Source organism: Melopsittacus undulatus, chromosome 4 (genome assembly GCF_012275295.1).
Source record: "Melopsittacus undulatus isolate bMelUnd1 chromosome 4, bMelUnd1.mat.Z, whole genome shotgun sequence".
Taxonomy (NCBI): domain Eukaryota; kingdom Metazoa; phylum Chordata; class Aves; order Psittaciformes; family Psittaculidae; genus Melopsittacus; species Melopsittacus undulatus.
Genome location: NC_047530.1, coordinates 30,702,401 through 30,774,489, shown reverse-complemented (window position 1 = coordinate 30,774,489; position 72,089 = coordinate 30,702,401). Strand labels below are relative to the sequence as shown.

General features: G+C 39.7%; 1 protein-coding gene across 1 annotated transcript; it reads right to left on the bottom strand.

Annotated features, from left to right (window-relative positions):
• Positions 1-14,081: 14,081 nt before the first annotated feature.
• KCNK10 (potassium two pore domain channel subfamily K member 10) lies at positions 14,082-71,443 on the bottom strand. Its single transcript, XM_034062267.1, has 7 exons — positions 71,392-71,443; positions 49,612-49,940; positions 39,734-39,851; positions 36,004-36,164; positions 20,245-20,431; positions 16,998-17,140; positions 14,082-15,164 (listed from the first exon to the last, which is right to left on the bottom strand). Exons 1-7 carry the CDS (start codon positions 71,441-71,443, stop codon positions 14,541-14,543), a joined length of 1,614 nt encoding a protein of 537 aa, XP_033918158.1. The 3' UTR covers positions 14,082-14,540.
• Between the last annotated feature and the right edge of the window lie 646 nt (positions 71,444-72,089).

The window sequence follows — 72,089 nt, the reverse complement described above, 5'->3', positions numbered from 1 at the left end:
TGTTCTTTCTGCTTATAGCCCACTGAAGCAAGTTAAACATTTTTTTCTCTCATTTTATGCATATATAATAATAATATTAATAATTAATAATATTAATAATAATAATCTCATTGAAGTGACATGGCATGATTACAGGTATTGATGATACTGGACACGCACAGCCCTATTTTATTTATCTATTACCATCACCAAGGGTTCTTAGAGGCATGTTACCATATTGAAATGAAGTCCACATCCTTACCCAAGACACAGCCCTATATACTTACAGTGGTATGCAAATCCAGCAGTGTAATTTTAGATTATGCATCTAAGAGTGCAGGAGCTAGTCTTTCCACAGTACTCACTTCTTGAAAAGAAGAAAAGTTGTTTCAAATATTTCATTCTATACGTAGCAAAGGCTATCAGCTCTTTCGCTTCTCCCCCAGTCCTTACCCATTAACCCCACAGAAATATTTTCTGAAACGTAACTAAAAATCCATATGTAAATTTCTTGTTTTGAAATGTTTTCCTATCACCATTCCTGCTTCTATCCTCTTCAGTGAAATGAGTGGAGTACTGTCAGCAGATGAAATAAGGCAGACCTGTGAACATTGGACCTTAGAGAGAGGCTTGGTAGGATTTTCCCCCAGAGACTGCAGGACTTTTTCTAGCCCATGCTATACAAGCACATGCCTACTTTCCTACTTTAAATTAATCTAACTCCTGACACAGCCCTGAAGGTAAGCAAAGCTGCTTTAATGGCATTAATACACATCTTCATCTCTGCATGTTTCAGTTCATTGGAAGTAAGGGTGTTGAGTCGAAAGACACTGCAGACACAGTCCTGAACAAAGCAGCAAAGAGAAGATTCACAGGTACTAGTGGTCCCAATTTCATTGCCAAATCCCTGAAGATCTGGTGAATCATTAGTCATACCAAGGACAAGGATTTCTGTCTCTTGAGCTGTTTCAATATCCTGCTTCAGGTGCCAGAAAGACCTCACTGCACTAGTGGGAAAAGTAGAAATGAAGATTCATCTGGAAGTAGATATATTTGCCAATTTTTTTTTTTTTGGCTCCACAAAACGTAAGGAGCATGGACGTATATTCAAGGGCTTCACTGATGATAGCGCTAATCTCAATTATGGGATATACCTGCAAGGAATTTTACTTGTCATCCCCCAGTTTTACCAAAGAAAATATTCTGGCCACTCAGTTTTCTAGAATGGGGCTCTTTCAATTGCTGGTTTTATGTAGCTTGTGTTGCAAATGGAAGCATAACTCTGATCTAGGGACAAGGCCTACATGAAACAGCAAGGAGAAACTGGTCCCCACATGTGACCAGTCCCCATTCGTGACAAGTGCACAGTAGCTCTGCCATGCTGAATTGTCAGCTAAATGTGAAAATGCAGCACATAGAGGCCTTTGGAATGCTGCTTCACTGTCTGCAATTTATGGCTGTACACCAGAATATTTCCTGGTGGGACTTCAGAGTGAATTTCCATTTCTCTGCTCCTCGTTGCTCACAGATGTCCAAAAATCCCTACATTAAACTTAAGCAACTTATATAAGAAGTACAATTCCAAACAGATTTACTCCCCTGCTTCTTCCACATCGTTCATAAGTGATGGAAATGTCCTTTGGTAACATTATTCCCAAGCCATTTCCTCAGTTTGAAATTGAGCTGAACATCTATTGCATAAAAATTTCTGACTGGAACATAAATCAGAACTTTTTGGCATAGCCACCTGTTCCATGACTTATAGTTGACTGGATTCAGAAATAAAGGTTTTCAAAACACAGTCTCTTGGAGCTGGGGAAAACACATAGGGTTTTTTTTCACTTCAAATCCTTTAAGTTACAATACCTGTAATAGACATTTTAAACTTACAGGATGACCCATAAATTTTTCTCCTTGCAATTGTACAAATTGATGTGAGTCATGTTGTACCCTCCACATTTTAGAGAACAAGAATACATTAGTGACATCCAGAATACATCCGGATACATTAGTGATTAATTCTACCAAGAAGACCATGAAAAAATATCATTGTATACAGAGAGCATGGGTGGAACAGCTTGCAGTAAATAAGGCCAGGGTTTATGTAGAGAACAAGAAGGAAGAGGTAAAATACTTGATAACAGAGCACAGCACAAAATGCCTGGCATGAGACAGAAACCCCACATCATGTATGTAATGACATAAACCAAAGTTTGTCTTGTAAAGCAGGCATAAGAGGAATTAAGGTGCCTGGACAATCCTAATTCTGGCATTTCCTAGTTCTGTGAGTGCCTGACTACAAATTAAACCATTAGAAAAAAAAAACAGTACATGGAATACTATCAAAGTTTAATCTAGTGGTTTGTTTTATAAGGAAAGTTGGCCTGTGACAAAATCATGATATAATCAAAAGAGGAAGGCTGGCCTGCTACTAGAGAACACAGTAGTGAGTCAGAGTTAGAACTCTAGCTTGGACACAGGTTTCTCTCTAACCTCAGATAGTGTATTTTCTATGCCATAAAGTAAGAACAATGGTATTTCCTAAGTATTTGTGACATAAATTAACTTTTACTTCCTGGCCCATGAGATCTGGCAAGGAAGTGTTCCAATGAAAAAATGTACAAGAACCAAAACTGTAAATAAATATTAGTCACCATGTCACTAACAAAGCTACAATTTGTCCTACACTTCCCATTTTCCCATCTTCTTAGTGCTTCATGGAAATTCTGCAGCTATTAAAATACAATGCAGCACATTAACAATGAAGCCAAAACAAGCACCTCAAGCAAGAAAACATCCTCTGCCCAGAGCTGAAGTTAATAACCAGGCAATATTTGCTATGCTACTAAAATAATGTATATGATTAAGATTTCACAGGTGTCCTTACCTTATCATTAGCTGCTCACATGAAGATTAGATCATTACATTGAGCTCCTATTGGGAAAAGACATTTCCCAAGCACTAGCTTATCTTTTCTAGTGATTTTGCTAAATATATAGTGGTAAGAAGAAGCTTCAGAGCTGTTCAGGCATTTGGTGCACAACAAGAAAACAGTAGCCTTTTCCTACCTGAAGCATATATGCCTCCTGCTGGCTAAACTGTTTGACTCTTCTCATTTGGGTCAACAAACTAAATTCAATTGGATAATATGTTGGTTGATTTCATCTGGAAGAAAAAAAAAAAAACAAAACCAAACAAAACCCCAAAACAAATATAAAGAAAAGGGGTTTTCCCTTTTTAGCCTTTTCTTTTTTCTTTTTTTTTTCTTTTTAATTTGAAGTAATAAATGGTTCCTTTCACTTTCAGGGGAAAAGTTCATTTTAAATGGAAATGTGACCTTCTTGTAAAAGTTTAAAAGATATTTAAAGTAAATTGAGTTCGACCTGTCAAGGTATAATAGAAATTCTGTTACAATGAAAAAAAGCAGTAAGGTTTGGTCATTATGGTCATTAAAATACTCAGAAATAAAGTGAGTACTGCTGCCCTCTACATGTACCAGAGATGCTGAAGAAGGCCTCCCAACACAGCAGGGGAAGAAACCCCACATCCGTCTACTCTGCACATTTTGTTATTTAATTTTAGCAGTGCAGTGTCCTAACATCCACCTGTCTCATATCTGACAATATGTTCAAATCTTTGCCTAGTTAAGGAACACTGACGTATCTGAGTTTACTGCTTAACAGGTTGACATTTCAACCAACGTTTTTTGACCTTCTGCACTCCACACTACATATTAATTGTGACATCAGCTATTAATGATCACATTAATGGACATGAAAACCTCCTCCAAAGAACATGCAGGTTCTCTCTACAAGGCTATTTTCTTTTCCAAAGCTCACAGAGCTCTTAAACATAGCTCTTTCTCTGGGTCCGTAAGCACCTGTAGGTATCCTTTTAATTCTTAGTACAAACTGACCAGTAAACTGACTAAATAACAAACCAGTGCACACAGAAGGGAAAAGACTTAATTATTTCCTCTTATTGAGCTACATGTTTTTACATATAAGACTATATTTTTAAAAACTTTTTTCAGCACCTGAGGGCATCCCTAGTGTACTCATTTTCCTATAAGGTAGACACTCAGTGGGAATTTACTATACATGGTCGTATCAGGTAAGTCCACCTGGACTAGTATGCAAAGATCCATGCAGTTGGCCGAGATAATAATTGTTTAAACCAATCAGCCTTAGGACCACAGATATGACAGTCACCTTCATATTTATAGAAAGTTCCTCAGTTTTCTTGGCCTTCACAGCTTCCCCTCACACATGGAAAAGACATCAGCAACTACCACACAGAGAGCTTAGATTAAATTTACTGTAGGTGGACCCCTTGCTAGGGGTGTTAATGAGGAGCAGATGAGCAGGAATAGGAAACCCAAGAAGGGGTGTGTAACCGATGATGGGCAAGAGAAATTGCCAGGCACAGCCTGAACCTGTTTTGCTGTTGCATTAAATTGGCTTGTTTGGGAACTGCCAAATAAGAGCTAAAAAGATCAGATTGCTTCATGCAGGATTGCAGGTGAGCATGGCTAACTTATTAGTGCTCTGCCTGAGTAAGGAAGGTTCAATCCACAGAGAAGAAAGCAGACTTAGCAAGGCAAGAAAATTAAGCATGATGAAAAGCAGAAATGAAATTATTCTTTTAAAGCTCTTGTTAAGCTATGAAAGATAGAATAACTTCCCACAAAAAAGGAATTCATATTTGCAGGATGAGACAGTAAAAATTTCATTTTCCAGTTTATTCCAAGACAAGCCTAGATTTTAGGGTGACTCCTCTTTTCCTTCCTATGAAAAATCCAGTCATACATCTTCCCTCAAACAGCAAGACTGTGCTGTTCGTTATAGATCATTCTCAGCAGGCAGCTGTACAGAAGGGATTCAAGGGGAAAAGGTGACATTTGCATCTTATAAGGGTCTTTTTGTTGTTACTTTGTGTTGAGTTTTTTTTTTTAACTTGACAAACTAGTTTATCAAACTGAAATACATCAGAATGAGAGACAGAAATAAAACAATGTGACTGGCTTCAGAGCACCGCATGCATTCCCCTCAAGATAGACCTGCTCTAGGTCTACCCTGAACAGTTGAGTAGGCTGTTGGCTTTGAGATATCCCACCCCACTTCGAGGATTAAAAACTTTAGTATAAATCTGACAGCACAACGTCTATCTTTCTGCACCTAAGGCTCACTGGTAATCTTATTGTTACTCAGATAGTGCTTATTTCTTTTCTAACAAAACATGCAGTCATTGTTTGCGCTTAATCCCTCAAAAACCTGATGCTGTATTCACACTGTGGAGGAGTATCACTTAGCCTGGCTCCAACCTTTCAACACACTTTAACAGATGTGACAATGATATCCAGAGCTCATTTTTCCTGCTGCAACATCTTAAAGTCATCCCCAGGTCTGTAATGTGGCTTTATAAAAATGACCCTTTGAGTTTCCAGTCCGTCTTTACTGACTCTGCAAAACAGCATCAGTTTACGTTCTGTTTTCTTTCTTTTTGAATCTTTGCATTCCCAGCTTGTGCTCTCAGATATGCTGGATACTTTCTTTCCCACAAACCCTCACAGGAAGAAGATACTTGCAGGCAAAACTCTGTCCTTTGTGGAATTTTCTGTCTTTTTCTGCCCAGATAATCATGCAAGGGGAAGCAATTAGCTCACAACTGTTAGATCTGTACATAGTGCATACAATGATAATAGTCTTACTCTTTGCTGGATTAGCTCTGAAAGGCTAACAAAAGCATAATGCAGTGTGCATGTCTTTATTTTCACTGATGCCACCTGCAAAAACATGAAATGCAGAGAAGTCCAGGTATGTTCAGTAAGATAGTGGCTTTTAGGTAAAAGGTTTTGGTGTGGGTTGATTCTGGGGGTTTGTTTGTTTGTCTGTCTGTTTTTCCAGGAATTACAGTACACGTTTTTCCTGATTTTGGATGAAGATGAAAGTGAACTGTTCACTTCAAGAAATATTCAAATTGCTTATACAAAGTAGAACTGTGTTGCTCATTTTGTTCTCTTTTTTTTTAACCGATTCTTATGGTTCTAAATGAGAAAGAAGCATGATTTGCCCTTGGTGAATCAGTGCTGGCTTTTCCCAATCACATCCTTCATTTGACTTGTTAATAGTCTGCAAGGAGGATTCATTCCATAGCTTTTACAGGGACTAAAGTAAGACTGATGTTTTCTTTTATTTTCTATAATTTTCTGGATCCTCCTTTAAGGAGGTAAAGGTTAAAGACAGAGAGGTAGAAAGTGTTGAGAACCTCTGCTTTTTCAGCATTATTAGTGACTAATTCGCCTGTCTTGATTAACAGTGGGCTAATATTTTATTTCTGTTCCTGCTTGTTGTTGACATACCTGAAGAACCTTTTCCTGTGTTTTTTGACATCTCTGGCCAATTCCAATTGAAGCTGAGCTTTTGCTTTTCTAATGAATCTCTGCACACCCTGGCAATGCCCTTGTAGTTCTCAGCAGGTATTTGTCTGCTCTTCCATCCCTGTTTAAATTTGGTTCAGTAGTGATATTTACCCAAAAGAGAGCATGGGTCTCTGCCCAAGAAATGGCACCATCAAGAAACACGGTAGCACTTTGTGCCAGAGAGGAAGGGATGACACAGAAACAATCTCCTGCACTGTGGAAAGTCTCCAGGGTCCTCCATGGAAATGATGTAAAGCTTTGCCGGAAAGCAGCTCGCTATGTACTAGCCTAAGCAGTGTGCTGTGAAACCCATTCAGTTTTAGCAGGTTAGTTCTAAACTTATTATTTATTCATGCAACTTTTATCTTTTTTTTTTTACACTACATGTAATAATTTGTTTCAGAAATAGTTACTGTTATGCAAAACAGCAAACTACTGAGAAAATCATGTTTCAGCAAGAATCTAGTGCAGTCCTTATCATCCTGCATACAGATTCTAAAGGAAAAAAAGGTATTTCACAACTTTAACACATCCACCCTCCTTCTTTTTTCTGTTTTTTTTTCACTGTCTTTCTCAATCACCTCTAGGAACAATTACTTGGGCCAGCTGGTTACATAAATGAGCTTGCTCAGGGACTCTAAAAACAAAGTAGCCTTCTGTATGTCCCAGACAAGAAGTCACAGAGAAAACAGTTGCAGCTAGATAAAGGCATGCCCTGGAAATGGAAATCAAGTGAACAAGCAGAATGAGAATGTGAGTAAACTAGAAAATGTAAATAATCAACTTTGCCAGAAAAAATACAGAGTAGCTAAAGCAGGTCTGATTAAGAGGCACATGCTTATAGGGGAAGAGACAATTTGGAAATAGGTAGGTTTTGAAGAAATATGTTTTGACTTATGCAATTAATACACAACAAGTAGAAAGAACCAGTATGGACTGTGTAGCATGAACATCTCATAAAGAGTAGCACGAAAACAAGGGAGATTTTTTTTTTCTCAGGCCAGAGGCTTTTTCCAAGGGAAGGCTCAGCCATGGAGGGTCTCTATGTACACTATATAGAAGCATCAACCATGCTTGCAGGATTTTTTTATCACCCCCATTTCCTGACAGAAGAACCACAGTGCAAGAGTTTGCACCCTCTGCGAGTACACTGTCACTGGCCTATGTTGCAGTTTCCCAAGCTGACAGAAACAAGACAAGGCAGCAGAGGAAACCAAGGCCTAACATAGAAGGTAGTCAATATGAAGACACCAAAAAAGCTGCAAAAGCATGAGAGAGTTCACAGTAAAAGACAACCCCAACTCTGTGCTTCCAAACATCAAAAGAGCTTCACCTCCTCTCTGCATAAGTAACTTCTTCCAGACATCCTGGCAAATAATTTCTACAGATAGAGACTAAGAAAGAGAAGTGGTGCATCCTCAAAGCTCTGCTTCTTGCTTCTCTACTGACTGGTAACCAGATGCAGAAACGTAGCTCAGTATGAATAGTAGTATGGCTGGGAGTTTGTGCTTCTCTTCTGAAACCAGCCCAGCTTCCCAAATTAGAGATCCAGAAAGCATCATAATCTGGATTGTCAACCAAAGAGAAAAGGCAGGAGTAGCAAAAGAAGCATTAAGATTCAGGAACAGTGAGATTACCTGCAGTGCACTGTTTCCACAATAACCCACAAAAGGGAAAATTACAGCTCCTCTACCCTTGATGGATGATAAGACAACAAAGAGAGAGAAAAAACAACAACAGGAAAAGGGGTTTCATCATCCAGAAGGTCTTTGTTGCAATTTCTTTTTTTTTTTCATTTTTGTGAAACATTACATCATAAAATAAAGACAATAGCAGCAAAACTCATCAAGATGGGACAAGCACATTCTGCTCGGTACCCTGGTAATGACATTTATGGAATTGTCCCTTTTCTGAAAATGCCTTTATAAAGCATTATAAAATCTTACAGAGAGAGAGTAAAAGGGACAGAGACAAAAGCATAGATAGAAAATGCTTGCAAGTAGATTTACTGATTGCTTATACTATAATCTAAAGTTGATCAGGAAAAATAGGACAGCATCCTACAAAAACATTTTCCCAAAATTTTAAGAAAGTCCTTTTCCATTGCAGGGTTGAAAAATCACTGATAATGAGGTTTCAGCCCTACCCACAAGGTCCAGATCAACTTCTGTTAGAACATGGAAAAAAATCCATCTAAAACTCCATTGAAAACCTGGCCTGAATAAATTTAAATTGCTGGTAAGCTGTGATCCAGATACAAATCCTGTCTTTTTCTAATTATAGCTACTACATGTCTCCGTGATCTGGGAAACTGCTAAATGGTAGTCTGAAATCTAGTATGTTTGGCTTACATCTCACAATAGGCACTGTAAACTTTCCTCTTAAAGCACCCAGCTCTCACAAGGGAAAAAAAAAGAGTGTGTGGGTGGAATATATTTGAGAGATTAAAGTATTCTCTCTCACATGCCAAATATCACCTGCCTGTGGTTTGCTCTCAAGGAGCTGAGCCAAGGAAAGCAGATCCTATTTGCCTCAAAAAGCCACCTGCTAGAGAAATATTCACTTTCCCCCAAAAGCACTGCTATTTCCTAGCGATAAGACTCAGCTCAGATGTGACCTGTAACCAAAGATGAGGGAGCACAGAATTCCACATCTACCTGCACAGAGAGTGAAGGAATCACCACTAAATCTGTGTGCAGGAACCAATTACATGAACCACGCAGAGGTTGAGCATGTGCACATGTTCACTGGGGACCTTTTTTAAACTGGTTTCTGAGAACTCACCATGTTGTGGATAAGACCTGCCTTTAGAGTGACCTTCTCAACCCAGCATGATTCAGCTCACAGAGCATGTGCTGGCTAAATCAGGAGATCTCCAAATTAGCTTTCACAACTGCTTCCTCAGTTGCTTGATTTCAACAGCATGAGGCAATAACTGAACATCATTTACTTCAGTGCACTGGCAGGAGGAAAAAAAAAAACATATGGTCCAGCTCAGCAATGGTATTGAGGAGAGTAAATGTTATTGATAATAAAGGAATTGGGGACTTTGGGAAGAATTAGGCAACCTAAAGAAAATTTCAGATCTGCTTTTTTTTGCTGATATATTTCAAGTAACTAATTTCATACATTAATCTGCAAGCCTTTATTTGAGTTTCATAGATTTGTGTTGATTTGTTTTGTGTTATCACTGATGTTTAATTGCTAGGAAACTGTTTCTAAGGCTGGGCTTACCTGTATTTAGCATTGATATAATGCCATCCCAGTAAGTGTAAATGGCACTATAGAGATGAGTCCAAATGGCAGGTTTTTGCTCTAAAAAGCTTAGAAATAACAAGCTAGCTCCACTTTACTGCACTTATTTGATGGGGACAGATTTTGGCCTTAGATTAAACAAGACATAGTTCAGAACAAATAAATGTACAGGAAGGACTGAAGCAGTTCCCAGTCACCTTTCAAATTCATACCTGTTTAGTAGAAGACTTCTTGTTCTGTGTTAGTAGGCAGGCAGCATAACATAAAGCTCGGGTTTTGCCTGTTATTTATTTTTAGTAGATGATAGAAGAAGTGAGACCAGCAGACATCACACAACCTGACAACACAAATACACCCCTGAGAAAACCAAAGCTGGCAAACAAACGCCCCATTTACAGTATAAACTCTCCAGGAAAATGCAGGGTTTTTAAGGGCAGGGTTTTTAACACTCTGAACACACAGACATATTTTATTGTAGGTTAGAAAATTTTGTAGAAAATCTCTGACATAGCCCATTAATGGCTTTGGAAGAAGCAGACTTCTACTAGAGACATCATAAAACCAGACAGCAGAAGCTCAGATGATTTATAATTTCATAGCAATGACCAAAATCAGATTTCATGAATATAAATCACTGGGGGGTTTATTTCCTGTTATTTCTAATAACATTTATTAGAAATAATGGTCGCTATTAAAGGATAATGAAATTCAGAGACTGCCACATGGATGAAGATAGAAATCTTTTCAAAACCACTCATGCAAAATCTGCACAAGTTCAGTGGTGGTTCAGGAGGATCCCCAAAGTAGCATGCTGGAATTCTCCTGCACAAGACAGAAGAAAGTGGGTCTGTAGAGCTGAAAACTGGAGGAAAAGAGAAGCTGAATTGTCCTCTGTGTGTGAAGGCTGTGGCTACAGAAATTCCATTTTCCTTTATTCTTTCAGGTCCCAATTCCCACATCAAGCCATGTCATGCTCAAGGCAGAATCTGAGAGTTAAAGTCAGTAAGTCACCCTTTTGTTTGGCTTTCTATATTCATGCTGCTGTGAAAGAGTGTAATTTAGAACCATTGGATGTGGTTCAGATTACCTTTTTCTAAAACTATCAATAATGGTGGACCAGCCCCACTACACATAGCATCACAAGTTTTTATAAGCATTAGTAAATGCCAAAAGATGAGAATTTCAGCCATAAAGACACTTCCTGCTTGAACTGAAATTCTCTCTCAAGCTGTTGCATACACCTAAAACCAAGGGATGGCCTTTACAAGGGGAGAAGAAATTTAGGACATTAAAATGTCATTTTAGCTGTCAGGCGTTTCTATTTAGCTCCCTTTTCAATACACCATTTGCATTTCCTGTATAATAATATAAAGTATGTGTATTGAGGTATTTAATAGGCAATCATGCAGAAGAAGGTATTTATTCCAGTAGCAGACTGGAAGCTTTCTTAGCAAGTTTCACAGACACAGAACTGGAAAGGAATGAAAGAGAGCATTTTGCTTTCATATAAAAGGTCATCAAATGCTATGGTCAGTATATCACTGAGAGTTTATTCAGCATTACCCTTTGTCCCTGAAACTATCATATCCCAAACCAGGCACTGCTGAAGACATAGCTGAGAAAATGTAGCTCTCACATGGCACGGACAGGCAGAGGCTGGAGTGAGGCACACACATCATCAGATAGAATCTGGACAGAATCACACTTAGAACTCAGAAAGTGTAGAGATAAAAATATGCTGAGCTTTCATAGACTTCTTCCTTCAGAGCAAGCAGTTCTGAAATTGGCCACCAAACCTTGCCTTCTCAATCACTTTGTCCATGTTGACCTGTTTTCTGTGTTTCGCCCACTATCCAACTCTCTGCTCACACAAACAAGTCCTGCAAGGCAGACTTTGCTTTCCCTAGCCCTAATCAGCAGAAATGCTCTGGCTATAACTACGCCTTATATTTCACATACAGGAAATATCCTTAGAGCTGCCTGTGCATCTGTGCAGGACTTCTCCATTACAGGCAAGCATTTCTTGTGAGAACTCAGCTGAGGAATAAATAACACCACATGCATGATGTTAGTTTTGGCATTTAGTAAGGAGAATTGTTAGCACAGTCTGTGTGTGTTGCATGCTTCTGAAGTCAGATGAGATACTTTTGGGCACCTGATCCTTCATACGAGTAAAATGCAGGACTGTGTAACTAGGCATTACTTTAATTCCCATGACCCAAATTGCATGCCCGAGAACTTCTGAACCTTTTCAGAGATTCAAATACAAACCTAAATTGTAGCTTCCACTCCTAACTCCCCATAAAACCTTAGTACATCCAAGTATACTTCAACCATCCTGTTACTATAGAGTTAGCACAAGATGATTCACTGTATTTTTGGGAAGGACTTCAGAATTACTCACAGGGCGCTAGACTGAACTTGATCCCAGGCCTACCCAAAACCAGGAACAACAGGGCTAAAGGACTGGTTCTTGAACAGACCTGCTAGTGTTTGCCTGTGGCTTGAGGAGGACAGAATCTGGAGATGGGATCTGAGAATGGTCACAAGCTGCCATCTGCATCATTGTGAAGCCACAGGGCTGCATGGCACAAAAAATTTCCAGGACCCACAGCAGGTCTTGAGTCAGATGAAACCTTCCCTGAGGACTGGGCTTACTGCCCTGCCTTAAGTAAGCTAAAGCCAGAGTGCAGCACCTCACTTTAAGAGATTCATTGGTGAACTAAGCAGAATTCAATTTCTGTTGGATTTTATTGAGTTAAATCAATCCCAAATGACCTGGAATTTTTCAGACCTTGTTTTTTCATCCTTAATTTTCAGACAGATAATGAAATTAGAAAGATGATATTTCACGGGAAGTGAACCAGCAGAGAGAACATACTAAGAACTTCTTTCTTCCACTGCACTAGTAGAATTTGGCTCACTTCTACTAGTTGTTAAAAGTCAATTAGGTTTGCAAATATGTATACTCAAAATTTGCATTTGCATGGCGGCCATGCTTCTCTTCATAGTCATGGCAAACACATATTCTGGTGACTAGTTAGATTTTGAGTTGGCTCATTGTGCACAAAACCTCAGACACTACCACAGAAAATGAAGCATGCATTTTTGTGTACATAGACATAGGTAGGTGATTCCAAAAGTCTGTGTCTGTATAACTTATAAGTGCCTGTATGTTTGACTAGCTTGTAAGGATTGGTTTGTCTCTGACATCTACATCCTTGTTTACTTTACTTTTAAGCCACAATTTGAATTGCAGGAATATTTAGGATTTTATGAAGGCTCAGGGAGAGCATCATTGGTACAAATGTGTATCTCATCTCCAGCATGCAAAGTCTTCTATCTGCAATGGTAAACATAGTAGCAGACAGGCTGAGGCTACTGAGGTGTGTTTTGCAATTCACATTAATTACTTTGCAGCCTTTTCTCTGAGTATTTACTGTGAAGTCTAGGGACATTTGCATTTCTTATATCTATCAGTCCAGGTTTTTTTTAAATGCCCACAGTTTGGTTGCATTTCACTTTAGTCTAGAAATGCAGGGAGCATATGTTTAGATTTTATCAAGAAAAGAGATAGCAAATGTCAAACAAAGATAGTACCTGAAAGGAAAGAAAACAATTCAAAATACTTGTTTAAAAAGTTACAAAATATGACAGCATTAATGGCACTTAAAGCTATGAGCACTTAAAAGATTACCACTGCATTTTTCTCAACTTCTTTTCCTAAATTTCTTTTTTCTTTTTCCCTTTCTTTATTTTCTAAGATCATGACTCAGCTTATGTCTAAATCCAAACCCAGCAAAAGGGGCAGAGAGCCCTGAGATTCTGTAGTTGCCCTGGCCCTCATGTGGATAGCGTATATGCTTAATGTCTATTTTTAAAAATTCAGATTCAGCTACAGAGAACAGCAGTTTGCTGACATGCAAAAGATAGAGCTTTCCTTCTGCCTTCATAGTCTTACAGCATTAAAATTTTAGGGTTTTTTTCAGTGGTAGAAAGTATGATTGAGAAATTCTTTTAAAAACAAGAACCACTGCTTTTTACACTTAGCCAAATATCATTAATGTTTTTCTTCTTTTAAACAATGTAGCACAAGATGTTGCACTTTCTTCATATGAACTTTCCTGCTGTGACATTACATTGAATATTTCCTACATGTGAAAAAAAAATCCATTTGTTTCTTTTTTTTTTTTTTTGTCACTGGTTATGAGAAATATCCACAGAGCTGTTTGGGGTTTTTTGTTTGGTTGTTGTTAATGAAAAGAGTGATCCGACCCTTAAATGTGTCTGTGTTGATTTTTCAAACCAGCACCAAGCTGATGCTGTGTCCATGGACATTCTTTTGGAGTTTGGAAAGATAATGCATCTGTTTCAAAAATGGAAAAAAAGAAATCTAGAAGTCTAGCTTGGATCACGTGCCAAAACGTAAACTAAGCCTTACTGAGAGTTTCTAGTTCACTCCGATCATTTCTCCTCTTTTCAATCACCAGGGGAAGGTTTTATGGATGCATACTCCATTAGGAAGATACACTTTTTTCGTCCCTTTGAAAGGCTCTTCTTACGTAGCTGCCCTTTGTCTAACAGTATACCGTGGCAGGAGCACTCTTGTGAAATTGCCATGGTTCTGTCCCTTCATTTGTGTCTTACCCTGGTAATTTTATACAGGCTGAAATTTCCATGTGCGTAGCTTTCTGTTGCCATTCTGCAGTACTGTGTTCCTGATTTGTTTTGGCAGAGCAAGCTTGAGTCTTTATGGCACAGTGAAATATTCTTCGATGCTATATAATTCAGACTGAACAAGGAGTTTGTATAAGGCACGTGTCTCAATATATATATGTATATAAAAACACTAACATTGTTAATTCAAGTCAAGCATCTTTTACATTTAATTTCTGTCTTCAAGTAACACTTTGTTTTCATGTTCCCTTTCTTTGGTTTCATTGGGGATCACTCCATTCTCCAGGTCTGAGTGCTGCTGGATGCACTTGGTCAGGACTGCAGTGCTAGAAGAGTTCTCTGAATTACACATCTTCTCCGTCTCCTCTTCCTTTTTTTCTTCATCCAAGGAGTAGTTTCGGAAGGTCTCATAAATTTTGTGCACATCCTGAGGGATGGTCTTTTTGAGGTCTTTGTTTTTCCTTTTGCTCATTTTAGCAGATGATTCAAACTTGTTAATGATGTTGTCCTCAGATGCTCCCTGCCCATGCTTGTTGAACTGCTCTGACCCTTTAAGGCGCAGGTTGTTAGGTCTATTATTGATGCTTTCCTGAGATGAGGCTTTGAAGCGCCCTGCTTCCAAGGCAGTAAAGACAGAGCGCTTCTCTGGAGAGAGCATGTCTAAAGAGTGGGCTCGCTGGTCCAGGCCCAGGCGCCTGCGCTCCATGCTCCGGATGGTGGCTGCCCGCTGAAGTTTGTCATGGATCTCCACACTCAGCCGCCTTCGTGTCTCTCTGAACTCAGCTGTCATGTTTGCTTTCCACTCTGCTGCATGGGCTTTTATTTCTCCAACCTTTACAACAACAAGAGACAGAAAATAATAAAAAAAGAAAAAAACAAAACAAAATTAAAAAAAAAGAAAGAAACACAACCAAAAACAGGGCTACAGCCTTTCCTATATAATAGCAGTGCAAGCACTTTCTCCTCTGGCATGAAATCAGAGACCAGTCCCAGCTCCAGTGCATCCGTCTGGACCCAGACTTCAGGAGCAAAGTGGCTCCTTGGCAAGCTGTAAACATACCAGCTCATGACTGAGTAATGGCTTATGTGGCATAGACCTGTCTGCCTGTTTCACATTTTGCCACCTCGCATATTTTATAGCTGTGTTATGCGATGGGAGGTGTTCACACTAATCCCTTCTTGGTTAAGAATAAAATTCCTGACTTATAATATCAGTAGTAGATGGCCAGGACTAGGGAAAATTAATCGCATATAGATATATACCAAATGTGCTTCAGGACAGCACAACAACCAGTGTAGCAATACAGTAATGTATCTTCCCATATTGCTCATAGATAGAGCTGCTCAATCCCACCAAAGGTTCTGTTCGGTGCCAATTAACATTGGAAATACCAGTTAGGTAATTGTAAATGGACTGCTGACTGATCCAGTCTACAGTCTTAAAAGAAGGTTTCAATCACATCATTGTCCAAATACCACCCTCTCAAGCCAGCTGGAGGAGTTTTCAACACATATTCTGTTTGGGCACCATAAGCACATCCTCAAATATCTCACTGCTTTGATCTGGTTTACTCCTTTGCACATAATAGCATGAAAATAAAGCTAAGAACAAAGAACCTCCATGGCTGCTGTATTGAATAACTCAGGTTCTGCACTAAGTGATCCCCAAAGAGGTCATCTTTGGTTCCTCAGGCCAGATGACCAAGTATCCATTTAGCACTTCATTACTGATGGCAGCAAGCATGTCACATCCACCAGATTCACAGCTCTAGGTGCCTGCTGATGATCAACCTGACAGCTAAAATTTCTGTTAAGCCGCCTTTTATCAGTGGAGATGCAAAGAGGAGGTACTGGGCCTCAGGTAGCACAGATGACTTAATAAAAAAATAACCAGCACTACCCCTCTGCCAAACTTTGTCTATGCCTGTTCTTTGGTTAACCCTGCCAGGTTAGTTTTGCTGATAGTGCAGGAGGAGATTGCCTTAAAAACTGAAATTCTATTAACATCCTCCACAACAGTCTTCAGCTGAGGAGTTGTGCAATTGCCTTGTATTTCCCAACCTTGTTTGAGTGAAACATTAGCAATATTGTCTTTGTATCATGGAAGATATGCTCTGGGTTAATTTAATCATGTTCTCCCCAATGCCGACTACTCAGTTTCTTCAATTTTGAATAGTACAGTACTCAGTAGGGAGCCTGAATCTAAACCTTTATTCAGAACCATATTCCCTGGCATAAGGAAAAGTAGAAAAACTCAATATAAATCACTGTTTTGAAGGCAGATTCTTGTTTCTTAATGAAGAGAAACAATGTCTTCAAAACCCACATATCTCAAATTTTTAAGGGGATAACACTAACATGTTTATCACAATTTTGTAGCTAGTTTCAGAGTGAAGACTGGCCTTACTTGTTTGATAACTGCAGTCCTACTGATGTGTTCTGTGTATTTGGTAGTACTGATAGAGGAGGAACAACCTAGGTTGCTTTTGTTGCTTCTTTTCCTCCCTAAAGATCAGAGGAAACTGGATACCAAAGGCAGCCAGTGCCATGGGGAATATTGAGCATTGGTCATGCAGAGAGGCATCCTCCTTTAGGACAAGCAGGAATCAGGCACTTAAAGCTCTCTTATAAAATGAAAAATCACTGAAAAGATTACTAGTCATACCTCTTCTTTTGTCTTCTTGGACAGGACTCTTAGCCAGTCTCCAATCATACTCAGGACAGCAGCAAAATAGGCAAGGCCAACAAGGATCCAAAACCACACTAAAGGTTTATACCACTCCCGGTAATGGATGTTAGAATTTCCTCCTGAAATAAGCATATACTTATGCTTAGGAATCATGAGATGCCAAAATTATGACAAAATAACTGCAATTCTGAGAAATGCCTGGAAGTATTTCTTGACTCTTGTCAACACCACTGTAGTTCTAATAATAAAGAGGCCTGTCAGATGGGAGGAACACAGTCTATTCTCAGTTTAAGACTTGTCAAAATTACCTATTGTTCTGCTGCTATGAGACCTGCCAGAACACCTAGTAAACACTTTTCTTTGATTGCACATACTCTGAAGCAAGTCTGAAATACCCACTTTGATGGTACTTGCAATGGCATGAACACATTCCCAAGAAAAAAGTTTAATACAGCTAGCCTTCCTTATTCTAAACTGCCTGCAGCCTGGTAGCTGAGAAACTTTACAGTTCAACTCACTCAGGTTATAGTTTCCATGTTTTATGGGTTTAGCATCAGGACCGAGAGACCTATATGCAGCAGAAAGAAAAGTAGCTTCCTCTCCAAATCAGGATGCCTGACAGGAAGCCAACTGTGCATCAGCCCTGAGAATAAGGATATACTGTCTGCTTGGGTATCAGTTATAGGGTTGTATTCTCTGAGCAGTGACTTGAGAGGAAATGCAGATCAAATGAAGCAACAAATATGCTATATGGTCTTCATGCAAGTCTCAGGATGAGCTGGCAAATCTAAAGAACTATGAAGAGCCTCAAATAAATGCAGTAGCAGCCACGCTGCTGCCTACCACAGAGCAGAGTAAGCTTTTTCAAAAGAAAGCAAACACAACTTCACATTTGAGACTCCCAGCCCTATCACGGTGCTATGCACAGTGCAAGAATGAGAGCCAGTGAGAAGCAGGCACAGCCCTGAGCTAAAGTGAGCAAGCAGCAGAGAGTCTGCTCAGCCCCATGGGCACAGCCATATCCCTCAGTGAAGGAGAACAAACACCACCTTGGTGATACCTGTGTAAAGTCTCTGCCTGAAAATCAAGCCTACCAGGGGACTCAGGAAGAGGATTGTGTATTTCCTGGACTCCAGCCTTGGTTAGACAAGAGCTAGACATCAAGATGTACTTCTGTATGACTACAGAGGGATTCTAGGATTTCCCCCCCTCACCAGACAATACAGTTCAGCATTTTCCCCAGAGCTTTTTGCAATCTGAGACATTCCTGACTCTGTCATTTTATCCAGACTCAATATGAGTGCACATACGGTGTTGAACATCCCCATGGAAAGTCAGACATTTGAGAATTGGCAGGGACCCAAATACTGGGTTTCATGGTAATCTCTCCCTGTAGACTTCATGAATCATTTTCTTTTTTCTAGTCTTTAAGAGTGTGAAACAATGGGAGGTGGGAGCTGCTGTTGCTACAGTACAACAAGGCTCTTCTGATCATATGTGTCCCCAAGGAAGCCTGCTATGAAACAGATTGTCTAGGTCTATCTTACAGAGTAATCAGGCAGCTGAGAAAGTATGAGACCACTTTTTTCAGCCTATCAGATATTCTGTTTTTTTTCAGCCTCCATCCACAATTTTATCTCCATCAGTAGTACAAAAACCTTCCAGTCTGCCAAGAGCTGGATCATATTCTAGGTGGAATAAATCAGTACAGCTCCATTGATGCTGTTTTACCCAATACAGTGTAGTATTTTTTATTTGATGTTGAAGAGACAGAGATACTGAGAGATTAAAGTGACAGAAAATCTGTCTCGAAACCAGCAATAAAACCCAAATCTCCTGGTGATCACCTGCCTTAAACTCTTATCATGATATTGCCTCTGAAGTTTTCTTATTCAGGATCATCTATTTGATCTTTGAAAACTCCTGGTTGTTAGTAGCCACCCAGCTGCAAATCATATTCTCCTAATCTTGCTGGATATAACTATTTAATGTTCAGAGTTTGTTTGTTGTTTTATTTTTACTATTATATTTAAAAAAAAACAACCCAATACTGAAGTGTGATATGCTTCAGAAAAATATTGTGCATTCTTTTTATTTCACACTGTGCACCACAAAGACAGAATATCAGTGAGCTTCTCTTCACATTTAAGTGGTTAAAATGGACCAAGCTCAATCATTTCTGCATCTGAATGCTTGTAAAACACCTCTTTTTCATATCTGGGGCTTTCTTTGTTCAGTGCCTTTTTTTCCTCACTAATTTATGTCTTCTTTACCATTATGTCATAAAAAGGAGTATTAGAGTCTTCTCTACAAAATGATTTGTCTGCAGCTCTTCAGCAAAGAAAACTACATATCCCTCTATTTTCATTTGATGTTTTTAACCCACTTGTATTTCACTGATAGGATGTAACAAAACAGTGGTGTAATATGGCTATAACACGGGGATCTTAACGCCTTTAATTAGGACCACTAACAGGAATGAAGAGTAGAGGTCATGCAGTAATGGGGAAAAAAATCCACTTATTTAACCAACTTGTCATTAGCAAAGCAGTTATATGGGGAAAAAAAAAATCTCATCTTTCCAGCCAACTATCTTGACTCCCTCTTTGGAAACTGATAAGCATGGGTATTTATAGTTCCTGCTAGCACTGTATTAATCTTGGAGAGTATCCTCCTAGCACTGAGATGCATGTCCCATTAGTCCTTCTCTTCCTGGAGGAGTCTTCCTTAGCAAGGCAACTGCAATGTCAGACTTTCTGCCAAGGTTAGAGGATGTAGTTTCTGAAAAGCTGCAGCTCATGTAGTAGCAGCCCACTACTGTGTTCAATAAGATTTCACCAGCCCTATGGCTCAGCCCTACTTCGTAACAGCTTCATCCATTCATCATTATTTTGGCTACTTGCTTCTGCAGTCAGGCTCAGCCCTAATGGACAAATACAAATCTTGAACCCAATGGGAGAGTAATTTGACTTGTGCATAATTCATTGCCCAATAAAGGATAATCAAGGTTTCCCATGCTCCCATTATCTACACTGCTGAAAGCTTGCAATCTGCAGATGACAAAGCACCTGGATCTTAAATCAGTCTGGTGTCCTATTGCACAGTAACCCCAACAGAAAGACCCGGAATATAATACATTATGAAAAGCCTCCTCTCTACATCAGAAAACCAATTCTAAGAACCAATGCTCTCATGCACAGTGACTAGGATAGAAGCCACTCACCTGCTACAAAGTCACCAAAGCCAACAGTAGTCAGAGTGACAACCACAAAGTAGGTGGACTCCAAGGCTGTCCATCCCTCGATGTGTTTGAAGATAACTGCAGGAATGGTCACAAAGACAACGCAGCCTGCCAGGATGAAGGCAATGGTAGAGATCACCCGGATCTTTGTTTGACTCACTTGCTTTTTCTATAAACAGGAAATAAAAATAAAAAAGAAAAAAAGAAAAGAAAAAAAGAAAAAAATATATTTTTGAGTGGATTTTTGGATCAGGCACATACCTTGTAAATAGCAGTGTGGTTGTACTGGTGTCAGCTGGTATAACTCTTTCTGCCTTCTTTGAGCTTATTAGGTGGAATACAACCTTTCCTCCCCGTTACTGTGATCCCTGTCTGGGTAATTGTGAACCTCTAGCTCTGGTCCCAGAAAATTGTGCTTCCCATTATCCATGCACTAGGCAGTTGCTAACTGCTAAGAAACAAAGGCTAGAAGAACAGCCCTGAGCTTCAGAAAGGCTCCAGTGCACTCCAGTTCAGCTTCAATGTGTAAGAAAAAAATGCACATTCATATATCCATACATGTGTATGTACACCTACACTCCCTCACCAGCATCAAGCATTCAACAACCATGACCAAGACTAAAATGAAAATAAACCTTCTCTTTCCTGTAAAAAACAAAATTAAATGCTATGTATCAATAATCCATGGGTCTGGTTTTCCATGCTCAGAATTTCATTCACAAAAATTAAGGTTAAAAAATAGATAGCTGTATTATCAGTTTACTCGAGAAAACAAGGATTTATGTCAAATACCAAACAACCTGAGACAAAATTACCTGCATAAATCCACACTGGAAAGCTCTTTAACAAAGAGTATGTGTGTTATTGCCTGCTATAAACAAAATGCAAATATAGGCAGAGTAATTGCAACATTTTACACTCCTAGATCACGTAAACTCTCAATGTATTTAATATGAACTTAGATTTGTTTCAAGTAATATTGATGAAAGCCTGGATTAATACAGTTGACTCTGGCATATTTATTTCAGATATTCTCTGCTGTAAATAAACTCAAAATTCAATAGTTTCACAAGAAACCTGAAACTTACTAGGTATCTTACTGTGGATTAATTACAGTGGCAGTGTAGATTCTGTATTTATCCTGGAAAAGGAATGTGGGTGTCACAGGAAGTCGCATACTTTCAAATTAGTTTTCCAAATCAAGCATCTTGCTTAACCCAGAAATGTGATCTATTTTCAGATTAGGATATTGCCAAGACAGGAAATAAGGTCTCAGAAGTTATCTTTGTAATATATAGAAAGGATATTGCCTGAGCTGGTTAATATCTAACCAGCATGTGAACAGTTCTAATGCTTCCACTAAAGCACAAGTATTTCTTTTAGAATGTAATGTCAGACTCTCATGAGGCACTCATCTGCTCTGGGAAGTTCTACATTTAGAACCTGGGTAGCCATGTTTCATAGATATCTTTAATTCCGAAACTGAGATGATCCCTACACTTACTGTTTTTCTTTTTGTGTGTGCACATTGCACATTGTTTTCTGTATCTGGCTGAACAGGAATATTTAAATAGGATTAGCAATATAATGCCAAAAATAAGATTAATCCAATATAAACCACGGAAAAAACTGCCACTGGAGCTCCAAGACAAAAAACAACATGAGAATACAAAACCTGCCTTGACTTCTTATTGCCTCTTTTTCTGGAGTCATTTTGAACAATTTGCTAAAATACTAAAGGATAATCTAGCTTCCTTAAGAGATATAGACCCATGTTCATAATAGCAGGATTTCAGACACACTGTATGTGGTGAACAGAAAACAACGATCCCATGCATGTTACATAGTGTCTTATAGCAACATACTCACTTTTAGTCATGGAGGACTAGGATTTAATCAAGATGTTGTTTACTTATTAGTGTGGCCACCATGACTTGTTCACTTCTACTAAATGCTCCAATTTCCTGATACATAAAAATGAAATGGCAGACACCTTGCTCCACTTGAGGTTAGGAGGCACATGCAGTGCTATATAGTACCAGAAGTCCTCTGCCAAAAAGTATTTTGGAGCTGCCAAGCACTACAAGGAAAGCAAAGTTATGCAGAGTAATCCTCCCTTCAGTCCCAAATAATAACATTAAAATTCTATGTGTCAGGATTATCTTTCTCATGGTAGAAACAGGAGTGGACAGAATGGCCTGTAAAATGTGCTTGGTGACAGCCAGCATGGCTTTACTAGGGGAAAATCCTGCCTGACCAATCTGGTGGCCTTCTATGACGGGGCTACAAAAGTGATGGACAGGGGTGGAGCAGTTGATGTCATCTACCTGGACTTGTGCAAAGCGTTCAACACTGTCCCACATGACATCCTTGTCTCTAAATTGGAGTGTCATCAATTTGATAGGTGGACCACTCGGTGGATAAAGAACTGGCTGGATGGTCGCACTCAAAGAGTTGTGGTCAACGGTTCAATGTCTGGCGGAGACCGGTGTTGGGACTGGTCTTGTTTAATATTTTTGTTGCTGACATGGACAATGGAATTGAACGCGCCCTCACCGAGTTTGCTGATGACACCAAGCTGTGTGATTCCGTTGATACGCTGGAGGGAAGGAATGCCATCCAGAGGGACCTTGACTCACTTGTGAGGTGGGCTGATGCCAACCTCATGAAGTTTAACCATGACAAGTGCAAGGTCCTACACCTGGGTGGGAGCAATCCCAGGCATAGCTACAGGTTAGGCAAAAAGGAAATTCATGGTAGTCCTGCGGAGAAGGACTTGGGGGTGTTAGTCAATGAGAAAATGAACATGAGCCAGCAGTGTGCACTCACAGCCCAGAAGGCCAACCGTATCCTGGGCTGCATCAAAAGAAGCATGACCAGCAGGTCAAAGGAGGTGATCCTGCCTCTCTACTCTGCTCTTGTAAGACCTCACTTGGAGTATTGTGTGCAGTTCTGGTGTCCTCAACATAAAAAGCACATGGTACTGTTAGAACAAGTCCAGAGGAGGGCCACGAGGATGATCAGGGGACTGGAGCACCTCCCGTATGAAGACAGGCTGAGAAAGTTGGGGCTGTTCAGCCTGGATAAGAGAAGGGTGCATGGAGACCTCACAACAGCCTTCCAGTATCTGAAGGGAGCCTACAGGGATGCTGGGGAGGGACTATTCATTAGGGACTGGAGTGATAGGACAAGGGGTAACGAGCTGAAACTTAAACAGCAGAGGTTTAGACTGGATGTAAGGAAGAAATTCTTTACTGTGAGGGTGGTGAGGTACTGGAATGGGTTGCCCAGGGAGGTAGTGAATGCTCCATCCCTGGCAGTGTTCAAGACCAGGTTGGACGAAGCCTTGGGTGATATGGTTTAGTGTGAGGTGTCCCTGCCCATGGCAGGGGGGTTGGAACTAGATGATCTTGAGGTCCTTTCCAATCCTAAATATTCTATGATTCTATGATTCTATGAAATCAGTACCAAATGTTCAGGACATCCACTTGTTCAAGAGTTACAAAATCAGCTGAAGTTTGCTGAGTTTTGAAGTAAAAATGGTAGCAACGTTAATGAGAGGATCTGTAGAAAAGCCTGACTCATGGTTATTGTGCACCTCAGTCACACAAAAGAGCAGCTGAGGGTCTATTTTTTTTTACTCTTCCACTGGTACAAATGAAATCAGAAAGCAATGTTGAATTATTAGTTTTTAGAGCTACTGAAACGAGCACGAAAGCAAGACTCAGAAGAATTACTTAGTGTACAATAACACATGAAATTCAGGATACAGGTGAAAAGGGGGGTCTTTTTACAGTTAAACATGCATTCAGAGGACATTCACATAATTCTTATAGATAAAAAAAAATGCCAAGACATAAATGTGGAATATGTACATGAAATACGTACACTGCAGTTACCATACATTACAAAAAAGGTTGATTTGCATGAGGTTTTTGCAGATGGAGTTCCATAGCCCCATCGTAAAAGGCCACCAGACTGGTCAGGCAGGATTTCCCCTTAGTGAACCCATGCTGGCTGTCACCAAGCACCTTGTTGTTTTTCATGTGTCTTAGCATGCCTTCCAGGAGAATCTGCTCCAAGATTTTGCCAGGCACAGAGGTGAGACTGACTGGTCTGTAATTCCCCGGGTCATCCATTTTTCCCCTTCTTGAAAATGGGGGTTATATTTCCCTTTTTCCAGTCATCAGGAGCTTCACCTGTCTGCCATGATTTTTCAAATATGATGGACAATGGCTTAGCAACTTCATTTGCCAGCTCCCTCAGGACAAGCAAATGGTTTTAATCAGATCCCATGGACTTGTGCACATTCAGGTTCCTAAGATGATCTCAAACCTGTTCCTCACCTACAGAGGGCCTAAGGTCTTCATTCTCCCAGTCTCTGCATTTGTCTTCCAAGACATGAACAGCATCATCTTGCTCATATTAAATCAAACAACCTACTGTCAGCCAGGTGTAGTGCCAAGAGGGGTGAGCACAGATATTATCACAAAAGTACCCTTATCAGTAGAATTCTGTTCTTATGCATCTTTTCCAGTAATAATTGTGACCTCTTTTTTTCCTTAGTTTCTATTACATACCTGGGGGTCTTATCAGGTTTGATCTTATCCAATAATTTAACGAGTAAAAGATTTTTTTTTCCCATCTTCTCTCTCTCTGGTCCTACAGATCAAAGCAGATAACTGGATTCATTTACATCTCCTGTCCTTTTCATGTGAATTAACTTGGGCACAACTTTTCTAACCTGGCTGTTGATAACAAAAGGACCAAATAAGGTTATAAATTTCCCAAGCTGAGACCACAGGGATAAGGCATATTCCTTCAAAAAAGGAGTAGGAGACGTTAAGTATAGGAACAAAAGATGCTAGTAATTTATCAGACTAGACTATATTTTAAATATATGGAACATACATATTTCCATGAACAGCTTTGTAGTGTCACCTCCCATTTCACAATACTACTCAACCAAAAATAGCACTGGAACATTTGTCACTTCACAGTGAGCTCAGATGGTTCCTCCACCTTCCAAGCATTTTCTTCTCTGAATTTCTGACAAATATCCCCTAGACTCCAAGCAAGTTGTTTACCTTTCTGGCTAGATAACCAAAATCATATTTTTAGTGCTAGTATAATGTGCCTGCATGGAACATGCTGTCATCATCTCTTCCACAAGGCTTTCCATTTTGGAGCATTCCTCCAAAGAAAACATTTCTTTAACATTTCTTTTGTCCCCTTCACCTGCTCTTAACTTTTCTGCACTTTCCTATGCTGCCAACAATTCTTGGAACAGATTGTCTCTGCCCATGTCCTAATTAAGCAGCTTGTTAAATTACTTTCTCCAGATCAAAATACTTAAACAAGAGGAAAGACACTCTTTGTACTCAAAGCATAAAACAGAATATCACATATATCAGTTCTATTATTCTAACTTTTTTCTCAGCCGCAAAGGTTAGGTATGTCCTTAGTCAAAACATTTATGCCAGGCTAGCATAGACAGTGCAGGTAGTCTTAGGCTCACACTGTTTGCCTTTCAGCTCAGTCAAATGCAAGCCAGCCCTGGACAAGAGCCTGGCACATACCTCAGCAGGGTGTGATGCCAATCTCTACAGGATGTACAGAATGACCAGCACAGCACTGGGCTCCTTGATGATCAGCACTATGATTGAACCAACCTCAGTGCTGCCTATAACTGCCACTGTGGATTTCCTTCCTGCTTGCATTACTTTGATTCCCTTCTGAGTTACACCAGTATTTCCTTCTTCCAAAGAGTGAAAAAAATGGGTTAAGAACAGTCATTCTACATCACTTCCCTGTACCTGAATGGATAATCCTGATTTTGGCCATTGTTGAGTCAATGCTTTCATTCATCAGTGCAATTCAAGGGAAAAAAATGCAGTTATGCTGGTGCAAAGAAAAGTGCCATTCAGCAGCAAGCATAGATTTATGAGCATCTGCTCAGCACCTAATTAAGAAAAGCACTGAAACATAGAAAGACAATTACTGTAGCTAGATCAATGAGTGATCTAGTTATCTATTCCATGACATGGCCACTTCAAAAGACCTAGCAAGAAAAGGAAAATTTTACTTCATGTTAGAAATATCTCCTTTTAGCAGGGTGGAGAAATTAAATGTTCTTTTTTTTAGCTCTGTTTGGGCTTTTATTTTTTGTTCCGTTATTTGTTTTGTTTTCTTCCTCTGCAGTGGAATAAAGCATCAGGATTCCTTCAGAACATTGCCCTAGTGATAATGTATGGAACAACACCAGCATTTGTAAGGCTAAAGTAAGTAGTCTGTTGGACTAGATATTGAAAGGTTGAAGAGTGACCCTTTGATAAAGGGAGTAGATCTTCAAACTGGACTTCTTATATCTGTTTCTGGACTGCAGTTTTCACCTTTTGCATCGTTTCAAATAACCAACCAAGCAGCCTTCTCTTGCCCTTCTCAGATATAAGAGCATATACCATCCTCTGCAAGAAATTCTTGCAGAAGCCACTAAAGCATATTTTGTATTCACCATGAGATTTCTTATTAACACTATAAAGACTGCAATATTACTGTCTTTCTAAAAAAAAAAAAAAAAAAAACAAACAAACCACTGTTTGTGACTAGCCAAGTAACAAAACAGCATTCTCGCAGGTAACTGGTCCGAAGGGAGTGAATTTTACTCTAGGTGGGATAAAGATCCCAGAAGAGTGGAAGGAAAGTAAAAGGAGGAAGTCAGAGCAGCAATTCTAGGCAGGAACACGGAAAGAGTGGAAAATGCCTCATCCCTAGAAGTGTCCCTCCACACCACAATTCTCCCCCTGCTTCTCCAAGCCTTCTCCACCATTTTGTAGGAGCTGCCACTGCTTACCTGCAAAGGTAAAAGGAGGGCAGGGAGCACCTTCCAAAGGAAAGGTCTAGCATAGGATGAAGGGTGCATCAAATACTTTGTCCCATGGCTCAAAACAGTTTTTATTGCCACAATGACACATATGTGCCAATGAAAAATATAAATATTTAAATAGCAATAGAGGGGTTAATAGGACAGCTTAACAGTCCTGAAAGGTAACATAACTCTAAATTTGCCACCTCCATCCAGCCTGTTCGTAACTTTGAAGTAGCCTACTTCAGTGAAAACAGCACAGTCCTTATGCCTGCGATGAGGCACCATGTACAGGTACCCTCGTGAAATAATTTCCATCTATTTCAAGATCCATTATACCCCTCTCATTCACTCTCTGATGCTTCCCTAAAGGTTGGCCACAAGAGTTTTGGAGGATGTTCTGAAGAACACTAGCTAGAATGGCTCTATGCATTTATTGAGAGAGATGAGGGATCAACAATCACTGTATTAGGAATGATTCTGTGTTGCAGTTGCATTTCTGTCTTGCTTTTCATTTACTACCTGTACTGCAAACATAAACAATCTTGAGGTTAGGATTTTCTTCAGGATACAAATCAGGTTTTCAGAGATGACAATAACTGCATCAAAACCTTGGCACACAGGATTTGGTATTTCAGCACTGTACTGTGAGCAATACAGAGAAGTTTCCACAGTGGTATGACCAAAACTTTAGGGTAGGTAATAACAAGAGAATATTCACTATTAGTGCTTAGGTAAGGGTTTAACTTTCAGGATGATGATTGAAAAGCTTACGTGTTTTTGGCATTTATCAGCAGCTTCCACCAAAGCACCTTAGCTTTCAAGGTTCATACAGAGTATCTAAGAAACCCTAGCTGCTCGGTAAACTCTTAATCATGCTTTTGGCTCCAGTGTGTCTTGTGTTCCGTGAGACATAATTGCTTGAGACTCTTCAGGTTTACTTCCAATGAACCTCACTGCAATTAAAAGCTATGTGACTAATACTAATTTTAGCAGGAAGCAAGCATAGATATTTTTACCCTATAAAACTAAAGTAGATGGAGAAAAGCCCTGAAGATAACAGAGGATCTTGGGTTTATATACTTCATCAGCTGCACTCTACCCACAGTCAGAAAGCAATGCAATAAAAACTGCTTCCCAAATGAAAAATGAACCATCGCAATTCACTGTAATACAGACAGATACCTGAACAGTAGTAAATAAAGCCTCTGTATGAATCATGAATTCCTGACTAGTTTTTGAACAGTATTCTGGTTCTAAGAGCTGTAAAATACTGCTGCAGTTCAGTGACAAGAGTATGACTCCAGTAAGAATAATTATTGAAGGCTTCAACCTCTAATAATTTTAAATAATGAAGAAACCAGTAATGAAAATAAATTGAAAGGCTTCACATAAATAGGTGTCATGGGTTCAGCCGTGGCAGTCATTTTTTCTCCTTCTTGTAGCTGGTGCAGTGCTGTGTTTTGACTTCTGGGCTGGGAACAGTTGCTTGATAGCAAGCATGTTTTGAGGGTGTTTTTGTTCAAGGCTTTTTCTGAGCACATGCTCCAGCCAGGTGGAGGAGGGGAGGCCGGGAGGAAGGAGAGACAGGACACCTGGCCCAGGCTAGCCAGTGAGGTATTCCATACCATAGCACGTGATGCCCAGGATGCAACTGGGAGAGAGAGAGCAGGAGGGGTGGAGCTCTGGAGGAAAAATGGAGGAGGGAGCACGTGGTACTCGGTCGGGCAGGGTGGAGTGAGTTATGGGTCGGTGGCTGGTGGGGTGTTGTATTCTTTTCACTTGTTGTTTGCTGTATCATTATTATTTGCAGTAGTAATGGCAGTAGTGATTTTGTGCTGTGCCTTAGCAATTAAACCGTTCTTATCTCAACCCATGGGGGCTACATTCTTTGTATTCTCCTTCCTAACTCTCCGGGAGTTGGGGGACTTGGTTTAAACCACGACAATAGGCAAAACAGTGCAAGGTTTCTTATGAAGGCCCCTGTAGTCAACAGCTACACCGTGCAGTGCCTAACACTCACAGAAAGAGGTGTTACGGTAGTACCAGTGATAATTAGTTTGGGGGATGAACTTCAGTGCATATTGGGTTTCCGTTTCAGTGCACTGGAGATGCCTTGAGATTTCCAGGTAGCGCTGTACTTTGGATTTCAGCTAGTTTTAAAGCCTAATTTTAAATCAGTCTTTCTTTCTCTGTTTATACTGTCATCTTTTAAGCGAGACTGATTTGATTCTAAAATTGAAGCAAATATTAGTGGTGTTAACATGTTCTTCCTTCTTAGAGCTGCTGCGTTCTCTTTCTAGCAACACCAAGATGCCCTTTCAACTACCTCCAGGCTCAACACTTCCTGGGGTTACCCTTTAGAAGCAGAATCACATTAAGACCTTCATGATTCTCTCTTTGAAGTTGCCTCTGGCTGATGCTGTACTTGTTGCAAGCCTAACAGACATTGTTGATAAAACCAAAATATTTAAAAGATCTTTCAGAGATTTCAAGATCTGAAATTTAACTGTTTAGGTTAATATTAACCCTTAAATTACATTACAATTTACAAGTGATTACTGACTTGTGGGATTAAAGAAAGATGTGCTTCACAGCCAATTCACCTAACCTTAGTCACTAAACTTATACTCCGCAACAGAGACCAGTGGATATGAAAAAAACAGCAAAAGGTTTGCTGCAGTTCAGTTACTTTACCTGAAGTAGATTACTTATAAGCATCACAAACTGAATTCAATGCCTAATTAGAGGAAATAAAATGTCAAAAGCTGGGATCCATATATCTAGTCATGAATTTTTAAGTACCAGCATATTATCTCAGCACTGTGAAGAAAAAGAAGCTATCCTGCAGCTCAAATATACTGAAAGGGAAAGTGATCCAAAGACTAAAACCAGCACATTCCAGAAAAGCCAACCGTATTCTGGGCTGCATCAAAAGAAGCATGACCAGCAGGTCAAAGGAGGTGATCCTGCCCCTCTACTCTGCTCTTGTAAGACCTCACTTGGAGTATTGTGTGCAGTTCTGGTGTCCTCAACATGAAAAGGACATGGAACTGTTGGAACAAGTCCAGAGGAGGGCCACGAGGATGATCAGGGGACTGGAGCACCTCCCATATGAAGACAGGTTGAGAAAGTTGGAGCTGTTCAGCCTGAAGAAGAGAAGGCTGCATGGAGACCTCATAGCAGCCTTCCAGTATCTGAAGGGGGCCTATAGGAATGCTGGGGAGGGACTATTCATTAGGGACTGTAGTGATAGGACAAGGGGTAACGGGTTAAAACTTAAACAGGGGAAGTTTAGATTGAATATAAGGAAGTTCTTTACTGTTAGGGTGGTGAGGTACTGGAATGGGTTGCCCAGGGAAGTTGTGAGTGCTCCATCCCTGGCAGTATTCAAGGCCAGGTTGGACAGAGCCTTGGGTGACATGGTTTAGCGTGAGGTGTCCCTGTCCATGGCAGGAGGGTTGGAACTAGATGACCTAAAGGTCCTTTCCAACCGTAACTATTCTATGATTCTATATTCAAGACCATAAAATAAGTTAGCAGTTGAACTTAAAAGAGAATTTAGAGACAAATTAGGTTCTGGTGGACAACGAGTCACTTTATGCAATGAAGTCACAGCCTGCATCCTTAGTTATTTAGTTCACCCATAAAATTATCATTTGTCTGTATCTTCTATTGGCACTGGAGCACAAGGACTGCTAAAGCAGGTAATGATCAAAAGCAAAAAAAAAAGAACTTTCTGCTATCACTCCATCACCATAATTAAACCACCAATTAGAAGCATAAAATATCCCAGATGTGGCCTGCAATATCTCCAGCAGAAAACTACTTCAGAGAGAAGGACTGTAATTTTACCACTTCTGCCTTTCATTCTTCAGTTCAACTTTGTGAGAGTCTACAGTCACACTTCTGCCATTGCTACACTTACTACAGTGAATCGTCAAGATGGCCCTGCATCTGGAGAGCTTTACATCCCAAAAAAAGCAATTAGAACAACTCTTGTCAAGGGCATTGAAGGAGTCTAGACAGGGAGAAGCAGAGAGACTACATCTGTAGATTACTGAGAGACTAACAGTTTTCTTTGTAACAGATATGTTTCTGATGAACTTGAGGACAGGGCACCCAGAGTTTTCCAACCTGAAGTACACATCTTGACAATGAAGTCCTGGATTTCAGGAATTCTCATACATTTTGACTTGAACAGTTATCAGACAGTATTTGTTTAAGAGGACTGAAACATGCTTCCTCGCCGTACCCTGTTGTTTTCTGCAGAGTGAGACTGCTTTTCAAGAGGATGGAGGGAAGAGTGCACCTGTCAGAAGTGGTTCACAACCCACTCCAGTGTGGTGGGAGATTCACTGTTTGAATTTCCATGTGCTTAAAAATAACTGTTCTGAAATCTTACTTTCCTGCGGAGAGCACATCAGCCTTAACTTGCTATAAACAAATGATTCCAAAGAGTCTACACCTCAGCACTGACTGTGTTTTTCTTTTGGTCTAAATAAAGTTTGATGAGGAAGACAAGCTAAAATACACAGAGGCAGAGCATTTGATGAGTGGTGCATCCATGTATGCTAGCTGCTGTGTATTGCTCTTCCAAGCTGCTCTTTCTGCCATGCTCTTTGTGTAGAGCCTATGCAGTTGCTGCAATTTCTGGATTCTTACTCTACATGCATTCCTTGATTTCACTTTTCTCATCAGCTAATTTACAAAAATATGTCTTTGGATTTAAAGCAAAAGAACTGAAAATGAAATTAAAATGCTCAACAGATTTGTAAGGTATTTGCTGGCATGCATCAAAGTGTATCTAATACTATTATTCTAATGTTCTAAAGTCCATTTTTAGCCAAATATGCTTTATGAGGATTATGAAGGATTACACAGATCTTTCTGTCTATTACTTAGTATTTGTCTATGTATATATCCATAAACTTAGTGTTAACTAACTGCACAATTCAGATCTGTATCTAGGTTTTGTTTTAATTCACCCCTAAATTTCAGGATGCTCAGATTTAAAATATACATTCAGGTGCATACCTACTTGAAATATATAGCACATCACTGACCATTTCCCCTTGGATTATGGGGGCTTCATTCTGTTCACCATCCTTGTCTTCCAGCTCAGAGGGCTGGATACCCAGAGAACAATTAGTCTTTCTATTAAATACTGAGGCAAAGAGGCATTAAATGCCTCAGCCTTTTTCTCATCTTTTGTCATCATATTTCCCCTGCGTCCAATAAAGGATGGAGATTCTCCTTAGCCCTTCTTTTGTTTCTAATGTATTTATAGAAACATTTTTAATTGTCTTTTAAAGCAGTAGTGATATTAAGTTCTAGCTGGGCTTTGGCCCTTCTAATTTTCTCCCTGCATAACCTCATGACATCCCTGTAGTCCTCCTGAGCAAGTGTTTATTTGCTCCTACTTCCCCATTCTTTCAGCAGTGTCTTCACATCAGTGTTACTTAATTTCTATTCTTCTTCCAACCTTTCAGCCTCCCTTTGTCTTTAATTTCCATCTGGCTTCTTCCTTCCAAAATGCTGTGCTTCACAACCAGCCTGCCATTTGATACTATCATGTCCTTTTCTCTGACTATATATTTTCCTGTCCATATAAAAACACCATTTACAAATCAGTGTTTCCACAGAATTTAGTACACTGAGGCCCTGTTCCTGGCTGGCTTCTGTGGTATCGAAGTACTAATAGCTAATAACAGAACATAATTAGATCTGTCTTTACTGCAAAAGTAAGAAATTCTGACTAGATTAGGCAAATAAAGGATTTCTTTCTAGTGGCTAACTTTTTATATTTCTCAACCATTTTTTTCTGTGGTGAAAATGACCCAGAAAATTGTAAGGCTGAGCTCTGAATATTGAAATTACACTCATGAATCTTGTATCATTTTGGAATAATACTGTATGTGCACCAGTAGGTTGAGTTTCACACCCATCCTGAGAGCTCTGTCCAGAGACAGGATGCCAGCAGATGGCAGATTGATCATTGCACTGGGCAGTTCCCCTGTGGAAGTTCTTGAGTGATTTTTTTTTTTAATTATAGCTTTTTTCCTTACAGAAAAACACAATGAATAATAATACATTAAAAAAGAAAAGTCAGGGTGTTAATCTCCTCATTGGGTTTTTAGCAGCTGATGTAATACACACTTATGCTGGCTAATAATGAAAAACAATAAAAGAAAAGAGGTTATTTTGGCTTTTGGTTTATTTTTATTAAGATGCCAGGAAGTGGACAGGAAATTTTTCTGTCAATCTTCAATTAACTTAATGTCCTGGGTTCAGCAGTGGCAGTCGTTTTTTCTCCTTCTTGGTAGCTGGTGCAGCTCTGAGTTATGACTTTCAGCCTGGGAACAGTGCTGATAGCACCTATGTTTGTAGTTACTGCTCAAATGTTTACTCTGGCCAAGGACTTTCTAAGCCTCATGCTCTGCCAGGGAGGAGGGGAGGCCAGGAGGAAGCAGAGACAGGACACCTGACCCAGGCTAGCCAAAGAGGTATTTCATATGATAGCACATCATGCCCAGGAGGTAACCGAGAGTTACCCGGAAGAGAGTGTTCTCTGGGGGGTTGGTAGAGGTATTGGTCGGTGCTCGGTGGGGCAGGGTGGGGTGAGTTATTGGTCAACAGGTGGTGAGGTGTTGTATTCTCTTCGCTTGTTATTTCCTTTATCATTATTATTATTATTAGTGGTAGCAGTAGTGATTTGTCTTATACCTTAGGTAATGCCTATTTCTGTCTTCCAGGAAAAAAACACAAACAAAAAAACACCCCACAACAGAAATAAAAGAAAAAAATGTGTATCATTTTCATTACATATCTCTTAAATCTAGAGCAAAATATGTTCTCTAAGCTGAAAGACAGGTAGCAGATGTGACTGTTCTGACAGGTCCCTGGTTCAGTGAAGTGTGATTTTAGACGGGCACTGTATTTCTGCACGTAGTCTTTTTTCTTGAGACATGAGCTTCAGAGATGCAGTGTTGCCACCATCCACATCTCTGGCGCTCACTCACATCCCTGTATTGCACTGTACCAGCTGTGTTGCCATACCTATCCTCATTGTCTTGGGGTAAGCCAGAGGACTGAAATCAGTAACCAAGCAGGAGCTGTTCACAGTTGCCTCACCTGAGAAGACAGAAAATCTTGGCGTGCTCTCAGAAGCACGTTATGCCCAGTCTGAATGCATGTATACTTAACTGCACAATGAGGGAAGATATGCTCATCCCATCTACTTCCAGTCAGAATCTGAATACTTGTTACAAGGTTTGAATAAAGACTATCTGAATTTAGCCTATATTTAGTCATTATAATGACAGCTGCTGTATTCTGTAACTGTGTACTCTGCCTCTGGAGTGCTTTCCTTTCTATCTTTAGATGCTTGCAGCCTCTGTATGTACAGAGCAAGCCAAAAAAATGGGGTTTGCTCTGCTGTTTATTATAGAAACAGTCTCAGGTTGTTCATAAGTTCACTCACACAGGTAAGATAACAGTGCTACTTTTAGGGTTTTATGACACCTTGGAATGAATATTTAATTCCTGTAGTGTGTGGAAAGTTTTGCCAGATGAAAATTATTTATAAGAACTACCAACTTTTTAAGTAGACTTTGAGTGTGTATATGGTTTTCTCAGGTGAGCTGGAAGAGCTGATTCACCACTGAACCCAAATACTGAATGCTTGTGACCAGTGGATATGGTGACCCGGTACACATCCATTTTCTGGGGAATCACATTTGTACGTTTGTGGGAGCAGACTAGTAGCCAGGTTCTGCTCCAGATTACTATAGATGGGACATACAGGAATAATCAGTAGCTGAGTAGATAGGGCTTGTGGGGTGAGACGCTATGGTTTACATCTCTGACATGGCTCATGTTTATTTTCTTGTACCAAACATAATTACTCCTGCAGAACAGATGGCATAGACTAGCCAATGTGTGGTGTTTGGGATACCAGCATCATTCTGCCAGTGCCTCCCTTTCCTAAAACAGAACATGAAAAGATCTTGGCTTTAAAACACAATATTTTGCAAGAAAATACCTCCTGCCTTACCTAGTCACAAATGAATCATTGTTTTACTGGTTATCTACACACTGAAACCACGCCAACATTTTGGATTACAAGATGAGCAGTGGCATGTGTCCAGCTCCTCTGCTGAAATATTCTGTTAATATTGTGGGGGTAGTGAGTATTTTATACAAATTAATATCTTTCCCCCTTTACAGAGATCAAATTGTTCTTAAAATTCCTACAGTGTGTGTGGGCTGATCACTGCAATAGCTAAATGTGGCATTCTCAGGCGCTAATCTGTGCTGCTAATTAATGTAGATTTGGTGGAGCCCCACAGAGGTTGTGTCAGAGGCAGCAGAATTTCACAAGGACAACTCCTCTGGGAGGAATCCTTTCATCTTTCCAGCTATGCCGAGGGTTGCCAGGGGCAAGCTGTCCCTTGTGTGGCACAAGCTCCATGCTCACAGTTATACTGTTGAATGGAGAAAATTAAATGGAGCAAGAAAAAGGCTGTTAAGGAAATGCACTGGGTGAAAAGATTGTTGTGCCAACAGAAAAACCTTCCTCTCCTTCCCTCCCTGGTAAGACTTACCTCCAGTTACTCCACCTCCAAGGGAAGCATCACACAGGTCACTTCTAGAAGTTCTGCTTCAAAGAGAAAATCCCTGAAGTGAGCCATCAGCAAATTAGCAAAACAGCATTTGCCAGGGCAGTGGCAGAGGCCCCTAAGGACATTAAGCATCATCTCAACTGGACATGTGAATATTTCATGGTGCTGAACATGTAAAAAGGACTGCAGGTAATAGCAACAGAATTAAAAGCAAGTTATACAACACAAACAAAAAACTGACAGTGAACTTACTCTGAAAACTTTTTCCACCCTTGCAATACCCTTCCCAAAGATGGTTCCGAGTTGGTCTCCAATACCAGCCAGCAAGAAGCCAAAGAGTGGAATCCCGAAGATGGCATACAAGATGCAGAAAACCTTGCCTCCAACAGTGCTTGGGGCCATGTTCCCATATCCTGAGGAGAAAAAAAATTGCCAGGTTCTCAGAACTTGTATGTGGGGTTTTTTTGGAAAACTAATGGTTTTAGAAAAACTGCTGCTTCTGCAGGTATACCTTTGTTCCACATTTAATTCCTATTTACAGACTTCCATGGCATGATGGCATTTCCTAGGCCAGCTACCCACTGTGATTTAGTTCTTCTTGTAGCCTCAGTTACCCATGTTTTCTACAGATTCATGTCCCATTGAAAGTTGTTGTTTTCTTAACTGGTCTAGCTTGTCTTACTATGGCCCAAAAATCCCTCTGTGCTGACCTGATGCCTGAGCACTGCTGCTCTTCTTGGGCTGTGCCAACGAGTTCCCGATGGGGGTATGATTCACCTGATGAGGCTCATTTTCCATGGTTAGTCTGTCCCTCATCACACTGACTGGTTACCCAGACTGTATTCACACTACAGAAATGTGCCTTTGAACTCTTTTTTTGGTTCCCCCTGAGAAGGACTTGTGGAGGTTTGTTGACAAGAAGGTCAACATGTCCCAGGAACGTGTGCACTCACAGCCCAGAAAGCCAACCATGTGCTGGAATGCATCAAAAGAAGCATGACAAGCCGGTTGAGGGAGGTGATCCTGCCCCTCTCCTCTGGTGAGAGCCAACCTGGAGTACTGCATCCAGCTCTGGAGCCCCAGCATAAGAAGGACATGGATTTGTTGGAGCAAGTCAAGAGGAGGGGCACGAAGATGATCAGAGGTCTGGAGCACCTCTCCTGTAAGAGGCTGAGAGAACTGGGGGTGTTTGGCCTGGAAAAGAGAAGGCCCCAGGAGATGTTTGAGCAGCCTTCCAGTGCCCAAAGAGGACCTACAAGAAAGCTGGAGAGGGACCTTTTCAAGAGCATGTGGTGATAAGACAAGGGCGAATGGCTTCAAACTGAAAGAGGGTAAATTTAGATTAGACATTAGGAAAAAGGGTGGTGATGCATTGGCACAGGTTGCCCAGAGAAGCTGTGGCTGCCCCATTCCTGGCAGTGTTCAAGGCCAGGTTGGACAGGGCTTTGAGCAATCTGGTCTAATGGAAGGTGTCCATGCCCATGGCAGGGGGGTTGGAACAAGATGAACTTTAAGGTCCCTTCCAAATCAAACCATTCTGATTCTATAATTTCATAACACTTTTTAATCATTTTTAACAAGGAAGTTTTTAAGCCTTTCCTCTGAACATCCTGCTCCAGTTATATATGTAAATCAGTATTGATGTCACAATAAAGGTGCATATATGCCTTCCCTACACCCTCTGTTAGGGTAACCCGAGGTTGTTGAAAAGATGACAGGCTCTGACTAAGACATAATTATTCAGGTGCCTATCCTGAGTGAAAACTCTCATTTTGGCCCAAGTATGCTTAGGAACATCTGGTTTCAAGTCCCAGACCTGTAACTGCAGATACAATATTGGAAATATCTGACACTGGTAGAAAAGCAGCTCTCCACCTGTCATATGCAGTAAATATATGTAGACACCACAGTTTGTTCAGGCACCTCCCTTTCCTGCACTACCCATGTAAATTTAACCATCAAATCTACATAGAGAATTATGATTCCAGTAGCCATGGTATTTCTGTTAGAATGTTAGTGTTAGGGAGAGTAAACAGGAATTGTGGCAGTAAAATTTTCACCTTTTTATTTAAGATCAGCTACCTTTATGAAAATGTTACAGAGATTTGTATTCTGACTATACGTAATTATTTGAATATTAAAAATTATCACACAATCACAAATCACTGCTGAAATAAAGTGGAAACACAGAACACTGAGAGAGATGGAGATTTGCTTCATCTACAGCAATTTCTCATGGTTGTTGGGAACTAAGGCTGGGCTCCCAGGTCCTATATCCTATTAGGGTTGTGGCACTGGCATTGGACATATTTCTCTATCATGGGATAGTGAAAGCACTATGGTGACACAGAGCACTGCCTCCCCACAAACCCACCATTGTTTTTATGGCTGTATCTGTGATCCCATATTTCTCCTAAAAGTCCGAGATAATCCAGGCTCCACAGGCCAATGGACTGAAGTTGACCAGCTAGTTTGCCAAGTATCTGCCTAAGAGAAGCCCCAACAGGGCTTTTGTGGATAAAATAAAATAATTTTCAGTCCCAGGCACAACATATAGACTTTATGCAGCCTATAAAAACTTAATTCATGAAGAATTTAAAGAAAATATGGGCAAAAATCCTAGCTCTTCTCAATACGTTATTTCAATAGCAGATGCCAATGAATATGCCTACATAAACTATGCCTACATGGTGGCATTTATTTTAATGAGTAATTTAAAAGCTTGTCACTTGGATCTATTGAGTAAACAAATATTAAGGAAGGGTTTTCTTACATTTGATTCAGAAATGTTTTCTTTCTCACCATCCACTGTTTTCATGCTACCATTAAAAATGCATAGTAATGTAGCTTAGTATATAGAGGAACACAGGGAGGAGTATGCTCTATATAATCAACTCTTTCATCCTCACTTTAATAACAAAGAAAAGGCAGAGCCAAAGGCAGAGATTCCACTGTTTGAGATAATCACCACAGCAAGTCTTGTAACTGCCACAGGTTGGATTTGGTGGGGTTTTTTTTGTACTTATTACCTGCATAAAGATTTTGCAGAATTCAGTCAGATTCTCACACTTTACTGAAGGGCTATTTGATTGTCAGATTTTTCTATACAGTCACCAGTGTGTGCACTACAGCTGTAACATGGAGAAGCATTTTATCCACCATTTAAACCAGAAGAATACTCAAGGGAAATGCAAATAAAAAGCAAAATTTGCCAGTGGTTTCCAAATAATCAGATCTTTTGATCTGTAACCATGACAGCATTGAAATCAACCTTTCAATTGTATAACTACTGTATAATTATAATGAGATTAACTTTATCATCAATGTTATGAGTTTATAATTTTTTTCCTTCAGGCCATCTTCTGAAATCCCAGCTACTTGAACAATCTTCAAGTAGGGCACTGGCTCACTGAGGAAAGGATAAAAACCTTAGTGTATCTAAGGCCAGCATTCAGAGAGGCTAAATATATAGGACATAATATATAGTGGGGGCAGATGATAAGGTTCACTGCATAATGAATTTACTGAAATTAGTGGTTCAAGAAAAGGAAATGGATCAGTTCCATATACATTTTATCTAATACAGAGAAATGTTACCTTGCAGCTAAATTCATCAATAATATTCAAATTCAAATTCCCAACAACCATAGAATAGTCATTTCATTGGGTACTGGTTATTGATGTTTCTAGTGAAAATTAAGACCACCTGCATCTAGATCAAGAACAGATTATAAATCCTTAGCTACAACAATGCTACATGTTTTCAGTTCAGCATTGCTGTTTTACCCTAATTGTACGAACAATTTCTGATATTTCCCCTGAGGCTCAATACCTTTGATACATACTAGAGGCATGCCTCCTGAGAACTGAGAGAAATAGAGTTCAGCCACTTCATTTCTTTGTTATCTACCTTCCTCAAATTTAATTAATTATCCAGGTTTCAGTGTGACGACACATTTTAAAAGATAAACAGTAAACATACCTATAGTTGTGATGACTGTTCCAGCAAAGAAAAAGGCACTTCCAAGGTCCCAATGACTGCTGTTTTTAGAGGAATTTCCTATGGGACTGACTCCTGCATTATCAGCATCAATAGCATGCTGCAGAGAAAGAGACAACAAATCAGCCTTGTGCATGCCTTACCATATCCTATGCAAGCCAGTATAGGTTCAAGAGGGAAATGTCTAGGACCACGGGAACATTTTAGATTTATACTTTTTAATACCTGCTCAAATTACAGTAGCATCTTCTACACACAAGAGCTGAATATATGACTGAACTGTAAGCTATTAAGGTGGAACAAAGGTACAATGCATAGACAAATGACAGAAGATACAAAACTATTAAGAAGACTGACACCACAAAGAGATCCATATATTGTACTCAAAGTAATAATTGCCAGAGGAAAAATTCCCCTGTAGAACAGCTGATGTTAGAGGTAGCAAGAAGTGTGGTAAATAAAAATAATGCTTGTGAAGTCAACTGAAGCCAGTCAGCCAAGAATCTAATTCCCGGACAATTCATCATTGATTAAGTTATTTATATTTTACACTAACTAAAGAAAAAATAGCATTCCGTTTGAAATGAAAGAATAAGATAGCTGTGGAAACATCATGATGAAACTTGACATCAGCTAGGAATTCTCAGTTGCCACACTGGGCAAGATTGTATGTCTACAGACAGCATGGTACAGAGACTCCCAGCTAGTGCTTGAAAAATAAATAAACAGAACATAAGCTATACTGCTTCCTGGGCACTGTCCTGTGTCTCACACAGCACGGAATCAAACCAGGCAGACAGCCTGCTGAATGTTTGCTTGGGGAATTCTAAAAATGAACCATACTGTATCATGGAGAAATACGCGCTTGCTTTTCATTGCAGCTTCACAGTCCAAAGGAAAATACAGCTAAATCTGTATTAGCCATCACACATCAGCCTCCAAAGCACAGAAATAAATCTCTCATCACTAGCTGGCACATTCAGCTCAATTGCTCTAAGTTCATTTTTGAGATGCCCTTTGGTGCATATTGTCTAGTTACTTGTCGATCTCATGCAATCTACTGCCTGTCAGAGAGAAATTCAGACCTCACTCTGAAACAGGGGCTAAAAATGACTGCCTTTCAAAGTAAAACTCTTCTTCCCAAATGTTCCCCTCTGTTTCTATTAGTTTCCATTAAATGAATGCAAAAGGAACCAAGCTTCTCTCTGCCACTTACCATTTCCAGCTCTTAGCTTTTCTCCCTTTCTGTTCCAACCTCACTTCATGTTGCTGCTATACTGCCAGATCTTCAGTTTCTCTCTCACTCTGATATTTGCTCCTCCTCCTAAATATTGCCACCAGTCTTTAGCCTTGGTTATTTATGTGAACTTATTGCCAAGGCTCAACAGGAGAGGTAAAGTTCTGCTTTCACATCCTTTCTTTCTTTGACTTTTTTCAACACAGAATCCTCACCTATCAATGCAAGTTTCTGACTTTTCTCATTCCATTTCTATAACCAAAAACTTCTATAACAAAATCTTCTCTTTTGCCTCTGAATTGTGATCTACAAATTGTCAGTGATTTTGTATTTCACCTTTTTCTATACAGTTCATATACAAAATTAACCATTTTACTATTGCCCCACTTCCCATCTGTTCATCTCTATAATTTGTCTCCTGATATTCTCTTTAACCTCATATTCTTTTGTGATTTTAGCACTGATATTTAAATACATCCATTTGACACCTCTTCTACCCCTAGCTTTCATGATACACTTGTCTCCTCATTCACTTCTTCCATCTGATTGCTCATTTATCACATTTTTTCTTTTCTTCCCTTTCCATTTTGCACTTTTTCTTACTCATTTTTTGTCTGTATTTCCAATTGACTTCATTGTTATTCCTCTACCACATTTTTTTCCTTAGGCCAGTTTCAGCTAATCTGCTCCCCAATTTTTAGTTATTCATCACATTGCTCATCAAAAAGGGATCTCAATGGGAGAACAGGGGCCTGGGTAAGAACAAAGGCCAGGTATATCTAAAGAGATAAGTACAGGACAGCCTTTTTAAACATAAATGGTGTTACATGCCAGGCTAAGCTGATAGTGAAATTACAGTGTGAGCAAGCTACAGACCGGACTGTTTGCATTTCACATGGGCAGAAAGCCAGGGCTCCTCGGCACCTGACCATACTTGAAGAAACAGGGATATAGAGAAAGGAGGTGTTTAGCACCAAACTCTTTGAAAGGGCTTCTGTACCAGTTGCTGGCATACTGTGAGTGCTGTGAAAGCAGAGATCATTTGTTTGTTTACCCAGAAGAGTGTAAATCAGCATAGCAGACAGGTTGCCTGTTTAAATAGGCCATGACACACTGTCAGCTACCCAGCATGTTACTTTTGCCAAGGAATGCTGCCTGCCTTCCCTTTGAGTGCGTGAATGTCAGTGTGCTAATTACAACACTTTAATCACATTTGAGTTTACACAGTTTAGCAAGTCTGTTAGGGCCAAGCACTAATCCCTGAAGTTAAGGAGGGTCCAATTGCCTTAGGTAGCGTTGAGCTTCTCAGGCTCACTTTTCATCCAGTACAATTCATTTTTTCTTTAAAGCTTGACTGACATCATTCATCTATAAATATCCAACTATCCCAATGTTAGGTCGTAATACATAATGTTTTGCATACATCATGAAGGACAGAAAGGGAGCAGTAAGAGAGCAGCCCTACAGTTAGCAGCACTTAAATACGCAGTTTCAGGTCATGTGATGAGTAAAGGATGCCTTACTACAACCACCAAAAGTCCACCTACACAGAAGTATCCTGCTAGACGAGGATTGACGTAAAACTCCAACAGGACTATCAGTGGCAAGACTTTCCCAATTCGCACAGACCATGAAATTTTACAATGTTTTCCCATCCATGAAACTACAGGTAGGCTTTTTTTGCAGGACCTGAAGATCTGCATCCTCAGGTTGTCTTGGAGGAGAGAAAGCACTAGTTTCCAGAGTGCACTCTGATGGCAAGCCTTCCACATTTAAGACATTTTAAACTAGTAGTTTCAGGTATTCTTTTTAGCTGAAGTATCATCAAAAGTAACAGGTCATCAAAGCATACTTACTCCTTTCCTGTTTCCTTCTTCCTTCTCACGGGAATTACATGAACTGTGCACTTTCTTTAAATACTTCTTATGAATTCAAAAGGCATTCTTTTTTAACAAATAATTATTATTCTATGGTAACTTATATTTTGAAATGCCACCCATTCAAGGAAGGCAATAACCTCAAATAACTCAAAGGGCTGTAATTGTCTTTCTTGCTGTTCAAGTAATGTGTGTGTCCTAAAGCCGATAGGCAGATATGAGTGAGGGAAATGACAAAACTACCAAAGTAAATCAAGTACTCTGTATTGCTGAGTTTATATTATTATATGTTTTTTAAACATATATTTCTGATGACTCTTTTCAGTTTGGTTCCCCATCATTGTATATATGTGCATTTTACTCTTGGGCCCTTTGGTATCAGCACACTGTGGTCTCTCTGTAATAGTGTATCTGCATGGGACTGCAGGCAAAGCCCACATCAAAGCCCACATCAAAATATGTGGTGATACTAGAGTGACTGAATGTTGAATTCCCAAAAAGAGTACAATCTGGACTCCATCTTAATCTGGAATAGGCTTTATCAGTTCCACCTGTTCATATTCAGGCAGCAGTATTTAAAGACTATGAGGCATGGGCCTACCTTGGGCTGCCTAGTTCTTAACATTTAGGACTCAAAGTCTAAAGAAAACTACAGTGAATACTAACTTGTTCCATCACGTGTCAAGAAATCCCCACACAACATAAAATCAAAACAGTATCTCTTCTCTATGGATAAAATCAATAATATTCCCCTTATACCAAATAGAAACTACCAGGGTTTCATCACCTCAGTTCTTGCACCCACAACACCATACAAGTGGCAGACTCCAGCTCTCTGCAGCCCTACCCTGCCCAGCCACAGGCTCTCTTGAGCTGGGGTCTGATCCATGGGCTGATGTCCCTCCAGCCATCCAGCCTCAGCCTCACCTGGGGAGGTGCCTGATAGTCTGGGCTCAAGGATGCCCCTAGCTGCCCCCAGGCAGCCATCCTTCCTGGCTGGCACTAGTGGGGTCCCCAGCTGCCAGTTCCCTGTCCTCTGAGGTACAGGTAGTCCTCACTGTGCCAGGGTACTCACATATCATCCCTGGTGCATGAGTGAATACCAGACATCACTGATGCATTACGTATCTTAAGTGCTAATTAAGAACAGTTATATCAAGAAAATGCTTAGAGTCTATTAGAATCATAGAATAGTCAGGGTTGGAAAGGACCTTAAGATCATCTAGTTCCAATCCCCTTGCCATGGGCAGGGACACCTCACACTAAATCATGTTACCCAAGGCCTTGAACACCACCAGGGATAGAGCATTCACAACTTCCCTGGGCAGCCCATTCCAGTGCCTCACCACCCTCACAGTATAGAACTTATTCTTCAAATCTAATCTAAACTTCCCCTGTTTCAGTTTTAACCCATTACCCCTTGTCCTACCACTACAGTCCATAACGAAGAGTTCCTCCATAGCATCCTTATAGGCCCCGTAAACTAATGCAAGACAGTTTTCTTTTGCTATCTTCATATATCTATCTCAGATTTTAAAGGAAGTAAAATTTACTACCAGGAGTTGAGGTGTCAGTCAATTTGTTATATAAACCAGTTCTATCTGCACAATTTTCCCAATTGTATTAAATTCTACACCTTTTGTCTCTAAAATTAAATTCTGGAAGACTGAACCTCTGCTTTAAAGGCTGAATTGACTAATTCTGTTTTTTTTCTGGAAAGAAAGGCTTTTATATGGTTCACTTGTTTATGGTTCTTTAATTTTTCCAGTAAGATCCCAAGCATGAAAGCAGCAAATAATTTCCAAGGAATAGCATAATAATATACTTTTTGAGTGCTGAGCTATGAAAAAGATGTACCTTATGTGTAATCAGGAATAGGAATTTGATAAAAAAAGAAAAATCTTGTTGCCTTTTTTCTAGTTCCATTAATTCCTCTCCACAGATCATGCTAATCCACTAATGATTATCTCCCTTTACAATTCATTTCCAAGCAGATTCCTATCAAGCATACAAACAATTGTTTCAATTGCCTTTCATGCTCTGATGTTTCTCTATTACAATGAGTAGAATGCTTCTCATTAGCAAGCAGCTTTTAAAGACTAATTCTTTAATAACTTTTCTCCATACTCCCCACGTCTCTAATTATTGTCACCAGTGATTAAGGGATCCTCATAAATTCCCATTTATTCATTTTTCAACAACAGCACCTTTGAAAGACTGAGGCCAACAATTTTTGTTCAAGTATAATCAAAAGTAGTAAGCTTTGAAAGACCATCCCTTAAATACTGTGTATCCCATAAAAGTCTGTAGGTGACAATTGACCAGTGATTTACCTCCACCCATAACAATCTGATTGTCGTGCATGCACTGTGTCTGAGGGTAGACCTACGGCATGCAACAGGAGACATGCACAAAAATCTCAGTCCAAATAGCTTAGCTCACTGTAAACTTCTTAGATAAGTTCTGGAAGCAACGTAGCTACATGACAGCTGCAGACTTCTGCAGCATCCTAGGCTCAGTCTGCCTCCTATATAGCTGGAGTATCTCTGGACTGAAGTTACAAACTAGGGTAACTGCACCAACTTATACATGACCCAAGAGATATGAATTCTTTTTTTCATATCCTTTATGGGGAAATGAGGTAAAATAAAGATCAGGGACAGAAGGTAAGTAGGGACATGTAGCAGACAACGTCCAGAGGCACAGGCAAAAGTTTCAACAATCAGGTCTTTGTCATTGTTTTGCTTCACAGTTGAAACAGTTTTTTCCTGTCTCCAGTTACACGCAAGCCTTCCCCAGAGTTAATTCAAAACAATTTTTATTTTCCTCCTCCTTCTAGAGCTTTCTTCTAGCACATGAAAACCATCCCCGTTCTCTTCATTTTACAAGTTAACAACCAGAAAAGACAAGCTGGCTCATGAACCTGGCAGGCAGCTGAAAACTGAAACATCCTTACAAGGTATTCCCTTCCTTGCTTACCTTCAGGGCAAAAGTAGTCCAGAACACTAATCAAAAGTGCCTACCCAAAATATGAACTCTTACTAACATAATTAGCCAGTTAAGCCTGCATAGCTTATTTCCAGCTCTGTTTTTCCTTTTCAGTTACTGGCTAACCCAAATGAACTGCTGTAGTCATTAGTGGACATTGACAATATGACTTAGTTCCCAGGTGGGTGATTCTTTATTTTTTTTATATTATAATCACTCATACTCCTAAATTAAATCCTGAAGGAAAAGGAAGAAGAAAGCAGCTCTCCAATAACCTAAGTAACTTCTTACAGTGGCAAGCAACTCTCTCTTACATCATTGTGAAAACAGGGCTTATTATGAAAACAGGGCTCATTACAAAAGTTCTTACCCATACACAGTGCGCAGGCTACATAGAAACAGAATATGAATACCTTTATCAGGTTCATAAGAATTCGTCTGCCAAAACACATTGATGGTCTTCCTTCCTACCTCTCCTAATGATAACATCTGATCTTTCTGAAAGGTGTAACCTCCCCATTATACACTCTAAGTGTGCATTTTTACAAAGGTATGATAACTTTGACCCAGCTACTAATAAGCTTCTGCTATGACATGTAAGAACAATAACAAAACCAATAACAGAACACACAATTTTGCAATTTTATCATTCCAGTACTCACCATTGTCTTAAGTTGTAGATCACATAAGGTATTAAATAATGAACAAATGTCTTCAGAAGAAGAAATGTGCTCTAAAAATATACAGTTAAGAACACCCACTTCTGGTAGCTGTAGACAATATAGACTACACTGTGAAACACTATTGTTAAGACAAAAATTTCTGTCATTGTGTTAGTACTAAACAAACCTGAACTAAAACCCAAGAGATAAATACAAATTTAAAATACTTCATAAGGATTCACACTTCTTTTATCACTGTATCGTTTCTGAAGTCTATGAATGAACTTCACAGTATGGACTCAGCAATTCACATGTGTGCTACCAGTACTAATATTTGCAATGTGTTATTTGAGAATGAGTTGGAAAGGAAGCCTCATCTACAATAAACTTTAACAACTTCTTCATACAGTGCTGAGCCACTTCCTCATAGATTTTCCAAAGGAGAGTCCTTTGAAAGATTGAAATTTAAGCAAACCAATAGATATATCCATCATTAGCCTTGTAAAGATCATGACACTCCTTTCCTCTTCTCCTTAAAAGATTGTTCCAGATCTACCCTGACAGGAAAAGCATACAAACTGGTTCTAAAGGTCTCTCGTATTTGGAGAATGTGCTTTTCCATATACTCCAAAGCACAGAGGTGAAGCAACAGCTATTCTGGAGAGCATGATCTGTGTTCATCTAAATGCTTTCAGGTAGCCAAATAACATTAATTACAAACAGCTCCCTTAGCAGTAGCCAGGTGCTGACTGCACACAGCACAGCAGCCAGGACCCATGGAAGTTGCCACATCAGTCTGAAATCACAATTGTAAAGGCAGACGCAGAATTTGGTGCGATGCAGAAATGCATTTTGCCAGCCAGGAAGATGTCACTTTTGAGATCATCAAAATGAAGGCATGAAAGCACAGTGTTAAACCTATGATATTATCTTCAAGCAGTGGTTCTCTGTTACACTGTGCAAGTTAGTTACAATCAGAGTATCAGCATACCCAACTACATCCCTGGAGCCACTTTCACACCCAGACTTACAGCAGTATCCAAAGGAACTTGTTATTTATTGACAAATCTGTTTCAATATTTCACATCACTTGGCCTTAAGACATTCACATGCTAAGCTGCTAAACCAATTTAATTTACCTTTGCAAAATGATTTCCAGTTACCCAGTGTAATGCCTGAGGGCATACTGAAATCTCAGGAGACAAGTATTTTTCAGAGTATCTGCCTTCTAATGACACAACATGCCTGTATTTTTATTTTAGTGTCACCACTTTTGAGGTGAGAGAAGAAAAAAAAAATGTGTAAAATAAAGAATTAAATCTGGCATGTAGCTTAGAGAACACAGAATAAGGGCTATTTAAAACTCTGCACGGCAGTTGATATGCGGGAGTCTACCACCCTGTTTATGTGCTTTAATTGTTGTATTTAATATGTGCTCTGCTTTCTGCTAGAAAAGATAGCATTTTACAGACCTTTAAATAGTGACATTCCCACCAAGGGAATACAAATTTCTTGCTTTTAGTGTTTTGGGTTTTTTTAAATCCTTGAATCAGACAGCATACATTACACCCGAAGAGCTGAGGGAAATAAGGATCTCTGCAACACTGCCATGAGAAGCACGTCTGATCCAACAGCCCTGGACAGAATTACCCTGAAAACTGAACATGTTCACCTGTCTTCTGCAGACAGATGAAGGATGTGATCAAGGCCAGCCCTGATCCAAAAGCTGCATAGTCACATCAGCACAATACCACCTCCTGCTGAAGCAGGTTTGGCTTCTTAGCTACAGTAGCAGGCTGCCCAAAGGTACAGGTACACAGCTTCTGATTCAGAACTGACCTGTCTTTCTGTGAACACAGACCACAAGCAGGGAGAACCCGCATCTATCTGCAAAGAAACAGAAAGATTTTTTTTTTGCTTAGAAGAGGCAGAAGAGCATTGCTGTCTACATATGTGGATAAGGAATCAGTTAAACAACAGGATATTGTGGAACATCATCTACAAGGAAACTGAACAAGTTTAAGCTGAAAAGTAGAAGAATGCTTTTTCCATTACAGCAATGAGATACTGGAACAGCCTCTTAAAAAAAAAAAAAAAAGCTAAGCTGATAAATTTGGTTCACTTACAGAAAGGGTTTTATAACACAGTTGGGCTGATAGACACAAGAATCCAGGGGACAGCTCTGTGCTCTTTCAAACAGATTGAAATCCCAACAACACTCTGGTGCGACACCCCAGAGGGAAACACATTGTGCTCTTGGAAAACTCAGACAAAAAATCAGGTCTGAAATATGAGGCTGAAGTTCAACTTTGGAATATAAACCCTAGGTATCTCATATTTCTTACCTAATCTCTATTCTCTCCAGGCAACTGATGGGAGTCTTCTAACATCCATAATAATTTTCTTGTCAAGAGTTTTAATCAATGAAAGATAACTCTAACCTTGGTAGACCTTTTTTGCATGTTATTCCATTTTCCACTTATTCCAGTATACTTGATAGTTACTTCCTTCAAAATGGATTCTAAAGTTTTGCATGCTAGACCAGACTACAAATTCTGTATTTCTTAAATACCAATTATTTTCTATTTTCAATTGCTTCTTTATCATCATTCATTTACCTAAAATTCACAATAGTAAACCTGTGAAGTAATATTTTACATTAAGTTCAGAATTCTGGGCTGAATATTTATTTCAAAATTCCCACCTATCCTTTTTTGTTTGCTCTCCTGGTTGCTGTGTTTAATTTTTAAGGAAGAATTAAGAACTTAATATCATTTGAAAATTCAGAGATCTTGAGCAAGTGTCTTGCAAATCTGTCACCTCTCACAAGAATTTTGTCCAGATATTAAATTCTGATTTACCTTGCACACATTTTTCATTATTTTAGTGAATATATTTAACCTTTATTTACACTGTTTTGGAGCCATAGTTTCTATTTCTCAGACTTTAAAATGACTGAGAGAAATCCTGTTCTTCACATTGTCCATTGTGAGGGTTCTATGAGCAATTTTATTCTCCACCAACTCAGCTGACCAAAAAAACACCAAGCTGTTTATCCCAACTTGCAAGAGGTACTGTCTTCTTCACATGGCCTACCTGAATCAGCGTCTCCAGCTCTAGCTGAGTTACACAAACATGCTCCCGAAGAAAGTCAGCCTTCTCTAGTGCGATCGTGTTCTTCTGCCTGCTTTCAAAGGGCTGCTCCAGGGCACGGAAGACAAGTCCTCCTGTCACCAGGTAAACTACCACAACAACAAAGACAGCCACCACTGTTTTCCACTTCATGACTGTCTGAAGGCCTTGAGAAGGGGCTTCCATGGTAGCAACAACAGCAGCTCGGGATGAAATGGAGAGTCGTGGAGCTGGGTTATGCCCGATAGCTTTGGGCTCAGGTTCACAAGCTGGCACTGGTGAGGGAACAGCCACTGAAACACAAAGTAAAAAAATCGTATTCAAAATCAAATCCCTAAGGGTATAACCTTGATCTTCCTAAACAGCTTTCCTAAACACCATTTTCAAGACTCTTGCATAAACCATGTTATTCACATAGATGTGATCCTTCTCATCTGGAAGGCTCCATGTGTGTTTTGTCCAAGTTACCTCAGGGGTTTGCTTCACCCATTACCTCTAGAACGAGACAGTTGCATACACAAAAATTTGAGAAGGATGCAGAAAACCATTTACCCAGTAAAAACATGAAATTTGTCTAGTTAGTATATTAATCACACAAGATGTTATTTGGTGAGGGACCTGGCAGTGATTTTTGTCCTTAAATTATTATACTAACAGTATTAGCAGTGCTAAGAAACTGAACTGTTAATAAATAATCAGCGATCACTACTTGGTCTGGTATTGACAGAAACTGAAGATGCTTTGCAAAGCACAATGCTCTTTGGCTTGCCAACATAAACAGGCCCATATTATTTATATGCATTCATAAAATCAACACTTCTGACAATATTCGTAAAGCATGGAAACTTCACAAATTTTAGCATAAATCATTCTTCAGCCAAAACATAATAGATACGTCAGGTCAAAATCACCCACATGCTGAGCACAATGGTGGACCTTCCAGTTTAGGAATAAGACACTGTATAGCCCACAAGACCTTAGCAGTACATCAGAGCTAATAAACATCGACTTCCAGCCAGACTTATTAGCCCGACCACTGTGTCAAGCTGCCAGGGCATCCTAATCAAAGCTGGCTCACCTCCAACTAACTGAGGTGTCTCAGCATCACACTTCCCCGCTTTCTGTTCCAGAGCTAACAATGGCAGGATGAGGCCAGGTTCCTCAGCATCCACTGATAAAATGATACCACATGCAAGCTTTACAGATTTTGGATTAATTTTAACGGAAATTCATGCTGTATTCTTACCATGGTGCAGCTGTCGCTGATGTGTAATTTCTTTGAAAATGAATTGATTTATTTCATATCAGACCTAAATCAGATTGCAGTTAAAATAGCCACTTTAGCTGCATTCTCTGATTTTATTCCCAAAGTGTCCATGCTGTTTTTCTCAGAAAGTAAAGCAAGAAGGATTTACAACATCTGACCAGAGTGGCATCAAAAACTGATTCTAAACTATTTAACATATAACATAATTATACCTTGAGTTTGAAGTGGGCTACAACTCTTTCCCAATAGAAACTGGTTTATGATACTGAATAATTTAAGAACTCAGCTGTTTACTACAGTCACGTTTTCCCAGAAGCGATATATGTCTGAAGCACTGTGCTGAGGACAGAGCTTCCAGCTTACTTGCTGGACAATTACAGTTGCTTTACAGTTAATATTTCTATTCATATGTGAATTGAAGGCTAAGATTCTAAATGGATTGGAAAGGATCCAAGATCAGAGAAGAAGCCTCTGTGGTTGATCCCCTTTGCATGTATTTCTTTCGCAGGATTCAGCACAGAATTAGACTGAAGCCACATATACTTATGCATTCATAAATCCAGCAGCTGGCCTTAAGTTTAATACATGAGTTGACCAAAAATGAAACTGGACATTTCATCTCCCATTTTAATGGGTCCATCCAAGGAAGACAAAAAAGTACTCTCAGCTCAAGTAAAAAGATTCTTTGATGGGCATCTGAAAGTAAGTACCAGTAATTTTTCCCAAAATCCTAAATAAGCACCAGTAATTTTTCCCGAATCCTCATAATACGATGGGAGTTTTTTCAAGAAAGGAAATTATGCTTTCTTCAAACATTTGCATTGTCAAGCACTCAAAATTTCCCATGAAGTCTTCCTTATGTTTGTGTTAAAATTCGGAGCTTAGTTTGAATTATAAAGTAATCTTATCATGCAGGCCAGTTTCACTGATAAAATTCATGAGTAAATTATCCTCCTTCCAGCTTTAACAAGATCCTCCATTGGGTTATCTCCACTTATACATTCTTCCTGTAGCACTACTTAATAAGGCAGCATTGTCTCCCGAAGTAATTTACAAATATGATATTTTGTCAAGTGTATGAAGTTCCAAAACAGAGACCTGGAGCATCAAGTCTCAGAACTGTGTGTGGGATGCTAGCCAAGTAAACTAGAGCTTCCCTGAACCATACGCTAAAAGTAGGTGGATCTACCTTCTTAAAACAGGTTGTAAAGGACTGGGGTATGAAGGGACTCCACTGGCCACAGTTGTTTTAACATCTTAGCAGGAGCCTCATTTATTTAATTTTCACTGGACTGAGTATTCTAACTGTCTGAGTTTCCCCTACCCACATCTCTGCTGAAATGGACACACACTGAAGTTAACATCAAAAGGTTTCCAGATTGAACTGTGTAGAAAGACAGGAAAATGAGCAGCCCACCAGTGAATAACATACAATCTTGCACTCCAGACTGTGGCTTGTCTCCAGACAGAAGTTCATAGGGAAAATGGACGTCTAACATTTACTTCCAATTTCATAGCATTCCCACAGAATCCGCAGTCATTTCAGCTACTGGCTGCTTGGGTTAACATAGCAGGGCTATGCCTGGAAAAGAGAAATGCTAGAGGAAGAGCTAAGGCAATCAGTGTATCAAGCTTTCAGCCATATGAACTGAATACACCACTAAGAAAATGCATGCACATTCATGGATGAAGGGAATTTTTATGTCCAACAGGAAGCAGATAGTTGCTATATGCATGATGGAAGTAATGACACGTGGAAGTTTCTGTTCATGTGTAACAAAAAAAAAAAAATCATTAAGCCATTTAAATTTTGCATTATGAGGACAGGGCTAATCATTTCCACCACCTGCTTTTCTTGCTATTACAGCCCCCTGCCAACCCCCATTCTTCATCTCTGTCACTTTTTTTTTTAACAGGTTTTGTAAAGTAGCGAGCATCCATTTAACCAACACAATGAATGTTGGATTTTTACACACTGGGCACTCAAAAATCTGATGCTGGTTTAGAAAGTCTGGCTTTTACAGCAAAATTCCCAGTAGACAATGATTGTGTCTGCCTTTGTGTTTGTGCAGCATCTTTGCATGATGTGGTCTAATTAACAGGTGACATTTCAGCTGTGATCAAGAAATGGAAGAAAAACCCTGCCTGCAGGCTACCATTACATATTGGGCAGAACACTAGTATCCCTGTGGCTGTTGTTCTGGATTGAGGCATAATAATATGCACTGCTGCCTGGGGACCACGGGATCCATACAACCATGGATCAAGAAAACTGCTGGCAGCAGTGACATGTTTTACACTGATTTGGCCCTGGTCCCTCTGCGTATTCCCAAAGGTGTTCAACCACACTTGAGCAATGAAAGTCATCATGAGCCTGCCACACAAGGGGAATTTCATCCTACTCTTTGTACAGCGTTTTGCTGCAAACTGCCATTGAAGTGAGAAGAATTATTACTACATTTACTGTTCATGAAAGCAAAGCTTGACATATTGTTTGTTTGGGGAGTGCATAGAGTGCCTCCAAGCATACAGCTTTTCACTGCAGCAGTACCCCACTGGTTAAACCTAACATTGTTTTCCCTGTAGTGGATTCTCTAATGAAGTATTAGCACTGCTGACTTCAGCAACATCTCAGCAGTCTGCTGCAAATTTAGTCATCAGTGGCAAGGCATCCAACACAGTACAGAGACAGGTAAAGGCAGAAGTGCAATATACATTAAATCAGGAAGACCGAATGTGCTGTTAGAAAGTAGCACTGATTTCTCCCAATTACTCCCAAACTGCTCTTTTCCCAGAGTAAGGCAGGGAGAAGGGAGGAGTACGTTATGCTACAAAACAACATAAGGAATAAAGTCACTGTGTTCTTCCAATTATAGGATAATGCTAGTTAAACAGAGTAAAAAATCTTTTGAGATCTCTCTGCTGATGGGGAGAGAAATGTCAGCTCAAAATCAGGATTCCTGGTAAGTTTCCAAAAAAAATCTACATAATTTTGTTTCATCAGTTATAATTGAAACATGCTAATTAATTGCTCTTGGAATACCCCAACTGCTTAATTGATTTGGAACACAGTATTACAAGAAAACAAAAAACTCTGCTGTCTTATAATGTGTCTTTCATTTTTCTTCATTAGAAAACTACTGTTTAGGCAAAAAATTAAAAAAAAAAATCTTAACCAGCCTAAACTGGAACATGATAGAAATTAAGAAAGCAGTATGGTCTGCATCAAGGTCTCTCTTTCTCTAGAAAGACCTTCCCAACTATGAAAGTCTTCACAGTCAATAAAGGAGAAAGAGATGTGTCAAGAGCTGTAGGAGATGTTCTCATGCAACCTGTGTGAGTTTTGGAAGTGATCGTAGTGGAGCAGATATTTCCCTCCAGCCTATGGAGAGGACCACACCAGAGCACATATCCATAGTACATCACATGGAAGACACCAGACTAGAGCAGGCTGATACTGCCTGAAAAACAGCTGCCTGTGAAAAGACCATGCTGGAGTAGCTTTATCCTAAAGGACTGCAGCCCATGCTGGAGCAAGGCAAAAACCTGAGGAGAAAGGTGTGGTCCAGAGGAACTGTTCCAAACTCACCCCAGTCCCTCACTTGCCATCCCCCTGCACTATGTGGGGTGGAGAAGAGCAGTCAGGAATGAAGTTTCCCCTACAAAAAAAAAAAAAAAAAGGAGGGGGGAGGTATTTTAACCTTTGTCTTCGTTTCTCACCATACAAATCTGTTTTAATTGGCAACAAATTAATTTCCCCCAAGTCAAGCCTGTTTTGCTTATGATGATAATTATGAAGTGATCTTCCTGCCTTTATACTGACCCACAAAGTTTTCCATCTTATTTTCTCTCCCTCTCCTCTAAAGGAGTAAAAGAGTGGCTGGGTGAGCATCTGACAGACAGACACGGTCAACCCACCACAGACAGTTTGCACAGGGGCACTAAAGATGAGGACACAGCTCAGACTGTATTGTCCAGCACTGTCTTTCCTGAGTCTCACCAGTCACAGAGTGAATTGGTGAAAAAGTTATCAGTCCATTACAGACATGCCCTGAGAATATAAGTGCACAGATCAGGACTTAACTATAGTGACGAACATGAGTTAGCTACAGAGAGAGCAAGCAGCCTTCCAATAATAATGTCTTTTTGTCACTCTTTACTGGAAAATTCATTTGTGCTTTTGAGTGGATTTGATGTCTAGTTTTTCTCATCTTTCATTCTCATTTTTCCTTCCCAAACATCAGCATTCCATTTCACTCATTTTCTATACAGATTTAAGAAAATGTATTTTAGCAGCATTATTTTCATATAAAGCTAAATGTCCAATTCACTACATATTTCATGCTGGCAAGAAGCACATATGCTGTTAACCAATGAAGGAAATGTAACAATACAATGTGATACCTCTGGCTGACAGTTTTTAAAAAATTTAAAAGTTTGCTTGTTACATGGCTAGAAATTGGGTGCTGGGTAAATTTGCCTGTTGGATTACTTATTACTCTAGTTGTGATTAGTTTAACAAATGTGTAAACGATTAAAAAGTCTATGCAATTACCATTCCCCTGAGCTATCTCATGTCCCTTTTCTTTGTTTTCAATTGATTTTGTGAGGCTTTTGAAAGACTTTCTAGTATTCTATCATTTCATTTTAGCAATTCTGAACCTCGTTCCACTTAAAAGATTTTTTAAAAAGTATGTACAAGTTAATTAAATTTGAGTCAAGAAAGAATAGTGAGAAAGAGAGAAGTGTCTGAATACCATTGTTATATTTATCATATTTCTTAGAGACACTGCCATTTCTAGTTGTAAATTCTTTAATGCACAGAAGAATGGCAGTTCAAATATCCATCTCACAAAGAGCTTTCAAAGCAGGGAAATGAAAAACTCACAACAGCTGCTTAGGAAAACAAAAAGTCTGCAGGACTAAAATCTCAGTGCTGTTAACCATATTAAAAAAAATACAAAAACCAGAAAATCACACTATGCCAACAAATCTAACCCTAAACCAATTTTGTATATGTCCTCATTAATAGTTATAATTATTTATTTTATAGAGAACAAACTCTTTAGAACAGGGGCTCTAACATCAGCAATGCTTAGAAGAGGAGTGCACCTGCCTTGAATATACTACAAAAAAAATAATTACCATGTATCACTGTCTTTCAAATCATTCTGGAAAAATCTGGTGCTGCACAACAACAATTTCCCTTAACCTTTCATGTGAGGAATTCAAAAGCATTTTTAGTCTCCGTTTTGCAGACTGATCCAGTTTTCATTAGGATTTGCACAGAAACCAGGTTCACTCCAAGCTCAGCACTATGGCAACTTTCTTAGTGTAGTGCTGAGCTTTTGTCTGTAGGCCTAGTCACTTAGCAGGATGTATTTGGTTCAAAACAGTGCTATACCAGAGAGGCTCAAGTTTGCAGTTTCCTTAACTGGCCTAGTTTGGACAGCAGTATTCAGTATTTGGACATGCTGAATACCACTGTGTAGGTATAGCCTAGACAAAAGAGAAATTGTTTTACCAAGACCACACAACAAACAACAGACTGGAATAGAAATCCACTCTCCCAGAATTGTGTGTTTTAAGACCAATCCAAAAAGAGCCACTCCTATTTTGGACACCTACATTTTATTTCTTTAATTTCATTCCCATTTTTGGCTTCTGCCCAGTCTTTCAAATGACTGCTTATAGTTAGCAACCAGTGAAAATGAAGACATGTTTTTCTTTCTTCAAGCTAATAGAAAAGGGAAACAAACTCTGAGCAGCACAGAAAAGGCTGCTCTATTCAACAACTTTCTCTGCTTCACTTATCACCAGAATATTGAATGCTGACTAAGAACTAACATACTTCATTGTAGCTGAGTGCTATGAGTACAGGAACATAGGAGAGAACGAGTTAGCTAACTACAGGAGGCAGACACTGGGTCTGTTGTTAGAGTATTGAAAAATATCAGTTTCTCCCTTCTATCAGTTTTGATTGATCTCTTATCCTAGTTTGAACCCCAGTAAATAAAACTCCACCACGTATTCAAATGTCATTTTTCCATGACACAAAATGATTATCAGTGGAGTCATCTTTTCAACACTCCACTTAGATTTTCACTGTAACTTTCCAAAATATGACCTTAATATAAATGAAAACGGTGTTTGGATTGAGTATCAAAATGTGGACTGTAGCCTCAAAAATTAAGGCACTGACTAACTGGAAAAAAAAAGGATGAATTCTTCCCTAGATCCCTTAAGAATAGGGCAAGAAATTACTGATCAGTCTGTACCAAGGAGGTAGGAGTTTTTTACATTAGGAAACTGTCTAGCTACAAGGATAGCTGAGCATGGGAACAGACACCAGGATATTGAAATCTCCTTCATTGAAAATGTCTAAGAACAGAGCATAAAATCATCTGCCAGAATTCATTTAGGTCAATCTGTGCCCTGCATACTCCTATAGATCCAAGAAGAAAAGCTATCAGTGAAGGATAACAAAGAAAAACAGCCTGATGTTGCAGGGTTGTATTCATCATCCAGGATCTGTAAACAAACTAGTGAAATGTTAAGGGCATATAGATATAAAAAAAAAAAATCCTAAATCATTCATATTCTAGTCCTCATTCAAAACAAGAAAATGTTCTTGAAATCCTATCACTCTCCTTCTGTGTAAGATAGTCAAACACATCTCAATGTTCCTCTTTGCATCGGTTGTGTGAAATCTGCAATAATCTTTCATTACTATTTTAATATCTCAAAGCATTTCACAAATAATAGATAAATCCATGTGACACTAAGGGAAAACAATACTGTATGTGTTCACAGTTTGTCTCATGTCAACACTGCCACAGAGACGTTAGCAAATTAATTAAACTCAAGAGTAATTTCAAATGCTGATTAAAACAAGGTCTTAGTCATATATGCATCAAGCAGGTACAACGATTTGTCATCAATGAATTAGCAAGTCTTCAAGCCCTTTCAGGAGACATGCTCTTTTCCACCATACATTACAAAATACTGGTCTGTCTGTTACAAGATTAATAGACAGCCATAAATCAGACTTCTTTCCTCTGTTGGTTATAGAGAAAAAATATGACACCCATGTGTAAGCTGCTCTTGCTGATTATTTACAAGAACTTCCAGATTCTGACCCAGCTGCTCTGCTGTCAGAACTGCAGTCAGAGTATTCCCGCAAACCTAAAATGGACTGCCCAAGAGTTACTCTCTTGCAATCAGCCTGAGAGCTCCTACTTACTGAAGCTATGCAAATAGCAGGGAAACAACAGGAAGCCTAAGGCTAGCTTGCGCAGGTATCATCCAGAACTTATTCACTGACGTTAAAAAAAACTGCAAAAGTCACGGTCATGGGATTCTGGGATACTTTCCCCTCCCTCCTCCCTCTCCCAGGCAATGCACTTTTCTAAGGCACATGTGACAGCTCACTGGTTGAAAGAATGGATGTGCTAAGGCAGAATGTGAACTCCAGGAACAGCTGAAAGCTCCTTCACATTTTTTTCTTTCTGGTTTGGCTTCAGGACAACAGTCCTCGAGGGGATCCTAGCTAACACTTATTGGCAACAACATGAAGATGCACTGCTACTGACACCATTTGTGGCACTACTTACAGAGCTGCCAAGTCCAGACGAATACTTGAGGGAGATATGTCTTGTGCTCGAGTGAGACTGTACACTGCTGGAGGGCAGTTCGAATTTTGTCTCCCCTGCTTTGCTTTCTCTCTCTCCTGACCTCTCTTCCACTCTGCCCTCCTCCAAATCCATCCATCTGCTCTTGTCCCTCACTTCTCTCCAACCGTGCTGGCAGCATGGGAGGTAGCATACTCATAACTCCCTGCTCAGTTCCTCTTCTCAGTTCTTGGCACTCAGCTACACTCCCCATTGCCCCTGACACTTGAGCCCAAAGGAAGGACTCATGTGACAGGACTTATCAATGAATTTCAGGTATTGGAAAACGGAAAGCAGACTAGAAGTGCGTTGCAGCGAGGAGCAGGAAGAGTTGAGGGGATTAGAAGTGATTTACAGGGGCAAGTCCCAAATAAGGAGCCCTCCTGCTTCAACATTGGTGACTGCGTTTGTTCCAACACACTCACTGGCAGCAGTGCTATCCTCAGGTTTATGAAGCTATTTATAGAGAAACTGAATACACACAAATCCATGAAAAAGTCTGTCCTTTCCCTTTCTGAAATAAGACTAAAACCAATAGATCACTGCTAAAACCTGTTTCCCTAGTATTAGATCAGTATTTCTTGCTCTTGCTAAAATTCAGAGTTCTAGTACATGCAGGTCTCTGCTCTGATAAGAGCCAAATAGGAAGCAAGTGCTTCTGGCTCAAGATCTTGGGGTATAGAGATGACACTCTGAAATAAGAGTTCCTTTCGGAAGAGATGGAGATACCATTGTTTTTCCTTATTAGGTAATATGGAGAAAAACTGCTTTCTTGTCAGTATGTCATAAGCCTCAAGTACAAGCACCACGGAATAAATAGCTCCTCTCTGGTTCTCTGCAGCCATCACCATTCAATGAACAACAGGTGGAAGCTGTGATGCTGCTGCTTATCCATAACCTTCATTCAAAGACTCAAAAAAAAAGAAAATGTCATTGCACCATGACATGCCATTGGATGAAACAAGTTGATTATTTTTCCTCACCAAGGAAGTGTCCCATGATTTCAGTAACATATAGGAAGATTCTGAATTTCCTGCCATAGGTATTCTGCCTCAATGTGCTCATAGGATGGCGTAGGGTCAGGGTTTTAGCTGTCTTTCTGCTAGAGCTGCTGGACTGGGATATTCCAAATATGCTGCCTCAAGGATTCACAAAAGAAATTCAGCCAGTGGTGTCATGGCCAGACCAGCCACTGAAGAAAACCAAGGTCTTGCAACTTAGCATAAAAAGGTCTGTGCGCAAAAGGAAGAACATTCTTACTGACAGAAACCTAGTGGTAAGACAAATAAATGAAGGAGACAAACAACAAAGCAAAGTTTCATGCTGGCCTTTCTAGCAGGAAGCTATCTAATTTACATTTGAAATGTGACTGCTGCTGGCCGGCTGCCAGGGATACAGCCTAATACTGGAGTGAAAGAATTTCTTGATCACCTCAGTCATGCAAAGGGGACTTTAGCAGCACCACTGACCCTAGTATAGACTGAAACTGTGAGACGTCAATACATCGCTCAGCTGAGGCGGTACATTATCTCCTGCAGGACTCTCTTCAGTTAACAGCCAAGGAACAGATCTTTCACATATGAGTAAGGCCAGAAAAACACATACAATGCAACCTCTAGCCCCAGAGTAAGAACAGAGTCAGCACTAATTGTTCTCCTCCATATATTTTTGGGGGCATCCTTATGGATGTATCTGCACACTACTGACCATACCTACAGAGCTTATACTGATGCTCTTCTGTAAAAAATAATTTCTGCATTAGTCTAGTGCTATCTTCCCCAGTCTGGCTAATGATTGGAATCTACAGAAAAATACTTTAAATTCAAGCAAATCTCATTAATGATCCATCTCTTCAATTAAGTGATAATTTCACAAATTTTCTGTGCAACAGCAATAGAAGTGGAACTTACATCATGTGGTAATGGTCAGAAATCTGGTAAGTACATCAATTGGGCTATTTTTTAGTTCACCAAAGCTATACTATTTGTATAGCCTGAGGATCCAGTCTATTTAGTGATCTTAAGTTCTTTTTCGCAGTAACAGTCTTAGTTAAAGTGAGCAAAAGCTTTTTAATACTTTGAAAACCTATTCTGGAACACAACAAAGAATACGTATAAGACAGCTATTATGAAATTACTCTATGCAGAAAAGATTTTTCACAAGGAAGAGAAACTTGTTGTTTGAAATGCACTTGTTTATCATATCCATTTTTATTTTCTCTTAGTCTAAATTCTTTACAACATATATATTTTTCTTTTACATTCTTGGTGTTTAAGTTGCACAAATAAAGCTGCCACTTTTAGAATTATTTACCTGTCCAGTCTGCTTGTAAGACAATTATTAGAAAGTGACCGAGAGTCAAAGAGAGCTCAGGTAAGCAAAAAGAAGGTTAGAGAAACTTTAGACCCATTATGCTGCTCACAGCAGTGTATAATAAACAAAACAGATTAACAGTGTCACTGGGAGGCTGGTCAGACACACCGAGCTCCTGGTACAGCAGGATGATTCTGGCTCCACAAAGCTAGCTCCACGTTTGCTATACAGCATATAATTCAGGGTGTCTTAGATGATAAGCGTCTAGTACACAAGTACTACCCATCTAGTACACATGATTTACCCAAGACTTCCCTTACCTTATGCTCAATTTCTATTCAGATAATACTGTAGAAATACAGTTGTCATTTGAACTATGATAAAACTTTATAGCTACACAAAGATGGCATCTGCAGACACAGCAAGGCTTCTATCATCTCGCAATACTTTACAGTGCTGCCACATTGCATCGCTGACATGTAGCTACATGCATTCACAGAAAAGACTTAAGTACGCAGCTGACCCTAAACCAGCCATCTGAAAGTTCTCTGGACTCCACGAAGCATATTTACCTGTATCTCCCCTAACCATAGCAAGCACTTAGAATACCTCTGCATTTCAGATACTGGTTTATATTTAGGTGCTTTGTTCTCCAACTAAGTCATACCAAAATGGTGTAATTCAGCCACCCATCTGTATTGTATAGTATCAAGTGAGGGGTCCTAGGACATCCTAATTGGCCTTAAGCTGTTGCTTCTAGAAGGGTAGAGATCTCTCTTAGGTCCATTATCATATATAACAGGCCTATGCAGATGTCTCAGCTGCCTTACTGTCCTTTAAATGGTAGCAAATGCCTATTTTTAGAAAACAAAATCAACAAATAATGTCTAGTAGCAATGAGAAATTCAGATCACAAGGTTACCTGTCAGTATATCATTGTAACTTAGTAATGAACTCTGCTTCTCATGAAGGCATACCACTTTGGTGCCTGTAGCATCACAAAGAGGTGGCTGTTTTGGTGTTTCTCTAGCTGTCATGATTGTTGTTACTGCATGACCCTTCTTTGTGGGATTCAAACTCAGGAGCCTTAACATTTAAGTGCTCAGTGATGGATCTGAGTTAATCCTAAGGAATATCTTTGAAATGTGTAAACTACTTCTTTTGATTCAGCTGGGCAGTACCTTTTCTTTTATAATCCTTTCATCACAGGTTTTTTTTACATAGTAGCTAGTGACTGCCTTTTGTTTCTTTAAAATTAAAAGCTGAAATCCGAGAGGATAAAAGCCCTGGACAAGCTGTCAGTATGTATTTGCTGTTTTCAAATCATGCCAATATTATTATATTACAGTATTGAGTAAGAGAGAAATAATCCAAGCACCCTTTAACAACACATCACTGAATCTTAAGAATCTCAGTGGCACAAGTTTAAAGTGCTAAAATCCAAAATCCTAATGCAGTAAAGTCAGTAACCTGTTGGTTTTTCTTCCTAAGGAAGAAAAGATGAGTCAGTGCTGTCGAGATATGAACATATGGCTCTAACAGATCTAGGTACAAAAAGCCTGATGTTTAAAGCAATACAACAATCCTGTAGGACAGTGATACCAAAATAACGTCTATTGCTTTGTAAGAAGATGGGTTTTAGGGTCTTAATATTTGCTATCCCCTACTGGTTAAATGGTCTATTGTCTTTGTGACTTCAGTCTGTTGGGTTATTAGAAAGAGAACAGAGGTAATTAAACATCTACGGCATGCATCTCTTTGGGGCAGAACTGACAAACCAATGGAAAAAACACAAGCCTATCCTCAAGTGAAGGACTAGACAAATAAACAGATCATCATCTGTGAAAGATATGAAGATATTTTGTAATATATCCATAAGATTATTTATACTGTGTGTTAGTTTTGTTCACAGAGGAGGACCCTGATACACGCCTGAGGAACCAATGGAGACTGTAAAGATATTAACATAAAGATATTTAATATTTTTTTAAATATACCCTAGGTTATGTGCATACTTCTAAAAAGTAGAGCATTTTCAGTCTTACCACAGTTACACTTTTCATTTTGTATTTTCTGCACTTCTGACAACAGATCTGATCCTGTCACACTTTGGGTCTATTTTTTTTAATCTACACTACCTCAAGCAGCTTTCCTTTTTCTCTCCTTGTTAGTTCTTTATTTCTTTTCAAATGTCCTCCAAAATTTCAAACTACAAACTCAAACAAAATGCTATGTCTGGACTATTGCAAAAAAAAAAAAAAAAAAAAAAATTGAATCCACCCAGACTTTGCAGATGATCACTACCCCTATTCACGACTCCGGATCCTAAGTGCAACATGTTTCAATCCCTTTCATGTATTTTATATGTCATGACCTTTGTCACAACTCTCCAGCTTTCAGCAAGATGTTCCCCTTCCATTTTAAAAACAGAAAAATGAAATGAAACCAGGCTTGTGTATTCCCTTCCACCTTTTTTACCCTCTATACAGGTTTTGGTAACAGATTCTCTCACCTTACTGACTTTCATTTCCACTTCCGATACACCCACACATAAGTTTCCGCTTTAACTTCAAAATCTTACCAGTAATCTCCTATGCTTATATTTTGAGACATCTGGAAAACATATAATAATAAAAGCATTTGGCACACTTTGCCAACAATAAGATTTGCAATAGCATAAGAATTGTATTAGCAGTCAAAGTAAATGGTGAAATCTGAATTCTTGGTCTCAGCATTCCCAAAACAAGGAAATATACCTTAAATTTTCTGGTTCAGTAACATAGTATGTTAATGAACTATTCATAGCTCACTTTTGAAAAATCATTTTTTAAAATAATGTTTGATTGTAACTGTGAAAAGCAACCCCGGAAGTATGTTGGGAGAAATAATGGCTCAGGCTAAAAAGGATTGTCACCACCACCCTGAAGTCCAAGGGTATATGATATGTGCTGTTCTCACTTGTTGATTTATCTCACTGCGGTAGCCATTGAGAACTGCATGGCACAGAATTTATGAAAGTCAGTGGGTTCATCTCAGAGCACATTTTCCATTACAGTTAAAATGTTTTTCATAAACAATAGCACAATACATAAACATGTTTTACATAAACAACAGAAGTATAACTGATGTCTCAGGAACTAGAATATGAGCAGCTTCTGTGTGACAAAGGCCAGGTCCCAGGAGGTTTTCAGTTTCTTACAGAAAACAAAAACCAGAGGTACTCCTATAAAAGGGTATTAAAAAGGTAGTATTTAGTCTTTTATAGAATTCTTGTGTAAAGGAAACAATATTCAGCAAAACACAGACTGTTCAGCATTCATATTCTCTGCTTTGGCTTTTGCTATTACACTGAGACTAAAACAAAATAAAGGTTAGGCTTTCCCATCACAGTGGATTCTGTAATACTCTACTTGTTGAAAACTAGTGTGCTTGTTATTCCTTCCTTACCCTGACATCTTCATTGTTCCCTCCCCATTTCACTCCAGGTACTTACCCTATTTACAACACACCTAGAGCCTCCATTCTTCCAGTGATTCCAGGCACCCCTTTGCTTTTAACTCAGTAAAGCCTGCAGGGATAACACAGTTCTCATACTTCAAGAATCTCATGTTGCTCACACTGAAGTAAGTGGTGGAATTCCTAGCTCTGGATTAATTTAAGAGAATGATAATTAAATTGTATCACCAGATACATATATATGCAGTCTTCTGTCTGAAGCTACGTAAATCCAGATAAACACCAAAAAGTGAGCCAAAACCCACCCGATTACAACTGATATCATATATCCTTCTGCCATATTCAACTCCATCATTTCAGGTAGCATCAGTTTCCACATGTTGCCCAAGGGACTTTTTAATCCAAAAGCCTCTTGTACATACATGGCAAAAAATAGCTTTGGCATTCTTAATAATTCTCTCTTAATGTCTCCCACTGCTGACAGTTCTACTGCTTTTACTGTTTTAAGCTTATAGCTTTATGTTGACTTTGATTCTTTTCATTCCCTTTTTCTCACAGTAAAGATGACACCTTAACAATACCCCACCATTCATCTGGAATCCCACTAGAATGCCATCCAGAGGGACTTTGACACAGTTGTAAGGTGGGCTGATGACAGCTTTATGAAGTTTAACCATGAGAAGTGCAAGGTCCTACACCTGGGTCAGAGCAATCCCAGACACAGCTACAGGTTGGGCAGAGAAAAGATTCAGAGCAGCCCTGCAGAGAAGGGGTTGTTGGGGATGTTGGTCGATGAGAAAATGAACATGAGCCGACTTCAGTGAGCGCTCGCAGCCCAGAAAGCCAACCGTATTCTGGCCTGCATCAAAAGAAGTGTGACCAGCAGGTCAAAGGAGGTGATCCTGCCCCTCTACTCTGCTCTCATCAGACCTCACTTGGAGTATTGTGTGCAGTTCTGGTGTCCTCAACATAAAAAGGACATGGAACTGCTGGAACAAGTCCAGAGGAGGGCCACGAGGATGATCAGGGGACTGGAGCACCTCCCGTATGAAGACAGGTTGAGAAAGTTGGAGCTGTTCAGCCTGAAGAGGAGAAGGCTGCATGGAGACCTCATAGCAGCCTTCCAGTATCTGAAGGGGGCCTACAGGGATGCTGGGGAGGGACTATTCATTAGGGACTGTAGTGATAGGACAAGGGGTAACGGGTTAAAACTTAAACAGGGGAAGTTTAGATTGAACATAAGGAAGAAGTTCTTTACTGTAAGGGTGGTGAGGCACTAGAATGGCTTGCCCAGGGAAGTTGTGAGTTCTCCATCCCTGGCAGTATTCAAGGCCAGGTTGGACAGAGCCTTGGGTGACATGGTTTAGTGTGAGGTGTCCCTGCCCATGGCAGGAGGGTTGGAACTAGATGACCTGAAGGTCCTTTCCAACCCTAACTATTCTATGATTCTGTGATTCTATGATCTTTCTTACCTTGACTAGAATTCAGTCTTTCCTCACTATTACTAAGAAAACTGCTGTCCAGTCTCTTCCCTACTACTAATTTTACTTTTCTGAATCCTTAGTTTTTCTATTTCCAGAGCACCCTAAAAACAATCATGAAACCAACATCTCCCTGATGTCTTTTTTCCTCTCCTGATAATTCAGTCATATCTTCCCACCTCTCACCACATTAGAGTCCACGGTGTTCATCAGCCCTCCATACAACCTTCAGTAAAGTTCTGAGCTCTTCATTCTCTTTGATTTTTTTTTTCAAACTCCCCATATCTTCCACCGTACTGTGTTTGGCACTATTGTGCCTGCACGATGCACTGCAGGCAGTGTCTTCCTATTTATCAAATTCCTGTTCTCCTTCAAATCTCTCTAGACTCCTTACAGTTGTTCTGCAACCCATGCCTATTAGGCATAGCAGAGTCCTGATCTATCAGATGGGTCAGTAGCCAATACAGTTTTGTGATACAAGTACCACATGGTCAGTAACCTGCTGATTATGGGTTATTTCCTGGAATTAGGTTTCCTTTTTTTTTTTAATACATTATAGCAGTCTTCTTATACTGAACTACTAAGAAATGAATTACTAGTGCACACTAGAGTATGTCTAGCTCAAACTTACACTCCACTTCTTTTTATACATCTTACTGAAATCAGTGGACAGAAATGAATATCCCTCATTCTACTCATCTATACCGTTATAATCAAGTTTGCCTTCTGCATTTGTCTCTTTGAATGAAAGGACAGAAAAAGCAGGAACTGCAGCATTTTGTAACATTCTGCAGGCAGCATCAGCTTAATTTATACTGAGTAGCTGATTCTGAAGATTTTCCAACAAATAGTCATCAAGGGATAGATGATCTCATCCTGATATCTGCATGAAAGCACTGAGACACTGCTCAGTTGTCCCACTTATAAGTGTCTAGTGCTGCTTGAGGTGTCTCATGTAGAGAAATCTCATGGCAGTTAACCCAGGACCTATGGAAGACTGGAACCCCTCTGGAGTGGCAGCTGAAGAATATCAAAGGTTTCTAGATACCTCTAATGGGAAACTCAATTGAGCCTTCAGTGTCCATAAAGAAGCACAAATAATACAAGTTTCCTCTAGTTGTAAAGTGCAGAGATAACCTTATTTCTTAATTGATGTGATCTGTGGATGATGACAGGCTGTTTTGCTCCTTCCTAATTGCTTTAGCATTTGATTGCGATACATATGCTCTTCTTTCAGTAGATCTTAGATTGCTCTAAACAAGTTAATTATATTTCACAACACACTTGTGCATTAAGGAAGTATTAATATTCCCATTTTTCAGTCCAAGAAAAGGGGAGGAAAAGGAGCCACTGAGAGTGGCTTACTGAAGGATAAACAGTAAATCAGTTCCTCTGAAGAGGCACTCCAGTCTTTCAACTACAGCTTGCATTCCCTATGGACCACTAACTTCTATGCTAAATGTAAGAATGATACTAAATGCAGAATTTTAGGGTTTCAAACTTCAGAAAACCACCCTACACAAATGTATTTGAGAATGGAAGTTACATACAAACTTCAGCATTCCAAAAGGTCTGTGTAGAGATAAACATCTGCCTGGCAAATCAGAAGGCTTTGACAATCCATATCACTGCAATGACAGCAAAAACCTGCAGGCATAAAGGATGGAACAAGACTGAACTCCATTTGCTAGGCAGCAAATGGAGCATCACCAAGATAGACGTCCTTCCCTGAGAAAAAGGCATCTCATCATCAGCCTACAAAACAATTATACTTGGGAATAATTTCTGAGCATACTGGAAACAGTCCCATCTATCCTTCTTTTCTATAAAGAAACAGCCATTTTAAGCAGGTAATTCAGCAGGTAGGAGAAAAAAAAACTATTGCTGTAACTTCCAAATATCTCAGTCAGGATGAGGGACCCACTGTGGTTTAGGTACTGTATAAAAATGTATGTGCAGAGACTATAAGCCAATTCAAGCACAGACAACAGGTGGGTGTAACAAACAGCAGGAGGAATACAGTAGAGAGATGAGAACAATTACAAGAATTAATGTCTTCACATGTTGCTATAAACCCAATCTTATATTCCAAAAGGCGTAAATGGAGAGTTATATGAAGTATGAAACTAAAGATCTGGTCTTTCACTAATTTCTGTTATTATTGCTTTACCTGAATTGCACCAAATGAGAGAAGCAAAAACCAGTGATAGGCAGATCAAATGTTTTATGATTGTGCATATCCAGGCTGATTCCATCAGTAACACAAATGGCAACCTTTGGGTTTTTGGTTGGGGTATTCTTTTTTTTTTGTTTGTTTGCTATTTTGTTTTTTTGTTTAATGTAAGGCCAGGTAGTATAAAACTTGTACCCCTACTCAATGTGTCCAGCTCTCCCTACAACATTCTTGAGGTGCCTGCTTAGGCTTTATACTCATTTTTTACCCCATTCATTCACTGTGTATGACTAGTATGTTTTTTAATCAATACATATGAGATTTTTCACGTAGTTCACATTTGAATGTCAGGGACAAGTCTCAGTGACTTTTGGGATGGAGTTTTATCTTTGTTCATGGGATTACATAGCCTGATTGCCTGGAGTAGTAGTGAGCTTCACTGAAGGAATCTGGACCCTATTTACTTCCAGATTTATGAAATACTTGTATGTCTAGACAACACACTCAGCATTTACAGGGAACACACAGATATATACCTTATACCCAAGACAAACAATGACAGTACACAACAGGATAAAAACACAGCTCAGTCTCCATGCCTTATTCTTTCCATTTTAATGACTGAGTAAACAGCTTCCCATTAGCTGTCTGTCAGGCACCATCCCTCATGTCAGTTCTATTCTTTTAAACCTCTTCTCTCCACAAAGTCTTTCTATGGTATATTGATCTTTGCTGTTCTGAACTGAGAATACCAGTTTTATTCCAGATGAAAGCTACTAGCAGGCTCTAATCTATTTATCTATGTAAACATTTATAGTTCAGTCAGCATTATGGAGTTTGAGCATTAATTCATTTCAATAACTATCATTCTGACCTGGGTTCAAATCAGCATCAGTCCCATGCCAAACCAGCCAGCCATATCCCCACAACAAGGGCCCTGGCATTTAGAAATGTGTATAGTTTCTAGAAAATATTGCCTGGAATAATCAGATCTAAACAGTCTTTGACATACCATAGATCTCACTTACATCACTGGACTGTTAACTTGCTTGCCAGGAACATCAATTGATGTATTTCAAGTACTGTTAGCACAAGTTAGCACAATTCCTACTAGATGAAACTGTGGAAACTGCACGTTCTCTGTCTGATGAATGGAATAGGGCATGATCATACAATACACGTTGAAAAGAAACTGGTATTTGAGCATGAACATTAACTGGACATGAGCTTTGTTTTTAATACTTAGGATGCTGTATCCCTCCACCACCAGCTTTCTACATGTTGATCTTTGTATCTGAGAAAAGCTCCTTCAATTCTTAACTCCAAGGATATCGCATCCAATGAAAAACATCGCATCATTCTTCACATGTACATCCAGAGAACAGACTACATATGTAACTGTAAATCAAATTCATTTTGGGGCTCTAAGTGATCTTGTGTAGATTTTTGCTAACATTTACATCTACAGAAATCTATTTTCATTTCAAAAAGAATGAACTATCATCTTGTCTTCTACCCACATCACTTATTCTTCAGTGGGAATATGTGAGTACAACATCATTGCACTGTTCCTCTATTGGTCAAAGGATTAGGTCTTAGACAACTTTTCCTTACCAATTTGCTTTTTTCCATTTCACCAAATTTTACCTATTTCCTGAGTCCCTCAGAGAATTAGAAACTAATACTTTTTGCGTCCTTCCTTCCCATTAGCATCCTTGTTGCCTGCTTAACGCTGCCAACATACAAAGAGGTAATAAGTGATATAATTCTGCAGTCCTTAGCAGGGATTCAGCTTGTCAGAGAGGAAACCTGCTGGGTTTAAGGTCTTTTAACTACTACAGTACCCTACAGTTTTGGAGACATTAGGAAATTGTGACTGACCACCTGTTGGATCCATATGCTTTGAAGTTGATTGCCAAGCAAAGGAGCTGCATACAGAGTGCCATCAGTACAGCCTCCTGTGTGTCTTCTCAGGGGAAAGGAGGAAAGGGGTTTTTGCATTAAAAGATATTTTGCAACACATAAAATTAATTAAAATGAAGCTACAGCAAATACACATTCAGAAAAGCACCTGTGAAGAGCAAGTTTTTGCCATGCAGAATTTTGACCCTATGATAAGGAATATACTGTTATTAAAATAATCAGATCTCTGTTAGCACTAACATCTATGTGTTCATTGTGAAGCTCAGGGTGGAGGAGACAAATATGATGATTTTAGCCTTCACCTAATTAAAGACGTGGTAAGGTTTAACCTAAAGCTTAATTGTGTACACCTTTCAAACAGATCTGCTGAGCAGAAAGATGTCTGTTCTGCTGTATTCCTTCTACGAAAGGAAAAAACTGTTTCTAACATTTCATTTGGTAACCATGAGGGCATAGAGGATGACAGACAAATTGACCACTAAAACCAAACCTGCAGAATAAAGATGAATAATGAAAGCCTGTGCTATCACTTCATACTTCCTGCAAGTACTGCTGTACAGTGCTTAGCTGCAGCAGTTCTGCTGCAAACCTGAGCATATGGCTTTGAGTTGCTCTGCTCCTGTACTGATGCACAGAAAGATGACACACTAGTATACAAATTACCAGTAGGGTTTTTTTCAGCCACTTTTCTGTAGGTTGCATATGAACCTCCTCCCCATGCCAGGAAAGGAGAGCATTTCATTATGGTTTATTTTAAAACACCATTCAGATCATTTTATTGAAAACCACTGCACTGGCGTAAATCTTTCACCACCACACAAACACACTCCCCAAGACAGACTCCAAACCTAAGTACAGAGTTAATCAAACTATCCACTTGGACTGATCAGTTGTTAGCAGGGCAGAATAAAGAATCTAAAGGTCCCTTTGGGCTCCATTTAATGTGTCTTTTTATACTGTTCACACTACAGATTATATAGAAGCAGCATTTTGCTCCAGTTGCTTGCCAACAAACATTTGCCATGGAGGAGCCCTGAGCAAGTAGTTACATCTGTGTCCACTCCTGTACCACCCATTTAGCAGAGACAATGATCACTAGAAACAACAAAGGAGACACAGATAAAACAAACAATGCTGTGAGCCAGAGACCACAGCCATCCCAGGCAAGTTTCTTATGAAAATACTCAAGAAAAAGGGAGGGGAGAGAGGTATCAAATATAGAACTATAAAACTTACACCTAGAAGAGGTTTTACCCACGCACCCACCCAACTCCACATTTGAGCATTTTCTAGTGCACTGTTAGTATTGAGCAAAAAAGACTGAGCAGTGCACATGGGAACCAGACAATCATCCAATGTCTCCTCCCATTTGGAGTCAAATACTCTCCTACAAGTCACTAGACACAAGGAATAATATAATTGTTATTATTATAGTAATGATAGTAGTACAGAATCACCAACCTTGAGGATCCCAGTTCACCTGTTTTCTTGGAGTCTCGATTGGAAATTTCATCGCTTCCTTTTTGCACAGGGAGAAAAATGAATTAAATAAATTCCCAACCTTCCTGTCTGAATGCTGCAGTCAAACAAATTAATTTCAAATTATAGGGAGCCTGCGCTGTTTGACTGAGGGGAACTGGTGGTTGCCAAGGAAAGAAATACACAAATAAATCAAAGAAGGTGGGGAGGGGCGGGAAGGGGAGTGGAGTGGTGGGGTTTGTACCGGCGAGGTGAGGAGGGGTGCAGGCACCCCAGCAGAGAGAGGAGTGAAGAATGCAGTGAGGACAGAAGAGGGTCTTTGGGGGAGGGGGAGGGGGCGGGGGGGGAGCGGGAACTGAGTGGGGCTGAGCTGGGCAGCGGGTCCTGGGTGCCGCTGGCTCCTGGGGAGGCTCCCACAGCCTAGCCCGGCCCACCGGCAGATGTGTGTGAGGGTGGCGGGTATCCGCTGCAGCCCGGCCCCTCCGCGCCCACCCGAAGGGCGCCCGTGCCGGCGAGCCCACAGGCTTCCAAGGATCGGGGAATCAGCGTCTCCTCTCAGCCCCAGGGACACCTCCCACACGCGCACACTCTCTCCAGCCTCAGCCGCCCCCCAAAAAGGTGCCCACCTCAGTTCAGCCCCCTGCACTAGAGGGGCAACAAAAGTCAGCCCCAGGGGGTGA

Excerpts from the sequence above, each read along its gene's own strand:
- KCNK10 (XM_034062267.1), bottom strand. The coding sequence starts at position 71,443 with ATGAAATTTCCAATCGAGACTCCAAGAAAACAGGTGAACTGGGATCCT. Across the intron at positions 49,941-71,391 it reads GGTGAACTGGGATCCTCAAG|TGGCTGTTCCCTCACCAGTG; the intron begins GTTGGTGATTCT and ends TTTGTGTTTCAG. Across the intron at positions 36,165-39,733 it reads AACAGTCATCACAACTATAG|GATATGGGAACATGGCCCCA; the intron begins GTATGTTTACTG and ends TTTTCTCCTCAG.